General features: G+C 42.7%; 2 protein-coding genes across 2 annotated transcripts in view; both read left to right on the top strand.

Moving 5' to 3' along the window:
• ARL8B (ARF like GTPase 8B) overlaps positions 1-9,942 on the top strand; it is a 55,313-nt gene extending 45,371 nt beyond the window's left edge. The window contains 5 exon segments of the mRNA XM_017870713.1: positions 1,229-1,302; positions 1,720-1,813; positions 3,175-3,242; positions 3,498-3,568; positions 7,672-9,942. Coding sequence (XP_017726202.1) covers positions 1,229-1,302; positions 1,720-1,813; positions 3,175-3,242; positions 3,498-3,568; positions 7,672-7,721 — 357 coding nt within the window. The 3' untranslated portion in view covers positions 7,722-9,942.
• A 6,666-nt stretch (positions 9,943-16,608) lies between these two features.
• Positions 16,609-49,135, top strand: EDEM1 (ER degradation enhancing alpha-mannosidase like protein 1). The gene is made up of 12 exons (XM_017870712.1): positions 16,609-17,361; positions 23,976-24,048; positions 28,492-28,595; positions 30,977-31,148; positions 32,177-32,360; positions 34,268-34,442; positions 36,384-36,504; positions 37,324-37,494; positions 39,331-39,404; positions 40,281-40,377; positions 42,514-42,717; positions 45,017-49,135. The coding sequence occupies exons 1-12, from the start codon at positions 16,853-16,855 to the stop codon at positions 45,104-45,106; spliced, it is 1,974 nt and encodes a 657-aa protein (XP_017726201.1). The 5' UTR covers positions 16,609-16,852; the 3' UTR covers positions 45,107-49,135.
• Positions 49,136-71,601: the final 22,466 nt, after the last annotated feature.

Here is a 71,601-nt window from a genome sequence, read left to right as displayed (position 1 = left end):
TTAGTAGAGACAGGGTTTCGCCATGTCTATTAGGCTCGTCTCAACTCCTAACCTCAAATGGTCTGCCTGCCACAACCTCTCCAAAGTGCTGGGATTACAGTCGTGAGCCACCACACCTGGCCAAGAATAGATTTTTAATTTATTTTGTTTTTCAAAAATAAAATCTATGACCTGAGCCTTAATGTCCATTTTGCCCGGTTATTGTGGTTCACAGAAGCTGTTCACTTTCTCTGTGGCTTATCTAATGAAGTCCAGATTTAGTCATGTGCATGTTTTTTTATGCTTGTTACCAGTTCTGTAGTTAAATTGGAAACCTCTTGAAGATAAATGCCATGATTTGAGACTTTGATGTAGCCCAGTGTCTAGTGTGATGCCCTATGGAGTAGACACAATAATAAAATGATTATGGATGGTGGCTTTCATATGGATAAAATAATTTTTATTTTTTTGAGATAGAGTTTCACTCTTGTTGCCCAGGCTGGAGTGCAATGGTGTGATCTCAGCTCAGTGCAATCTCCACTTCCTGGATTCAAGTGGTTCTCCTGCCTCAGCCCCTGAGTAGCTGGGATTACAAGCACCTGCCACCACACCTGGTTAATTTTTTGTATTTTTAGTAGAGATGAGGTTTTACCATGTTGGCCAGGCTGGTCTCGAATCCTGACCTCAAGTGATCCACCCGCCTCGGCCTCCCAAAGTGCTGGAATTACAGGCGTGAGCCACCATGCCCAACCAAAATAATTTTATACAAGAAAAACACCTATGTGGAAATGTTGGCTACTTATTTACAGGATAATTTTAAAAGGTTAGCCATTAATGTAGAACAAATCAGACAATTAAGCTTTAATAGATTCTGAATTGTTGTTTTCTGTCTTGGCATTCAAATCTGGATGGTGCATGGTCCTGTAACTTTTAAATTGTTATAAAGACATGTTTTCAATAATAGAAGTATATTAGTTAACAGGCAAACTGTTGCACATAAACCAAATCTTTGCTGAAGCAAAATTTTAGATGTATTGTAAATGTATTAAATATGGACTTCAAGTTTAGAAGTGGCCCCAAGAATTCCCATATTAAGAGCTTGTTTGAGGTCAAGTTTTTCAGGAGCACTTTGCCTCTAACATTGTTGAAATAAGTATATCTTCCTGATCTTTCTCATTTTCTGTTACTTCCTCTTTCAATCATTTATTTAAAATATCTTTATTAAGAATTGCCTTGTTTTGGTTTAAAGATCTGGGACATAGGAGGACAACCCCGATTTCGAAGCATGTGGGAGCGGTATTGCAGAGGAGTCAATGCTATTGTGTAAGTGGTTTTGCTTTTTTGTTTGCTTTTAAATCAATTTAGGCATCAAAGAAGAAAGTTTGTTTTAGTATTTCTGGAGGCTCAATTTTTATCTTGAAAATGAAAGTCTTTCTTAGCTAATATCCTAGTGCAAGTCCATTAACATGGGATTTAAAACAATCATAGAATAAGATCTTTATGTTTTTTGTTTATGGAGCTAAGAGCTAAGGGGTATACATGTTTTACTATCATGTATTAGTCTTTAAAACAGTCTAGTTAAAAGTATTAAAGGGTGCTGAGCCTTTCTTTAGGACATAGTTTATTTTGGTTAACAATTTCAATAATGTAAATCTTACGAAAATTAAAAATCAGTAATACCAGTTGTCGTCATCAAGTCATATGGAGAAGGTATGTTGAGATTACTTCATTTTTTTTAAGTTACATGATAGATGCTGCAGATCGTGAAAAGATAGAAGCTTCCCGAAATGAGCTACATAATCTTCTAGATAAACCACAGTTACAAGGAATTCCAGTAAGTATGGAATACTTGTTATTTTACATTGTAATTATATAATGATATTAATTATGGTAATTATACAATGATATTAATTATGTTTGCAATCAGTAACATCTTCTTTTTTAAAATCTGGAAGACTTGTTTACTGTGTATCTGCCATATACTGGGCATTGTGGTAAATATGAATCTCGTAACCAGATATCTACTAAACTACTATGCAGCAGGAGCAGTGCTTAGGCCCAGAGATAGAGTGATGAACAGAAATCAATAGAAATATACTCCTTGCCGTCATGGACCTTATGGTTTAGTGGGAAAGGTAGATACTCTGAAAACACTTGAATAATGTAGCTTTAAGTGCTAGGAAGAAAGGTGCAAGGGGCTATGAGAGTTGTAATTTAGAGGGGAGATTTGATCTAGTTTGAGGGAAGAAGGAGGGATTCACGAGAAAGTAATGCTTGAGCTGAGATCTGAGGGATACATACGAATGTGAGGTATATGACAGTTGGAGGGAAAGAGAGTTCTAGGCAAAGGCCTTTGGGTGGGAGGAAGTGGGAAACTGAGAAGAGGTCAGTCTCTAGAATACATTTAGGAATTTGCATTTGGATTAGGAATGCTCAACCAGTAAGTATATAATGCAAATCCAAAAAAATTTCCAAAATTCAAAACACTTCTGGTCACAGGTATTTTGGATAAGGCATACTAAACCTGTATTAAGAATAGCAGAATGTGGCTGGGCGTGGTGGCTCACGCTTGTAATCCCAGCACTTTGGGAGGCCGAGACGGGCGGATCGTGAGGTCAGGAAATTGAAACCATCCTAGCTAACACGGTGAAACCCCGTCTCTACTACAAAAAATTAGCCAGGCGTGGTGGCAGGCACCTGTATTCTCAGCTACTCAGGAGGCTGAGGCAGGAGAATGACATGAACCCGGGAGGCAGAGCTTGCAGTGAGCGGAGATCATGCCACTGCACTCTGGCTTCGGTGACAGAGCGAGACTCCGTCTCAAAATAATAATAATAATAATAAAAAGAATAGCAGAATGCATAGCATAGACTCAGAATATTTTAAACTCCGTCTCAAAATAATAATAATAATAATAATAATAAAAAGAATAGCAGAATGCATAGCATAGACTCAGAATATTTTAAATAGAAGTTGGCAGCCACATACTGAATTAAGGGCACTTACATTGTAGGAGTTAAGCGAATACCAGTATGAGCAATGAAATGAATGAGATAGGCCACCAGTTACACAAAATGCCTTAATATTGTGGAATGTGTTAACATCTTAATTTTATGTCTTCACATATCAAGATGATAAACTTCTGTGACTTTTTCTTACATAAAATTGTGCTGTTAATATCTTTTCTTTTTAAAGGTGCTAGTGCTTGGAAACAAGAGAGATCTTCCTAATGCCTTGGATGAGAAACAGCTAATTGAAAAAATGTATGTCTTGAATATGCTATTTTAATAATTTGCTTCTAAATTACCCTATTTTGCCCACTTGTTATGTTATTCCTAATGATAATAGCCATTTTTTTTTAGATATATAAACTTAGCCTATCAGAGAAGCGAATCCTAACATTTTAGGATTGCTAAAATGATTTCTTCAGTATAGTAATAAAACTAATGAGTAAAATTGAACAAAGTGATAAGTATGACAGCTGTTCTAAGCACAAACTTATCTTCTTCTTCTCATAGGAATCTGTCTGCTATTCAGGATAGAGAAATTTGCTGCTATTCAATTTCTTGCAAAGAAAAGGATAATATAGGTAAGAAATGACCAGTAATTTTGGAAGAAATGGGTATCATTGGAAGGAATGTCTGTGCTTCTTACAGCTTATTATCTCGCTTTCTCATTAAGTGACTTCCTTTACAGAATACTGCTGCTTTTGCTTGAGAAAAAAGAATAGACATTATACCTTTTGACAACAAATATAGTGAATCTTCACTTTACATTATTGATGGCTTCTTGGAAATTGCTATTTTATCTCTCTCTCTCTCGATCTCTCTCTGTCATATAAATATATATAAAAATATATGTAATATAATATATATTATGTATGTAATCTTNTTTTTTGAGACAGTCTCACTCCTTCACCCAGGCTGGAGTACAGTGGCGCGATCTCGTCTTACTGCAACCTCTGCCTCCTGGGTTAAAGTGATTCTTGTGCCTCAGCCTCCTGAGTAGCTGGGAGTACAGACATGCACCACCACGCCCAGCTAATTTTTGTATTTTCAATAGCGACAGGGTTTCACCATGTTGCCTAGGCTGGTCTTGAACTCCTGACCTCAAATGATCCACCTGCCTCGGCCTCCCAAAGTGTTGGGATTACAGGTGTGAGCCCGGCCTGTATGTTATCAAACTGTTGAACAGCAAAACATTTTTTAAAAAGAGGAAATTGCACTTTTAAGTGAAATGACATACAGCAGGCCCTCATTTCGTTCAGTGTTACAGTGTTAATGAGAAAAAAATAGTTTTGTTATACACCATTTCACTTAAAGTGGCAATTTCCAAGAACCTGTCAGTGATGTTAAGTGAGGACTTAATGTATAACATCCTGAATCTTCTTTGTGCTATTTAAAGAAGAAAATGCAATAAAGTCTTGAGGCTAAGATTATGTGATACCAATTTATTGTATTAATTTTTGCAGAGCTAGTATCTAGCTGTGCTTATAACAAAATGGCATTTATGGAATAAGACTTTACAAAAATCAGTTTACAGGCACTACAACAATTTTTCAGTTATTGAACCAGTATATTACTACAGTATGTTAGCACTCTATTAGAATTATAAGCCCAAAATACCTTTCATTTACTCAGGGGGCCCATATTAATTTCTTAGAACTGCCATAACAAAGTACCACAAACGAGTTGGCTTGGAACAGCAGAAACTTAAGTCATTCAAAATTCTGGAGGCTGGAAGTCCAAAATCAAGTTGTCAGCAGGGTCGTGTTCTCTCTGAAGGCTGTAGAAGATCCCCCCTTGCCTCTCTCTAGCTTGTGGTGGTTGCCAGCAATCCTTGGCATTCCTTCACTTGTAGATGTACCACTCCAACCTCTGCCTCACATTCATGCTTCTCCCCTGTAGTTGTCTCTGTGTCAGTGTATTATCTTTTCCTAAGGACAGAAGTCACTGGATTAGGGCCTACCTTAATTCATTATGACATTATCTTAACTAATAACTTGCAGAGACCCTATTTCCAGTAAAAGTCACATTCCGAGGTTCTGGATGGACATGACTTTTTAGGGGGACACTAAATGTTCTAGCATAGTATCCTTACAGAATAGGTGTGTTTGGCTCAACTTTAGTTTCTTAACTAATTTGGTGTGAGATGATTTGATACGTGAATGTATTGGAATAAAATGTAATAAATAGTACCAGAATAGTATATTTACAAAGTTTATGCTGATATTTTTTCTTTAGCTTTTGTATTCCAGTCTGTCCTTCCCTAACTCACCTTCCACCCCTCCTGCAAACATGGCTTTATTTATTTTTTATTTTTTTTAAGATGTAGTCTTACTCTGTTGCCGTGACTGGAATGCAGTGGCAAGATTTTAGCTGACAGCAACCTCCACTTCCCGGGTTCAAGTGATTCTTGTGCCTCAGCCTCCTGAGTAGCTGGGATTACAGGTGCCCACTACCATGCCTGGCTAATTTTTGTATTTTTAGTAGACACAGGGTTTCACCATGTTGACCAGGCTGGTCTTGAACTCCTGACCTCACGTGATGCACCTGCCTTGGCCTCCCAAAGTGCCTGGATTACAGGCATGAGCCACCATGCCCAGCCACAAACATGCTTTATTCAGCTTAAAGTGTGGATAGTTGTTCTGACTGATTTTGGGCTTCCTTTAAAGACCATTCAGGGTGGTCTCAGCCCTAGTAACAGCTGATATACACAAATTTTCCTTTATAAATGGATAGAATAATTCACTTGCTACATTGGGAGCGTTTATTTGAGAACAGACTTGTCAAGCACTTGTGGTTACTTTTAAGTTTTTTCTCTAAGTGGCGGGGAAAACCCTTTTTAAAATTTAAGATATGCCCCATGAGAGCATTTATTTCTACGTCAGTGGTTCTCAATGGGGAGCTTTTCCCCCAGGATACTTTTGACAATGTCTGGAGACATTTTTGGTTATCATAACTAGGAGGGTGATGCTGGCATCTAGTGGGTGGAGACCAGAGATGTAGGTCCACAGCAAAGAATTATCCAACATAAAATGTCAGTAGTGGCAAGGTTGGGAAATCCTGTCACACTAACCGTAATTTTTAGTCCATTGTGCTGTTTTGTAAATCCATTACTCCCTATATGTTTTCTGTTTTTCCATTGTTACAAACTAGTTGGATACTTTCCTGAAAAAAAAATATATGGGCTCATGTATGGAAGTGCAGTAGAGCTGTGAGGACTTCTTTCGCTATTTGAGGCTGATCTTAGTAGTTTGCTAAATAGCTCAGTAGTAATTTTAGAACTCCTGACTCACTTAAAATGTTATCAAGCCCAAGGAAACTGATCCAGTCTAGTAAGATCCAGTCTAGTAAGATTTGAAATAAGTATTTTATAAATCAGTTCATCTGAGTATCTTATTTCTATTGTCTTTTTCCCTATTCATAAAGATCCATTTGTCTTTAGGATATGAACTTCTATCAGTATCCACAGAGGCTTTGTGTAGTTTTTTAGTGAATTTCTTTTTTTTTTTTTGAGATGGAGTTTCACTCTTATGACCCAGCTGGAGTGCAATGGCGCGATCTTGGCTCACTGCAGCCTCCGCCTCCTGGGTTCAAGTGATTCTCCTGCCTCAGCCTCCCGAGTAGCTGGGACTACAGGCACCCGCCACCATGCTTGGCTAATTTTTGTATTTTTAGTAGAGACGGAGTTTCACCATGTTGGCCAGGCTGGTCTTGAACGGCTGACCTCAGGTGATCTACCCACCTTGGCCTCCCAAAGTGCTAGGATTACAGGCGTGAGCCACCGCGCCCAGCCATGAATTTCTTAAATATTTAGATTTGGTTATTTCACTTCAGATTTACCTTTCTCCCATTCAGTTCAAATGAGTGTGGCTTTGCTCTTATTGTGCATTGTTGTCCCCATTTTAAGGTGCAGAGGTGCTTCTTCAGTAGTTGAGTGAAATCACTGTTTCCACAGTGGTGAACAGGCCACGTTTGTTCATAGCTCAGCCCTGTGTTGTTTCGTTAATGCATATTAGCTGGGAAACTGGTAGTGAATTTACCCTCATCTTTCAGGCTTGGAGAATTGAGTGGTGCTTCTAGTAGACTCTCATGTACCCTTTTGAAGAAGTGAGGACAAGAATTATCCAGCCCCAGATGTTGAAAGGGCATGGTGTGAATCCTGCACTAGCCCTGGCAGTGACAGCCTTCTCTCCCATCCCTCTGCTTTAGTCACGTTCTATCACTCAGAATCCATCCAGAGCTCCACAATGTTTCATGCCTTTTTAAATTCTTTGCCGTTTTTTTTTTTTTTTAACCTGGAATTTTGTGGGGTGGCCCCCAAGCCCCAATAATTACTGCATCTTTTCTGTATCTTATACTTAAAAGCTCCTTGAGGCCAGACAGGGGTTCTTCCTTTTTTTTTTTTTTTTTTCCTTCCTGGCAATTTGCAATCGTATGGGCAACACATGAAAGATGGCACCAACCATTCTATACACAACTTAATTTTTAAATCAGAAAACCCTTCAGTCTCTGGTAATTCCTCATATTCTCTTTAAGTTCAAGTAATGGAGTGTGGGAATACAGATGGCAGAAAAGCAGAAGAGGTCAGGCATAGTATGTGCCTTGAATTAGCAGCATTTTAAATATTGTCATGTTTGATGTTTAGTTTTTTAATTTTAATGTCTTCGCTTTTCCCCTCTATCTTTAGATATCACACTTCAGTGGCTTATTCAGCATTCAAAATCTAGAAGAAGCTGAAGCATCTCCTGAAGTCTTCCAGTCTTTCTTGGCTGTAATCCTAGAATTATTGTCCGTTCCTCTGAAGTAATTCCCAGAATACGGTCCTTCCTAAACCCAAGAAATTGCCTTTTTCAGAGTTTATTTCTCATGTGCACTGCTGAAGATGAATATCCCTAATCCTTCATAAAGAATCAGCTAGAGTTGTCATGATAAAGTCAGCACACAAAAAAGGCTTCTGACACATACCTGTCTTAAACCATGTGTAGAGCTTTTAAAACAAAACAAAACAAAACAAAAAAATCCCCATACACTTTTGACCATCTTAAATCAAGAAAATTACATATTTCCATTGTGGTCTTTCTGGGCCAGATTTTTATATTGGTTTTCAGTAAATGTCTATCTATAATATTTCATTATAGAGTCCAGTAGCTTAGTACTGACACTGACTTGATACAGCATGAAGTTTCTAGTGCCACACACAGTATTTAGAAAACCTTTAAGCGTGAATGACTTACGTGGGATATATATAAACATAATGTTTATTTTATCTCACAAATGCATGTGAAATGTATAATTACATCTTAGGAATCCAAAATGGTCTGCAGAGAGTGAGCGGAGGCACCAGATCAATGTTGTTTCTTTACACTGGTGAGATTCTACATGATGAATATTAAAGATATTCTACTTTCTGAGAACTCTTTATCACCAGATGGCAGTTGGGATATGGGAGGAACTAAAGCATCCTGTTTTGTATCTGTCCAGATCATTATTTCTGTCGCTTGTTTTTTCTTCCCGGTTCAGGATACTTTTTTAAGGGATTGAGAATTGAAGATTTTCCAAAAGCTTTCATGAATTTAGAGCATTCCACCCAATATAATAAAACCTGTTAAGAATGTCAGACTTTGTTCAAACATGTTTGTTCTATCTCCAGTCATTAAATCAGTGCTGCTGCATGACACTCTAACTCCTGACTTTTTATATGCAGTCATAAAGTTGACTTTCAGCACAACAGATACTTATAAACAAATAAAACTTTTATTTTCTCTCTTACTGATGTAAGGTTTGGCACTCTTTTGACTGGTGCCATTAGACATCTTGATTATTGTGACAACTCTAGACCTGCCTGCTCTATCTAATGTAATCATGCTCGGCGTCTGCAGGTTGTTTAATAATCAGTCACACAGAGAACTGAGGAACTGATGCTGTTTGTTTGCTTCTATGATACAGAGATGTCTAAAAACTTCAAATGGACATGTTTTGTAGTTTAGCAACTTCCGTATACATAAAGGGACATATTAATACTGGTTCATTTGTAAATTATTATTCATATAGACCACTGTAGTAGATAAAACTCTATGGTACACCTGCTTATGTGTTGCCTCACACTGTGTGTGATTTTGTTTCTTTTTTTAAGCAGCACTTATGTAGACTGCATTTCCAAATGTGTTGAGCACTCAGAGTGTAGTCAACAGTATGTTCTTTTAATGAATACCAGTTTTAATTTATAGACTGCCATGGCCTTAAATATATTCTGTACAATATACTGCACTGTGTTGCACAGACACTACTTGCTTTTCTCCATTCATATTTTTATGAGTAGAATCTGGGCTTTTAAATTTCTCTTCTTATTCTTTGAAGCATGTTGCATACTTCCCTGGTGGGATGGATGGTTCTGTAAATGAAGGGATATTTAAACTTGCTACTGTTGTTCAACACCATTCATGGTCAGTCTGAACCATTACAAAGAATGTGGCAACTTGCTTGTGCCTAAAAGGAGGAATTGGAACTAGAATGTGTGACTTTGTGGGGACTGCATAGGTTTGTTAATTGACCTATAGCTAAACCTTAATGTGTTTGTGTGTCTAAACATTGCTTTAAGCATTTCAAGACATCCAGACGCTATTACCAACATTTTCCTGTGCATTAACCTCTGCATGTGAAAACTTTTAACAGTTACTCAACTATGTAAATATGTGAATTTTTTTATTTAGGTGGATGCATTTTTTGTCTGTTTACTGCTCTTCTCAGCTTTATTCAATAAACTTGCATTTTAAGGGTTGTGTTGGCAATTTTAACTTAAAATGTGCATCATGATGGAAGGTGCAGACTTTTTTGGAAGGGGATAGAAAGTAAGTTTCCAAGAGGAGGGTCTATAGACCATTTGTCAGAAATCAGCTCAGCCCTCAAAGAATTGGGTCTGTGGGCTAGTTAAAATAGAAATAAACTTTTAAAATATCCACAGAATTGATACTGTGATTTTTTGGGGGCGGGGGAAATGCTACTACTTGTCAGCGGTTACAATACACCAAATTTAGGACTTGTTAAGTGGCAAGCGCTAGTAAAACATTTTATGATCCAGTTTTAAAAAATCAAACCAAGACCCTGCTAAGCAAATGAAATTGCAAGATACGCCTATTTACTGACTTCAGTTCAGAAGGAAAATATTTTGAGTACTAAACATGCTGGTTTTCCCACAAAGGCACATTTTAGCATAAAGCTTTTGCTAATTTGGTATCATCTGCCCATAAAATAAGTCAATACTTATCAAAACTATTGGAGAAATAATTTTGTATATGTTTATTTGTTTAGAAAAGTTCAATTAGCATTTTCTCCATATCCATACTATAATTCTATATAGCCAACCCTTAGTGGCTATTTGGATGTATGATTTAGCATTTCTTTCCCTACCCACGTTTATGTTTTGTTTGTTTTTTTTTAACTAAATTAGTGGAGCCATGTAGTCAAGCATCAAGTTTCACCCACTTCTCACCATTCTCCTACCAAAGGAAGAGTGTGTGAGAATTGGGGATGAGGATGGGGGAACACTGAGGATACATATTTAGCTTAATTCTAAATGTGTGTCTGCTTTAAAAAACTTCTAAACTTCTAAAGTTGGTCTTTGATTCTGTCAAGTAAATTGGGTGTTTGAGGAACTAATTGCTTTATCTAGTCTCTCCACGTAGGATTGAGTTACACTGATATCCTGTTGATTTGGTAATTCCAGCTGTTCCAGGGGTCAGTTGGGTCAGAATTGGAGTGGAAGCTTAAACATAATGTAGCAGGCATTGTGCTGTAACATCCAGTTGGCCAAATGCTTTACTCTAAAAATGTGCCACAGTGGGGAAAGCACAATGTTTGATGTTGAAAATGTTTTCGTTATGTTACAAACTTTTAAGGTTATGCCCTCAACTATGTGCACAGCAGTGAAGAGACTTGAAAAGGAAGACAGTAAAGCCTTACAGACTTCCCTTAAGTTTGCTGCTCTACAAGTATGCAGCCTGCTGCAGGTGTTTCCTGTTGGTTAGTAAATAACCTCCACACATTTGCTGTTTAAAATTCAGCTATTAATAAAAATGTGTACTTTTGTCATTGCTCCTCTTGGGTGTTCTTAGGGAAACCAAAGCAGGTCATTGTCATCAAAAATCTAAGCCACAGCAGTAGTCATTTATTATTCCATTCGATTAACCAGCCTCTTTTCAGTAAGATAATTCTATTTTGAGATCCCAAGACATCTGGCATTTAGGTAATGCAGATTTTCCAATAGGAATCAGGACCGGGGAGGGGGGTGGGTGGATAATTTAGCCTCATTTTACTGGGGCTTACAGTAGGGATGTAGGGAAAGAGTTGTTAGCTTGCGATGCTAATATAGCTTAATTCTATGGAGAGTCCTGGGTTGGCTTGGGAGAATAGGTTCTTGGCCATTAACTAATTGTGTGACTGGTGAGTTGCAGAACTCCCTCGTGGCTCCTTAAGTTTTCCCATTTATAAAATGAAGAGGAGAGGATTTCTAACCATAACTTCTGCCACTGACGGGCTGATTCTAGCAGCCTAGAGATTTGCTTGGTGGCTAAAAAGAGAAGAGATACAAAAACACCCATTTGTCCTAGTGAATATGTTAATATTACATGTTCCTTCAATGGAAGGTAATCAAAAAATACAGAAATATTTACATGTTACAACTTTAAATTTTAGCACAAGAGCTGGAGATTGCAGACATTTTACAGAATGATACAGTAAATTTATTTTGTTTAAAGGAAATTCTGTAAATATATAGCTTATATTTTGAAAGGCATTTACAAATTTTAGAACATTTTCCCCAGACTACAGAAAATATTTGGTATGCATTCTGGAAAAGTATATACTTACTACCAATTTGAGGGTAAGTGGTTTAGAGCTAAGGTCTAACCCTTTGTAACTGCTGTGTTGCTAGGTTCTTTTTTTTTTTTTTTTTTTGAGATGAAGTCTCTCTCTGTCACCCAGGCTGGAGTGCAGTGGCGTAATCTCGGCTTACTGCAACCTCTGCCTCCCAGGTTCGTGCCATTCTCCTGCCTCAGCCTCCTGAGTAGCTGGGACTACAGGCACCTGTCACCACGCCAGGCTAATTTTTTGTATTTTTAGTAGAGACGGGGTTTCACCGTGTTAGCCAGGATGGTCTTGATCTCCTGACCTTGTGATCCGCCCGCCTCAGCCTCCCAGAGTGCTGGGATTACAGGCGTGAGCCACCATGCCCAGCCAGCTAGGTTCTGCTAGAATTTATCTAGCGCTTTGGAGAAACCTGGAATGGTTAGAAAATACTACTCTTCAAAGGAAAGGGGCTGGAGGACCAACAAAACCATTGTGTCCCTTTTTGGACATGGGAAGTAGAACATTAACCACTTGCTAATTACAGCATCTCCCTTAACTAATTCTCATCTACAACTGTGGCCTACCCTCAGTGTTGTACAATGTGTATCACACAATGTGCTATCTTGTTTCTGTGGCTTACGAGAATTCACCATTTCTATCTACTGCTACCTAATACATGAATTAGATAACTCTTCCATTTGTATATTTTATTATGTAAGAAAAATTCAAATTGCTGTTATTTGTCATATTATTAGCTAATTTATGAAAGTGCTAGCCCTCTCATTCAAAGAAGGGTTAAGGATTTATAGAATTCCTACATTCTCTGGAAGCATCAGTAACCTAAAGGCTAGAGCATGGTATGGGCATGTGCATGATGAATATTTTTGATGTATAGTTGATATATTTGTTTCAGTGGTTTGGTATTAGAACTACTAGAAGGGAATCTCAGTATATTTTTTTCTTTTTTGAGATAGTCTTGCTGTGTCATCAGACTGGAGTTCAGTGGCACGATCTCGACTCACTGCAACCTCCGCCTCCTGGGTTCAAGCAATTCTTCTGCCTCAGCCTCCCAAGTAGCTGGGACTACAGGCACGAGCCACCATGCCAAGCTGATTTTTGTATTTTTAGGAGAGATGGGGTTTCACCATGTTGGCCAGGCTGGTCTTGAACTCTGACCTCAAGTGATCCACACGCCTCGGCCTCCCAAAGTGCTGGGATTACAGGTGTGAGCCACCGTGCCCGGTGACTTGTGCTAATGTTAAACAAAAATTATGGGGGGTCATTTTTTGTGGATTGAGTTTCTGCACTAGGTTCTAGCAGACCAAAGTAGTTACATATATTAAATGCCACACAGTTAAATGGAAACTTTACAGAAATCAGTTTTTCCTGAAAACCGAAAATCCCACTCTGTCTGAATCGGAATAATAAGGAAGTCCCTTCTGCTTTAACCCTTAAAAAAAAGTAACCCGATGTTAACCAATAGTTATTTTTCATTGTTTTGTTTCCTTACTCTCACAAAACCCACTATTCTGCTGTTTCTCATTGGGAGCTTTCATTCTATTTTGTAGAATGGAGGCTGGCCCATTCATAAGTTATTAATAAACGCCAGTTAGATCTGTAAGTAAATTTGTTGTAATTTTTTCTGACACTAGGAATTGCCAAATAGCCCTTCACAGGGGAAGTACTCGTTTTGTTTTACCATTCCCTGTCCCCTATGCCTTTTGAAAAGAGATGAAGTCTCACTGTTTACCCAGGTAATTAATTGCATTGGCTGTTTACAGCCATGATCATAGCAAACGCAACTTCAAGCTACTGGCTCAAGGGATCTCCTGCCTCAGCCTCTGGAGTACCCTGTATTTTGTTCACAGAGCATGTTGACAAACTTGGATTTCTGCCCATCAAATAAATTTGAACTGTAATTATACACTTTTTTTTTTTTTTAGGCCATCGGCTTTGCAAAACCCCTGCTTTTGAAATACCTTTTTTTTTTTTTTTTTTTTGAGATGCAGTCTCGCTCTGTTGCCCAGGATGGAGTGCGGTGGCACTATCTGAGCTCACTGCAGCCTCTACCTACCTGGGTTCAAGTGATTCTCGTGCCTCAGCCTCCCGAGTATCTGGGATTACAGGCACCCACCACTACACCTGGCTAATTGTTGTATTTTTAGTAGAGATGGGGTTTCACCATTGTGGCAAGGCTGGTCTCGAACTCCTGATCTTAAGTGATCTGCCTAACTTGGCCTCCCAAAGTTCCGTGATTACAGGCGTGAGCCACCGTGCCCAGCCAGGTGCTAGTTTTAAAAGGTTCAGAGTTGAAAAGTATTAACAATAGGGTTCACTGTATAGCACAGTGTAAGTACTATACACACACACAGACACACACACGATGTAATTCACAACTGTGATAAACATTGTCCTCATCACTCACCCATTTTATGGATGAGGAAACAAGTCCAGAAAAGTAACTTCCCAAGGTCACTCTTAGGGCAGAGCTACGATTTGAACACCTGACTTGTGAATGTGAGTTCTTAGTTGTCATCTCTTTGGCATTCCCCAGAGTAAAGGAAAAATTGCCTCCTTTCTTATCAGTCCCTGATGCTCTTGTGAGATTACTGGAAAACCTGTCACAAATCAAACTGTATCTTAAAGAGTTGATTTTTAAGGTGGAGTTTTATGATTAGGTATGGGTATTGTCCCAGTATCAGTTATATTTACCTTAAGGGGAGTCCTAATCGAAAGGACTAGCACAAAATAACCCATTTCTTTCATTTCAGTTTCATTCCAGAAGGAAACACTTTCTGAACCTGGATCCTAATGCCTAGGCTATGCCTTGCAGGGCGCTAATGTCAAAACTGTTGCCTTTGGATGGATGGCGTGGAAAGAGCTGAGGGACCTGTCTGCTCAAGGGCCAGCTATTTGAAGTGCAAATTGCCCTAAAGTGTAGTAACTCTCTTTCTGCCTAGAGTCCACAGGCTCTGAGAATTGAGCCCCCACCCTGATTTCTTCCGTTATGGCTTGTGGAATAAGCCTTAGAATGTTTTCTATGAAGATTAAATGAGCACACATGTCAAAGTGTTTTGAAAACCATCAGGTATACCATGAAAAGCATCTTTCAGGAGTTGGATGGTTTTCTCTGGTTATTAAAATACTTACAAGAGTTTTTCTCTAACATCAAGACAGGAGCTGTCCTCAATATGGCCTGCAGTTAACCAGATTAAGTTTTAAGTTAAAATTTGCAATAAAGTAGCCCTGGAAGAAAACATATAACATGCAACTGAATATTCACATTCAGTTTGCAAGTTCCGGGAAGGCAGAAGTTCAGGATCAAGGGCTGGAGCTGGGCTGCCAGCACAGTCCCCAGGCATCCTTCACTGAGGGGAAAAATCAGAAGCTATGTAGTCTAAAGATCCTGACTCAAGTTGTCTTCGTAATCTTTTTGCTGCTTGGGCTGCTCTCGATGTCTCAATGTTGGGAAAGAACAAGGCTCAGCCAATAGTAAGGACCTTCCTGTGTGCCAGCTACAATGTGCTGTGATCAAGTGTTTTCTTAGTTCCCCTTACACCTGCTCTGTATTTCAAAAAGTTCTCTACCCTGAAAATGGGATGAGAGTGCCACATGACAACTTATCTTCTTATGCACTCCCTTGGTCGGCCACTCAGCCAATATCTGATTTGGGGGTCTAGTCAGGTCTTGCTTCCCAAGCTTTTCAGAAACCCTGATGAAACAGGTATAGGGTCTAAACTTAGGGAGAGCAAACCTTACAGCCAACTCCAAATGCAGCAAGCAAAATAAATAAAACATCTAAACCGTTGAATCTTTATGTGAAAGCCATAGTCCTTTAGAGCTAACATTTGCAACCTTCTTAATTATAGGAAGTAGATACAGAGGGGTAAAGTGATTTAACTGGGAATCTACCCCACACCTCAAAGGTTAGGTCGTTAATTGCGGGTGCACAGGAGAGATGGTGGGATGGGAGGGACAAGAGAAGACATGTTTAGATATATCTGGTTAATAATTTGGTGGTGGTGGGAGCCTTGATTCCCACCCCCAACCCGCACCCCCCTTTAAAAAAAAAATCCTATTGCCGAGACAAAAGCAATATAACAATTTAGTATTTCCTGAAACTGCCGGTTTCTAAGAACTGCCCGAGAGTACTTACACGCACATTCCCGAGACCACTGGAGTTGTTCGATAGGTCTAGGGAGGGATCTGGGGATATGCGTTTTACAAGCATCATGAGCGATTCTTAAAAATTGGGTGTTTAAATCAAAAGATTTATGATCTTTATGTGGCCTGCAGTTAACTGTTTTGTGCACTCCTTGAGCTAAAAGTATCCCACCCCGTCCATAAACAGACACCTAAGTTATAAAACTTCTGCCCTCGATATGCAAAAATAGTTCCTTTTATACAGAAATGATCCTTTCCTTCTTTTCAGTATGTATCTTTTAACTGTCATCACTCCTAACCTAGACCTAGAGTGGTTTTTTTCCGGTCCCAGCTCTGCCGGACACACGCTCTGCCCAGAGAGAGACCCGATCTAGCCAAGGCCAGGCGGTCTAGGGCCACGTCTGTGTCTAGCGTCCGGCGGGCGCTGCCGTGCCGCTCTCCCATTGGCTGGAAGTTCCCTCGCCTGGGCTGGAGCGGCTCCTGCTCGCCACGCCAGCCCGTCGGGCTACCGACCGCCCAGGGGGGCGGGGCTTGGAGGGACGGGGCGGGCCCTGGGTGAGGGCGGGGCCTCGGGGCGTCGCGGACGTCCGAGCGGCCTACGGTGTGGGAGGGAGTGCTGGGCCGCGCCCCGCGAGGCCGGGCCCTGGCCGGGCCAATCCCGGGCCACCGGGCGGGCGAATGCTGGGCCTGGCCGGCCCGCCCGAGAGCCTGGGGGTTGGGGACAATGGGCTAGTTCCTGGTGCGTCACGGGGGAGTTCCTTAAAGGGGAAGTGAGCCGGGCTACAGGGCAAGTGCGGAGTGCGGTGGTCGGCGGGGAGGACCCCGCGCTTTAAAATAATGCCCGCGGCGCCCGCGCGACCATGCAATGGCGAGCGCTTGTCCTGGGGCTGGTGCTCCTCCGGCTTGGCCTCCATGGAGTATTGTGGCTCGTCTTCGGGCTGGGGCCCAGCATGGGCTTCTACCAGCGCTTTCCGCTCAGCTTCGGCTTCCAGCGTCTGAGGAGCCCCGACGGCCCCGCGTCGCCCGCCTCGGGGCCCGTGGGCCGGCCTGGGGGGCTATCCGGACCGTCGTGGCTGCAGCCGCCAGGGACCGGGGCGACGCAGAGCCCGCGCAAGGTTCCGCGGCGTCCTGAGCCGGGGGTGTGCGGCCCAGCCCACTGGGGCTACGTGCTGGGCGGCCGGGACCGCGGCCCGGACGAGTACGAGAAGCGCTACAGCGGCGCCTTCCCTCCGCAGCTGCGTGCCCAGATGCGCGACCTGGCACGGGGGATGTTCGTCTTTGGCTACGACAACTACATGGCGCACGCCTTCCCTCAGGACGAGCTCAACCCCATCCACTGCCGCGGCCGTGGGCCCGACCGCGGGGACCCGTGAGTAGCCCCCGCCGCCCGGGGCCGGGCGCCCAAGCGCTTCCTTCCGCCCTCCGCTCCGGGGTGCAGCTCTCTGTCCTCCGGGGCCCCTGAGGGCGCCAGGGCCGTTAGGGTCCCGGGCAGCGTCCGTGCGCCGTGACCCGCCTGAGTCCCTGTGAAGACCCCGGAGCTTGAGGGTGCGGGGTGGGCCGGTGGCCTTCCTCTCCTGATTCTCTCACAATTTCCAAACTTCAGAACTGCTGTCCAGCTCAGTGTCTTACACATGAGGAAACTGAGGTCCAGGACCAGAAGGGACAGTGGCAGTGCCAAGGGCTGGCTTGGAGGGCTTTCCACTTCCATCTCGAGCCCCTCCTCCTGATGAACATAAACTCTAGATGAAATCTCCACGCTCCCCGTGTAAACGCAGCTTCAGAACAAGTCTTTACCCCGTACCCCCACCTCCATCAGATTGCCACACCCACGTCCTTTCTGTGTAAAAAGCCAAGAGTTGACTTCTCCAAAGCCGTCCCTTGAGTTTGAGGCAGAACGGGGTTACAGCCTCTCCTTCACAGGGGCTGCTTCTTACGCTGAGGATAGGTGGTGGGGAGGGAAGCTATGTGGCCCACATTTGGGGTCCAGATACTTGAGGTGAAATTTATTGGATGCTGAATTGATTGTCAACGTCATTACCCTGTACGATCTGTCCTATAAATCCCCCCCCCTCTCGTGGCGTGGTTGTCAGGGAAGGTCAGCCAGCCCTCCCTGTCCACCAGCCTTGTTTGCAAAGGCTGAGCTCCAAGGTTCACCGCTGTTGACATCAAAGTCCAAGAGGGCAGTACACCCAGCTAAGGACGTCTTACCTGTAGGGAAGGAATGTGCATTGTCATAGACCCTGTTAGTCCAAATAGGTGACTCCCCTCCCCTGGATGGGAGTGGAGGAGTTGGTTTGCTCAGTGTCTTGGCACCGTCTGGGGCAAGCATTTTTCTTCACTTGGAGGAAAGCAGTGGAGTCCAGTCCTTAGGTTCTGATAAGGAAGCCTATAGACTAAACGGACTTGGGTTTTTAAAGTGATGTGGTTATCTACACATTTATGTTTTAAATTGCAGTTTGAGAGCATGATTTCTACCGAAGCAAGGGGACATCCCAGGCAAAGGACTGAGCCTTTTCATAATTCCAGGGAACTGATGAGTTTTTCTTGCTTAACCGTAGCGTTTATTTGTATAAGTGTATATTCTATCTCAATTTTTTTTTGAGAAAAAATATTAAATTTTGAAAAAAAAGTATTTGGCCTTTCCAGATTTTTTGTTTTTTGAGACAGAGTCTCGCTCTGTCGCCCAGGCAGGAGTGCAGTAGTGTGATCTCCGCTCACTGCAACCTCCGCCTCCCGGGTTAAAGTGATTCTCCTACCTCAGCCTCCCGAGTAGCTGGGACTACAGGCTCGTGCCACCATGCCCAGCTAATTTTTTGTATTTTTAGTAGAGACGGGGTTTCGCCGTATTAGCCAGGATGGTCGCGACCTCCTGACCTCGTGATCCACCCGCCTGGGTCTCCCAAATTGCGGGAATTACAAGCCTGAGCCACCGCGCCCGGCCATGACCTTTCCAGATTTTCAGCAGTGAATGAATTATTTGGCTCACTTAACTAGAGGGGACTTTATACCTATAAATGTATTTTCTTTCTGTCTCAGTTTTTTTTTGGGGGTGGGGAATAAACTTCATTAAATTGTGGTTTTGGTTTTTTTTTGTCAGCCTACATCATGCTTTAATGGTTTTTCTTTTTAAATCAACATCATTACATTTTGAAAAACATCATAACATTCTACCAGTTATTTTAAATTTATCTTTGCCACTAGTTCCTGCGCATATGTCTACCTATGTTTTACATAGGCAATCATAATATGTGTACATATTTTGGATCTTAATTTGTGCTTTTCCACTAGTGCTCTTGGTATTACAAGAAGGGAGAGAGCACTTTCAATAAGTAAGTACCTTTATTCTTGCTCACAGACTGTTTCTCAGATTACCTTTTATCAGGTGGACTCAAGTTGAAAACAGTTTAACGGGGAATTGTGATAACACTTTCATTTGAGAATATGATGGTTTGGAGAGTGAGTTGATGACATTTTAATGTTTTTCTTAATGAACCTTAAGAGTGCTTCTGGAGAACCTTAAGAGTCCCTTCCCAGCAAGGTGAGGTGGTGGTTGATTTAACTTGCTGGTCTTCATGGTATCATGTGTGCCGTTGGCTTTTATTTCAGAATGAAAGGCTGCTGATGAGTGTTTTGGTTTGGTTATGCATTGGTTTGGTTATGTGTAAGTTAAGGTCAGGTTGCTTTGAGACAGATGTGTTATTGGAAAGAGGGTGTTAGAAGTATTGAGGAGGTGGGGATGGCATTAGGGAAGGGCTGTGCCCTGAGCTGGGTAGACCTGTTGGTTGGTAAACCTTTGTTGTCTTTGAGGAGGCCATAGAAACCTTGCGCAGACTCCTCACACTTGCCTTTTACAGAGAATGGAAAAGATAATTTTTTTGTACTCTCTTTCCTTTAACTCCTCTCAGGCTTTGCTATTTTTGTTTTAATATTTTAAAAAATTTTATTTTTAATTTTTTTGGGTACATAGTAGGTGTATATATTTATAGGGTACATGAGAGATTTTGGCACAGGCATGCAATTCGTAATAATCACATCATGGAAAATTGGGTATCCAACCCCTCAAGCATTTTTCCTTTGTGTTAGAAACAATCCAATTATACTCTTTTAGTTATTTTAAAATGTACGATTATTGACTGTAGTCCTCCTGTTATGCTATCGAATACTAGGCCTTGAGGAAAGTTTAGAACCAGAATATTGTCATGCTGGCTTTGAAACAGGAGGGTACTTCACATCCCCAAACTAAATAATCTGTGATAAAAATCTTTCATATTTTTTGTTTGTTTGTTTAATTGACAGGGTCTTGTTCTTTCACCCAAGCTGAAGTGCAGTGGCACAATCATAGCTCACTGCACCCTTGAACTCCTGGGCTCAAGCAGTCCTCCTGCCTCAGCCTCCCGAGTAGCTGGGACTAGAGCTGTGCCCCACCATGCTTGGCTAATTTTTTTAAAAAATTTTTCTGTAGAAATGGGGTCTCACTTTGTTGCCCAGGATGGTCTCGAACCCCTGGCCTCAAGCAGTCTTCCCACCTTGGCCTCCCAAAGTGCTGAGATTATAGGTGTGAGCCACCAAGCCCAGCCAAAAATCTTCCAGATTTAAAAAAAATCAAATGTATTCTAACGATTCATTTAACGAGTGAATTTGCCATTAGAGTATTATGTAAAAAGTACACATAGAAAATATTGGTGCTAAACACTCCTACCTTTTCTCTGTAGTCATGTGTGTTCCAGGCTTTCTTGCCTCAAGTACATGTGACTTGTTCTTGGGGAGGTGTCAGGTAAGGGGTTAACATGAAGTAAATAAAACCTGAACACTCTAAAAAGAGCAAATCTTTCTGTCTACAGAAAGCTATGCAAAGTCAGTTCTTCTTACATCCTCAATTTGTGTTGGAGGATCCAAACTTAAAGTTTCTTTGAGTAAATGTGGACATTATATTTTTGTAATCCTGTGAATGGTGAACTATAGTTCTGGCTTTTGGGCATGTGACCATTCTCAATTTCTTCTCAACTGTATTGCTATTAAAACAACAAAGCAAATCTCAAATTAGGCCAAACAAATATTGGCCCCTCAAATGCTTAGGTACTCCTAGCTCAAGATGGCCTCCTCTGCATTCCTCTTTCTTTGGAAAATCCTGCCCTCTTTCAGAGTCAGGCTCGTCTTGTTTCCGTGACACCGTCTAACTGAAGATGATTCTCCTTTATTTACTCAGTTCTCCTTTTGATTCCTTTCCTTTGAGCTGCGATTCCACATTTTAACCTTGTTTGAGGATTGAGTACTGTTGTGTATTCACCTTCATTTCCCTTTGTCTTGTCTCTCCAGATTATCAATCCCTTGAACGCAGGGACTCTTTCTTATGTTATTTCTGTGCCTACACCACACCAGGTAGATTTCTGAACAGCTGTTACAGGCTGAGTATATGTGGGAATTTTTAAAAACACATATGTTTGATTTTGTTAACATCATCAGAAATTTTAAAAACACATATGTTTGATTTTGCTAACATAATCAGAAATTTTCTGTCAAAGGCCATGGTTTTCTCCATCTTTTCTGTTTTGAGGTGAACTTTAAAAATTTACAATGGGGTGAATGCCATGAACATTTGTACCTGGTGAAGTAAGTGGAGCATTTAGTTGTGCGGTTCAGCCAGCTGGTTACAGGGAAAGGTATTGAGTTCTTGGCTTGATGCACTTAAAGATACCAGCTTAGGTTGGACATTGACAAGAATATCTACAGAGAACAAATCCAGAGTCTTACCTGCATAGTGGGCTGGCATAAATGGAGTCATAATAATTTCAAGCTGTTAGGCTAGGAGAGTTTTATGGTGTTTATTTTTTTTTCTTTCTCCTCATTCCCACTTCCCCCTTATTTTGGCACATTTTGAAAGAGCATGTAGCAATTATTTGGTAAGAAAGAATTAAAAGTGTTCTAATGAATACCCCAGATCTTGGAGAGGATTTGTCTGACTGCTCAGTGGAGAAAAGGAACCCCACAGTTACTGCAAATAATTTTTTTTTTTTTTTTTTACGGTGGCAACTCAATTTTTAGTGACTGGGCATTGTAAAAGAAATATTTTAAAACTGGGTCTATTTTAGTTATAGATTAGAAGGCAAAGCACGATAAACCATGGAAAGGAGTTCAGTGCTCACAGTGAGTACCTTCCTTCCATGGGCCTGTGCAGGTGGAGAGAGTGACACATGCCACAGATCTGGGTGTGACTCAGGAGAGGGGAGTTACGTATGGTTCTCCTGATTACCATCTAGCTTGGATGCTACATGATGAGGGAGTTACTTTCTGATGAGGTGGGCTATTAAAGCCCACTCTGTTTCTAAGCAGCAGAGCAACATAGTGAAATATTTACATGCAGCAGAACATTCTTGAGTTGGCAGAATTGGGCATGAGGATCTCCCTGTCTCCTTTGAGCCCCTCCTGCAACTCTTGCACTTTTTGTATCTTTTTTGGCTGTCACTTGCCCTTGAGAGGCGTATTTGAATCCACAGCTGTCGCTTTGAGGGGACCTTTTGCTGTTGCATAAGTTTATTTCCAGAGAATCAACAAATAGAAGAAACAGGTGCAATTTTCCAGCCAAGCAGTTTTCTGACTTTCCAGCTTGTAGGAAATGAGATAACCCTAGTTCCTAGACTATAACCCCCATATATATCTTGTTTCAAAAAAAAGTATCTAAAATTTTACTATAAATTCTTTGCTTTAGATTAGGTGGCATAACAGCATAAAACAAGGCAACTGGAGGGTTCAAATAAAATCAGACGTTGGAGCTGTTATGCCTCTTTCACATAAGCCCCATTTCCCCGCAGCTGAGGTATAGACCTTTCAGAGAGCACAGCAAGCCATCACAACACAGAGGTGCTGTACACCAGAAGCTTCTCTCACTGGAAAGTGAGATGAGGACCCATTAGGGTGATCCAAGGAGCAGATAAAGTACTCTGGGATATGATGGAAGACTGCAGATATCAATGAATCTTGCTGGAAAGAAAACTGGAGCTTTTTTGCTTTGGTTGCTAATAAAATCTTTAAACGGTTGTCTTATGTCTTCTCTTACTATCATTTTTTCCAAGCTTCTGCACTTAATTCTCTGGGTTTTTGGGAATGGGACAAATAAATAAATGAAGTCCCCAGAATTTCTCAAACTGTCCTTTATTTTACTAGTTCTTCATCCCTATTCTCCCAGATGTGTTAGTTTTTTTGTTGTTGTTGACTTCTTTTTTTAAGTGTTATAAAGAAATACAGCGCCTGAGGAGCTTCACCCTTGTTGTCATCCTGAAGTTGGTTTCTTAAGGTTGTTTCAGAATGGAAAATTGCTGTAGATTATGGGGGTGAGAGCTGTGTGGCAGAAACGTTTCTGTAGCTCCAGTTAAGAAGGGAGAAAGGCCTCAATTCCTGCTTTGGTTCATGTTAAATGATATCTCAGAATTAATGGAAATAATGGAGACCCTTTGGATGAGTTCTTAATGAAGAAATGGTGTAAAGAAGTTAATTTATACCCCCAACCATAGGGCAGATGAGTAATATTGACACTGTCAATGAACGTATTTACTTTGTGTGTAATAGGCTGTGGTGTCGAATTGCTTTATTAAAGTGTTGCAGGTGGGTCGTATAACAAGTGCTCTCCTTTAGTTCCTAATGATTATGAAATCAGAGCTTTTTAAAGTTGGATAGGACCAAAGAGATTGTATATGGTGATAAACCTGAATCTCAGACAGGAGATAACTCACCTCCTGACTTCCCATGAACATTCTTTCCACTCTGGTACAAGTGTGTCTCCGCAGTTCTCTGACTCGATTCTACTTATGAACACTATAGAAAGTGTTGCTTTTGGAGTAGAAAGACCTTTGCCGTATTAATTCACCCGTAATTAGTTCCTGAATAAATAAGAGTCGCTGGCAATTACAGTTCCTGATGGGTGTTTAGTTTTATTGTCTTCTCTTTTGAAATAAAGTCTTTTTGTTTAATTTTAATTTTCTTTTTCAGTTCAAATCTGAACATCAATGATGTACTAGGGAACTACTCATTGACTCTTGTTGATGCATTGGATACACTTGCAGTAAGTGTTCACCTTTTTAAAAAAAGTTAATTAAGATAAGATGTTTTGGAGTCGATTATCCCTAGTTCCCTCCAGCAATGGGAATTCCAGGGAGCCTGATAAGTCAAAATGTATCGTTAGCTTTGATAACTGTTATTTATTTTAATGACCTTAATGGGGAGGGCAAGAAAAGTGTTGAAGGTTAAATGAGGGGAAATGTGATTCCATTAAAAAAAGGAGAAGAAATGTATGATTGATTTTAGGGAACCTATTTTTTTTAAACCAGTTGCTTATTCCCTAAAAGAACCTATAGAGAAGCTCATTAATATTGATAATTGCAGTAGTTGCTATTCCAGGAGTAAAAGAGAGAAGATCTCAGGGTCAGCAGGTACCCTGAAATACCATCTAGCTACTGGCTCCCCCAAGAGCAAGTTGGAATCCTAGTGCCAGTCCTTATGTGGGGCTCCCTAGAAACCCTTCTCTTTTATTTGCTACTTCCTGTTTTGTGGACACCCCATGCCTGAGCTGCCAACGTGGGTGCTGACATTACCTCCTCATCCTGTGGTTTTGCTCATTGACTCTGGAGAACTGGAGACCTTTGAGCAGATATGAAGAAGCACCTTGAAAGTAGTGTGGCACTCGGTGTGTGGTGCCATGTCTGTGTGCTTCATCTGCTTCACCTTTTGCCATTAAAGCAGTTTCCAGGGGACTGTATTCCAGCATAGTGCTGTTTTAAAATCTTCTTAGTAAAGGTGATTTTACAACCTCTTTGCTTTCCTTCATTGTCCAGCAAGTCTTTACCATGAGAAATTTCTTATTGCAGTCTAGCCCATATCTTGTACTTAATAATTTATTCTTGTTTCGTTTAACATTCCATAGAAGAGTTTAAAGCTGTCAGGAGTTAGAATTGGGGCCCAGCACAGTGGCTCATGCCTGTAATCCCAGCACTTAGGGCGGTTGAGGTGGGCGAATCACCTCAGGTCAGGAGTTTGAAACCAGCCTGACCAACATGGTGAAACCCCTTCTCTACTAAAAGTACAAAAATTAGCTGCACATGGTGGCAGGCGCCTGTAATCCCAGCTCTTCAAGAGGCTAAGGCAGGAGAAATGCTTGAACCCAGGAGGCAGAGGTTGCAGTGAGCTGAGATTGTGCCACTGCACTCCAGCCTGGGCAACAGAGTGAGACTGCATCTCTGGAGACACACACACACACGAATTGGGTAATGTGCAAGCCAAGTTTGCATTATGATAATCTAGTATCTTGCTAGTAGTAGACTTACTTACCAGAACTTGGAAAGAGCTTGAGAGATCATTCTACATCCTCATTTTATAATTAAGTAGTAGAAATAGGACTAGGCCCTTGGTCTAATAGGAAATCTGGGGGTACTGATTTAGTATAATTTAAATTGCAGAGCAACTTAGTTTCCCAATATCTCCTTCTGAAGTTATTGCTGCTCTGTTTCAGTCATTTACCATCACTGATCAAAATGTGCCCAGACGAGTATGGTACCAGAGGCTGACTCAGCCTACAAGTGTTACTTAAAGGAAATGTCCTAAGACTCATGAAAGCTTACTCTTTCTCCCTAAGAGCTTTGTCTTCTTCCTTTTTTTTTTTTTTTTTTTTTTTTTTGAGACAGAGTCTTGCTGTGTCGCCAGGCTGGAGTGCCGTGGTGTGATCTTGGCTCACTGCAACCTTCACCTCCTGGGTTCAAGTGATTTGCCTGCCTCAGCCTCCTGAGTTGCTGGCTTTTTTTTCTTTCTTTTTTTTTGCCCCATTTTGTTTTTTTAATCCCCCTACCATGCCTACTATTCTGTTGTTCACCATAGTCTCCCCCACACTTAATGGTGTCTGGTGCATAGTAGCAGTGCAAATGTTTGTTCAAAAAATGAATTCTAACTAATGAAGCATTTCCCAACACAGATTCTAAAGATATTTACTCCCTGAAAGAAGAGTTCTGTTTCCAAATGGACTTGAGAAATTCTGTATATCTGGTCCCACTGTTAGAGAGCCACAGTACCCATCAGCATTTTAAAGACTCTGAGAAGTCCCAAACCCATTTAGCTCCTCTGTCCCATTCAGCCTTTTTCAAACATGAGTGAGTGAGTTCAGAACGTGGTTACTCAGGGTTCTGTAGCTATCTGACCATAATGGTAAACTACAGTAAGTAAGAGTTGTTGACTTCCTTCACCATCCTCACTTGATTTGAGCTCATGTCAGCACCTGCAGCTTCACCAGATATTGTTGCTGGTAAACATCTGTAAGAAAACAGACTCATCTCTGTGGTTTTAATTGTAGAATATCCGGCCTTTAGTGCTTCAGGCCTATTTTTCAGGTGTACTTCTGTTGTGGTTTTCCTTTTCTTTTGCTAACATTTAAACAGGCTTTAACAGATGTGCTAGGGAAACATTGTGAAGATAGCAGTCCCCTGACCATTGGATGCAACTTGCAGCATTATTGCATCATCTTCTAAAAAGAAAGAACCGAAAGCTAGAAATGTCTGTACTTACTCTGTAGGTTATAGCAAAATAACGATGAGGTGGAAAAAATGGAGCAGACCAATTAATATTAGGAAATAATATTTGTTATTATATAATATATAATAATATACAATAATACATACTTGAAGGTAATGTCTGATGAAGAAAGAAGTAGTGTCTCAGTTATTTTAGAAAGTTTATTTTGCCAAGGTTAAGGACACACCCATGACACAGCCTCAGGAGGTCCTGATGACATCACCCACGGTAGCTGAGCACAGCTTGGTTTTATACATTTTAGGGAGACACGAGACATCAATCAATATATGTAAGATATACATTGGTTCAGTCCAGAAAAGTGGGACAACTTGAAGTGCTGGAGGTGGGGTGAGGGGGCACTGCTAAGTCATGGGCAGATAAAAGACAAATGGTTACCTTTTCATAAATTTTTCTTTTTTTTGAGACAGAGGCTTGCTCTGTTGCCTAGGCTGGTGTGCAGTGGTGAGATGTCGGCTCACTGCACCCTCTGCCTTCCCAGGGGTTCAAGCAGTTCTTGTGCCTCAGCCTCCCGAGTAGCTGGGATTACAAGCGTGTGCCAGCACACCTGGCTAATTTTTTGTATTTTTAGTAGAGATGAGGTTTTGCCATGTTGGCCAGGCTGGTTTTGAACTCTTGACCTCAAGTGATCCGCTCACCTTGGCCTCCATAAGTACTGGGTTTACAGACCTGAGCCACCGTGTCCAGCTGGTTGCATTTCTTTTGATTCTCTGATTAGCCTTTCCCTGAATACAGAGTTTACCTGTGACAAAGGTAGAGGAATAATCACTTATGCCTTTGCCTGGCTTAGTGAATCTGCAGTTTTACATAAACAGTAGGGCAGAGGAAGCAATCAGATATGCATTTTTCTCAGGTGAGCAGAGGGAGGACTGAGTTCTGTCCTTTGTTCTTACCTGTGAAGATAAACCGTCAATTTACATTGCCAGGGTAGAATTTAGCAGAATTGTTTTAGAGTGAAGATCTTGAGGCCCACAAGGAATTTCCTTCTAGATAAATTATAAGGGATATATATATATATAGTTTTTTCTTTTTTTTTTTAAGTCTATGTAACTATCTTATTTAGGAATAAAATGGGAGGCAAGTTTGCCTGATGCAGTTCCCAGCGTGACTTTTCCCTTTGGCTTAGTGATTTTGGGGTCCTAGCAATTTATTTTTCTTTCACAGTGTGTCTTTATGATGTCATTATAGTGTTAGGGTTTCATAAAATTTTGAGTGGAATGAAATAATTTTGATTCAGGTTAATCTAGAAAGTTTGATGCCCAACTGTGCTTCATACAGGAGAGAGTAGCTTAGTGTGACATCGTATCTACACACCCAAAATAAGAATCATAATTCTAAATCACTTTTTAAAAGGGCATAGAGCTGAGTATTCATATATTTTGTTTCCTTTAAATTAGTCACTGGTTTTATCCTGTGCTCCAAAAGATATTACCCTGTTTCTCAAAGTGTTTAGACATCTGGATAACAAGTTCGTTCAATTTTCCAGATGTTTTGGTCTCCTGGGAGCCAAGCACCCAAGCCGCTGATTTATTTGAGGAGCAGAGAGAAAGACATATTTTTGTTTCTTCAGTTTTCTGATTTATTTGTATACCTGCCAGAAGTTTTGGAAACCACAGTGCCTGGCATGTTCAATAAGATCATAGTGAAGTTTGCTGGAGAGTGGAGTTGGGAAGATGAGGAGTGCCAATGATTTTACAAGGAATTATTTTCAGTTTTGTCCTTTGGAGATAGGGCTCTTGAGTTGGAGGAAATGGGCCTGCCGTGTGCTGGTAATATATTCTAAGAAATAACTGCTTTTCTATCTCTTGTGTTTCTACTTCTATGGTAGCAAAACCACATACAGACGTTTAGGTGACATGACTAGGCTGCTGTGATGATACAGCCTCAGTTTCATTTTAAGTTGCTGTAATAACCTGTGTTCCTGTTTTTAAAGGTAATGGGAAATTCATCCGAGTTCCAGAAAGCAGTCAAGTTAGTGATCAACACAGTTTCATTTGACAAAGATTCCACCGTCCAAGTCTTTGAGGCCACAATAAGGTAAAATAATGAATATTCATAAAATGAATTGGAGACTTCTTTTTATGTGTTTAAAGATAAAAATACCTGTGAGGCTCTTTTCACCCCAAGATCCAGGCAGGGAGTCCATATGGGCTTTATGGGTGCAGTGTGCATTTTTCATGTTCATATCATATTTGTTAAAACTGGAACAATTATTTCAAAGTAATCACATCCCGGACTGAAGGGAAAGACACATTTATATTTCGTTTTCTTTTTATAGATTAAACTCTTTTTTCTTTTTTTGAAATGGAGTCTGCTGCCTAGGCTGGAGGGCAGTGGTGCAATCTTGGCTCACTGCAATCTCCACCTCCCAGGTTCAAGGTATTCTCATGTCTTAGCTGCCTGAGTAGCTGGGATTACAGGCACACACCACCACACCTAAGTTTTGTATTTTTAGTAGAGACTAGATTTCACCATGTTGAGCAGGCTGGTCTCGAACTCCTGACCTCAAGTGATCTGTCTGCCTTGGCCTCCCAAAGTGCTGGGATAACAGGCGTGAGCCACCATGTCTGGGCACATTTATGTTTTAATGGGGGTGTAAAATAGGTGTCTGTCTAGTACAGAATTTCATGGTTTCCCTTTATAGTCTGATTTCATTTCCTTCTTTCACAGTGTCCTAGGACAACCCCTACATATTTCTGAAGGAAATGAGAGTTTCCCATCTTACCACCCACAGAAAATCACTGCTTAGCATTTTAGTATATTTCCTTGTTAGGTATATTTCTCACTTCTATTTCTCTCTCTCTCTCTCTTTTTCTCTCTCTTTGTTTAATGGATTGGGATCATACTGTATACCTAGTATATTGTATATTGCTTTTTTTGATATATTGTGCTTATTTTCCTGTTTACATTTTTTGAAAATTGTATTAACTGCATAACATTCCAGTTCACAGATATAATACTTATTTAAAATTAAATTTGTGGGCCGGGCGCGGTGGCTCAAGCCTGTAATCCCAGCATTTTGGGAGGCCGAGACGGGCGGATCACGAGGTCAGCAGATCGAGACCATTCTGGCTAACATGGTGAAACCCTGTCTCTACCAAAAAATACAAAAAACTAGCCGGGCAAGGTGGCGGGTGCCTGTAGTCCCAGCTACTCGGGAGGCTGAGGCAGGAGAATGGCGTGAACCCAGGAGGTGGAGCTTGCAGTGAGCTGAGATCCGGCCACTGCACTCCAGCCTGGGTGACAGAGCGAGACTCCGTCTCAAAAAAAAAAAAAAAAAAAAAAAAAAAAAAAAATTAAATTTGTGAAAACCTTTGTTCTGACATACGTCACAGTCTACTTCAGATCTTTAGAATGGGACTTTATGGGTCTACAAGGACTTAGGTGTAAGCTGGTAGTCTGCTGCCTCTTAGTAGGTCATTTTTTCCTCCTCCTCTTCACCTTGCCTCTTTACCAGATGTTAGGGTATTAGGGAAGTTGCTTGGCAGCCAAAACAACAAAAATTACTTAGTATTTGTTGTCTTACCTTTCTGTTTTTGTTTTTTTTTAATTTGAATTAAATTGCCTTTTTTTTTTTCTCTCATTTTAGAGCAGGGTCTTGCTCTGTTGCCCAGGCTGGAGTGCAGTGGTGCTGTCACGGCTCACTGCAGCCTTGAACTCCTAGGCTCAAGTGATCCTCCAACCTCAGCCTCCCAAGTAGCTGGGACTACAGGCAAATGTCACCATGCCCAGCTTCTGTTTTTTATGAGTGTTTTCCCCAAGTAAAATAAATCAAGAGTAATAATACTAATAAGTAATATTTATTCTGAGAATAATTAGTATACTCTTTTTTTTTTTTTTTAAGAGACAGAGTCCTGCTTTGTTACCAGGCTAAAGTGTAGTGGCATGATCATAGCAGCCTTCAACTTCTAGGTTCAAGAGATCATCCTGCCTCAGCCTCCCAAGTAGCTGGGACTACTGGTGTGTGCCACTACACCTGGCTAAGTTTTTTTTTATTTTTAATAGAAACAGGGTCTTGCTTTGTTGCCCAGGCTAGTCTTGAATGCCTGGCCTCAAGAGATGCATCTCCCTTGGCAAAGTGCTGGGACTACAGGCGTGAGCCACCACACCCAGCCAACTCCCTTTTCTTAATGCCCTAAGATTTAGATTACCAAAATTGTTAATATTTTAAATAGTATTGTTTTTGGTAGTCTCGGATAAATGATTCACTTTCTCTCTTTTAGTAATATGGTTAACAAAAATCAATCGTGTATTATTAGAGCTAGAAAGGAATTCAAGAGGCCATTAAGTCAGGTCTCTCTGATGTCAGGCAGTTCTGAGTCTATGTGGATATGAACATACTTCTATCTTTCTGAATTGGATTATGTGCATTTACAAGCAACATGATTGTATTATCTTTTTGTTCTTCCTGTCATTAGGGTCCTGGGAAGCCTCCTTTCTGCTCACAGAATAATAACCGACTCCAAGCAGCCCTTTGGTGACATGACAATTAAGGACTATGATAATGAGTTGTTATATATGGCCCATGACCTGGCGGTGCGGCTCCTCCCTGCTTTTGAAAACACCAAGACAGGGATCCCGTATCCTCGGGTGGGTAGACTGGTTTGACCCTTTGTGTTTGACAATTCACCATCTTCCTGAATTAAAATTCTTTGTTTATTAATTTATTTGGGAGAAGGAATGGGATGGAGGTAGATGAGAAAAGCAGTGTCCTTAGAAGAATTTGGCCTTAAATATGATGTAAATATTTTAAAATTCATTCAGCATTTACTTAGCATCCACTGTATGAAAGGCAAACAGTGATATAGCTGACTTAGTCCTTGCCCTTAAAGAGTTGATGTTCTGTGAAGTTCAGTATTCTTACATGTGTGATTTGTATTCTCTGCTACAAAGCAGTGTCGGGAGTTTGTCTTCATCTCTGATTTGGGTATATTTTCCCAGAGATCTTCACATGGGTATTGTGGGAGCTCAGTGAGTGAGCTTTTCATTGCTTCACATGGATCTGTCAAATAAGGGCTGCACAGACCAGCAAGTTAGCTGCTGATTTAAATGCCAGGATCTGGAATTAGATTATATATTTGTGACATCTGATTTGCTAAGCCCAGAACTCCTCTGGTAATTGAGTCAGCCTTTTAGGTAAATGGCTGAGAACTGCCAGAGGACAGAGCCTTCATGATGAAACTGGCTGTCATATTCTGGTAGTGCCTCCTTTCTCTCCCGGTTTGAGGTTTGTTTAGGTGCTGAGCAGGAGTGAGTTCATAGTGGTTTATTTAAAATTTAGAAGAAACTCTATAGTTTGCCTTTGTTTCAACCCTAAAGCCTGGTGCTTGTGTTACCATGAAGAAAACCTGCTGGAAAGAGAAGGTTTAGTGAAGTGTTATAGCCATTCCCTGAAGACTGGCCCTTATTAATAAAGTAAGGCTCTGCTGTTCTTATTTTCTTGTTTGTGTCTTTTACATTTAATTCCCATATTCACCTCAGATGTATCTTGGAAGGCAGAGGACTGATTCACCGTGGTAAGCTTGCTTTATTAGCTGAGTGTAGTCTCTGAGACCTGGCTTTTCAGCCCTGTGGATTCCTTAAGTTTTGTCACAGTCTTTGTCACTTCCCTTCCCCAGGTGAATCTAAAGACAGGAGTTCCTCCTGACACCAATAATGAGACATGCACAGCGGGAGCCGGTTCCCTCCTGGTGGAATTCGGGATTCTGAGTCGACTGCTGGGGGACTCCACATTTGAGTGGGTAGCCAGGCGAGCAGTGAAAGCCCTTTGGAACCTCCGGAGCAATGATACGGGATTACTAGGTGTGGCACCTTTACCCGCCACTGGGACTGCACACTGATTGGTCCCCTTGCCTTTCATCTTCTCTGGGCTCTGCCCCTTTTTCACTCTTTAACTCAATTGACAACTCAGAAAGAATTGTGTCAGCTGTGTCTAATTTCTTTATGTGACCGTTTGCAGAGAGGCTACATGGTCTGATGGAAAAGAATAAAGTTTTTTGTGTTTGAGGGCTTCCTTCTGATTTGGATCCACTGGCATATTCTACTTGAAAATTATTGTTAATGGAAATGCCATAAAAAGAACTGCCTCTGAGGCAGATTTTATTGCTTCAATACAAGGTTCTAAATATAGGAATTTAGAGTTACTGATGGAGCAGCTTTTTCCTTTTAAAAAATCTGGGCCTGTGGTAGTAGATTGAAACTCCAGATTAAACCTGTATGAGGTGGGTTTTTTTCCCTTAAGAATGTTTGATCAAGATGTTACTTAAAAACTATTATGGAAAATTTCAGAGTATAGTAGAGAGAAACTATGATGAATAATAACCCCTATGTACGCATCATTTATCTTCACTAATTATCAGTATTTTGCTAACTCAAGGTGTTATTTTATTTTGAGATAGGGTCTCACTGTGTCACCCAGGCTGGAGTTCAGTGGTGCGATCTTGGCTCACTGTGGCCTCCACCTGCCGGGCTCAGTGATCCTCCTGCCTCAGCCTCCCAAGTAGCTGAGATGACTGGTATGTGCCACCATGCCCAGCTAATTTTGTTTATTTTATGTAGAGATAGGGTCTCACTATGTTGCCTGAGTAGTCTCAAACTCCTGAGCTCAAGCGATTCTCCCACCTTGGCTTCAGAAAGTACTGGAATTACAGGTGTAAGCCACTGTGCCCGGCCTGGGTGTTATTTTAACTCATGTAACTGTCTTAAGTTCTGAAATTTATGTATACATTTGTTGTATTTAACAACAGCAATAGAAATAAAGAAGTCACTCAGATTGTCAGCTTATCACCAATAGTTGACCAGTGTCACTTCAGATTGTCAACTTTATAGGTTTCCATAGACCCTTTCAGCCTGGCATGTGTAACTTTTACATATTTTTCATTATAATATAAACAAATATTTTGATTCTGCCTGAATATGGCAGATTATTTGTTTCCAAGTTGGTGCCTTGCTTTCATAATTACCACTTTTGTTGTTGTTTTTATTATTAAAAAAAATTTATCCTTTCCCTTTTCTTTTCTTTTTTTTTTTGTCTTTTGAGACAGGGTCTCCCTCTGTCACCCAGGCTGGATGGCAGTGGCACCATCTCTGCTCACTGCAACCTCTGCCTCTCAGGCTCAAGTGATCCATGGGCTCAAGTGAACCCTCCCATCTCAGCCTCCTGAGTAGCTGCCACTACAGGCACCCCACATCGCACCCAGCTAATTTTTTGTATTTTTGGTAGAGACAGGGTTTCACCATGTTGCCCAGGCTGGTCTTGAACTCCTGAACTCAAGCGATCCACCTGCCTCGACCTCCCAAAGTGCTGGGATTATAAGTGTGAGCCATCATGCCTGGCTACTTTTTCTTTTTAAAATCATCTTTTTTTGGATAAATTCCCAGGAATGGCAGTACTGGGTTAAAAGTCTGTGAAAACTCTTGGGTTTTGAAATGTATCGTCAATCTGGAAAAGCAAAATGACAGACCTATTTTTATTTTGCATTAAATGTTTATCCCCATGTTTATGTCAGTAAACGCTATATATTTAGAAAGATGTCTAGGCTAACTTAGTGATAAGACTGACAAAAATGTTAGATCCAAGCAGCCACTCCTCCTGTATGCCAAGGATAAAGGTGCTGAGGAGCAGTGTGGTTGGAGTAGGAGGTGTGTCCCCATCCATGTCCTCTCTGATGAGACAGTTGGGACCTCAAGTGTCTTGTTTATTTTTGCAGGCAATGTTGTGAACATTCAGACTGGCCATTGGGTTGGAAAGCAGAGTGGCCTGGGTGCCGGGCTGGACTCCTTCTATGAATACCTCTTGAAATCTTACATTCTCTTTGGTGAAAAAGAAGACCTAGAAATGTTTAATGCTGCATATCAGAGTATTCAGAACTACTTAAGAAGAGGGTATGTCTCCCTAACATCTCCTCTGTTACCTTGTAAAGCAGATAGAATGCATTCTGAAGTGTTTGTATTTTTTTAACATACAATCACAGGGTCTTTTATCTCTGCCCTCACCTTACCACCTCTCCTAGTTTGTCAGTCATCTGGGGGCAAAGAGCTGTGTTAGCTTTTTGTCGCTGCATAGCATAGTACCCCAGAACCTAGTGGCTTAAAACAACAAGCATCATCTCATGAAGTTTCTTAGGGACACTAATCCAGGAGCAGCTGAGCCAGTCACTCTGGCCCAGGATCTCTCCTGAGGTTGTTGTCAAGCTGGTGGCCAGGGCCACAGCCATGCCAAGACCTGATGGTGCTGGGAGATCCCTTCCAGGCTCACTTTGGTTGCTGGCAGGCTTCAGTTCCTCATTGGCTGTTGGCTGGAGGGCTCAGTTCTTTGCCAAGGGGCCTCTTTGTAGGTAGCTCATGGCCAGTGGCTTCCCCCAGAATGAGTGATTGAGAGAAAAAGAGAGAAAGAAGCCAAAATGGCAGCCACAGTGCTTTCATGACTAATCTGGAAATGATATACCAATACTTCTGCCAGGCCGTTAGTCACCCAGATCAACCCTGATACATACAGTGTGGGAGGGGGCTGTGCAAGGGTGTGACTCACAGGAATAGAGGTTCTCGGGGGCTGTCTTAGAGACTTGTTGCTACTACAGGGGCTGACACATCCCAGTGTTTAGCTGTGGCTTTAATTGCAGATCAATCTGCAATGCAGGACAATTATTTGCAGGACAGTGTTTTGGTTCTGTTACTTTCCAAAGAATTGTTAGGATTGGTCTTTATACTTGGTGATAGAAAGGACAATTACCACATTTTTTTTTTCTCTCTGAGTTTGTTTAAAACAATGTTATTCACTATTTTTTGTTATGCATCCAGGATGACAGGAGAGAGAGAGAGCCATTTGAAGCTACAATGGCTTCTACCTAGTGTCACTCTCTTATCCCAGGTCTTTTCTTTTTTTTTTTTTTTTTGAGTCAGAGTGTTGCTCTGCCACCCAGGCTGGAGCGCAGTGGTACGATCTTGGCTTACTGCAACCTCTGCCTCCTGGGTTCAAGCGATTCTTCTGCCTTAGCCTCCTGGGTAGCTGGGACTATAGGCACATGCCACCATGCCTTACTGATTTTTGTATTTTTAGTAGAGATGGGGTTTCACCATGTTGGTCAGGCTGGTCTCAAACTCCTGACCTCGTGATCTGCCTGCCTCGGCCTCGCAAAGTGCTGGGATTACAGGTGTGAGCCACCACACCTGGCCCCCAGATCTTTCTTTGTATGTATTTCTATGTTGAGTGTCCAGTTTTAGTGCAAGTGATAGCTACTGAGCTTCTAGCTTGGTAGGATTTTCTTGGGTCCATTTCTACATTGCTGTTGTAGGAACCACTTGTATGTGCTGTGTTTAAGTAAGGGGCCTTTTGGGTGGAATTTATTTATTTTTGCTTCTCAAAGCCACAAACTAAATTGAGCAGTAATCCCCAAGGGTCTTGCTCTGATGCATTTCTCTAGGCCCATGCTGTAGGGCATTACTAGAGAAGAGACTCTTTGTACCAAAAGAACCAAGTTTTTCTGCTCAGGTGAAATCCAGCATAGGCCCATGCTATATACTGAATTCTCTTATGTGGCAGGGCTCTTAAATGCAAAGCTCAAAGTGCTTTCTGCAGAATACTGTGAAATCCTGACATATTATAATGGCTGCATTAGGAACTTTGATCCTGTGGTAAATATTATCTTCTGCTAGAGTCTAATGTAGATAGTTAAAGGCAGTCTGTCTCCAAAGGTTTAAGGAATGAGTTAGGAGAAAAAATTAATGTTAATTCCATTTAAATGAAACTACCAGCAGCTGCTGGAGAGGTAGAGATCTGTCAGTGAGCCTTCTTTTCATCAGTGAATGTGCTGCTTGGGTTTGCAGGCGGGAAGCCTGCAATGAAGGAGAAGGAGACCCCCCACTCTATGTCAACGTGAACATGTTCAGTGGGCAGCTGATGAACACCTGGATTGACTCTCTACAGGCCTTTTTCCCTGGACTGCAGGTATTTTGCAATCAGATTTCCTAAGAATAACCATTCACCGGAAAGGGCTTCTCCCTTCCTTTCTTTCTTTTCTAATACCCTGAGCATTCTCTGTCTCCTTTGGATTTGGGAGGTCACTAACACTATACGTCTTCATCTCTCTGTTTGTGAAATTAGTCTCCAGAATATTGAACAGAGCCATTCCACACAATTGCAAAACCATGCTTGAGAAGTGACTGTATGTGATTTTGTTTTGTTAGTTTGTTTTGTTTTGAGATGAAGTCTTGCTCTGTTGCCCAGGCTGGAGTGCAGTGGCACAATCTTGGCTCACTGCAACCTCCGCCTCCCGGGTTCAAGAGATTCTCCTGCCTCAGTCTCCAGAGTAGCTGGGATTACAGGCGCCCACCATCACACCCGACTAGTTTTTGGTACTTTTAGTAGAGATGGGGTTTCACCATGTTGTCCAGGCTGGTCTCGAACTCCAGGCCTTAGGTGATCTGCCCGCCTCAGCCTCCCAAATTGCTGGGATTACTGGCATGAGGCACTGCGCTGGGCTGTGTGTGAGTTTTGGATAATTATCCCTCAGTTGTTTATTCCTTGTTCATTAGTACACGTACTCTGTTTTTCTGTTTGCAGTTCACATCAATTTGGCATTAGTGACCAGATAGGGAGGGCATTTATTTGTCTGGGTTGTCACTTTTGGGTTGGTTTTGTCTTTAACCGTATGTATAGGTCAAGTAAGAACTCGGGGGTAGAGGAGAGCCCAGGCAGGCCCTTTGTGGCATGTCTTGTCACTCTAGGAATGGTATCTCAGCCTGATGACCTGTGTCCTCTCCTTAGGTGCTGATAGGAGATGTGGAAGATGCCATCTGCCTTCATGCCTTCTACTATGCCATATGGAAACGATATGGTGCCCTCCCTGAGAGATATAACTGGCAGCTGCAGGCCCCTGATGTTCTCTTCTACCCACTGAGACCAGAGTTAGTGGAATCCACATATCTCCTCTACCAGGTACTAGAGTTTTGTTTTGTTTTTCTCTCTTTCACTGCCTCCCCTGACCCCAGCAGTTTGTTGTTAATGAACATTTGCTGATTTAGGGTTATGTTGTTTCATAGTGACTCTGATCGAGTTACCCCCTATCTGTAGTCTTGTTAGTGTTCAGTGTTATTCGTGACTTCACAGGACAGAGAAGGCATTTGCAGTGAAATATGTTTTTAACCTCATATTCTACAAAGCTGAATCATGTTTTTACTGTAGGACTTATATCTCACATCCTTAAATATTCATGAGGAAGATTTTTGTACTAAGGTGTTTTCCAAATGTATTTGACCAGAAGACCCGTTTTTAGGATGCAATTCTGCACCAGTGTACTGTGGAGCCCCGGTCTGTGTAACAACTATTCAGATAAAAAGAAAATTCATTTTCTTGGTTGTAAAGGAAATCATCTGGGATTCATCTGGATGCCTGTTTTTGTTTATATATGTATATAAACTAGTGTTCATCCTTTGTGAAATTACTTCAGTGGCAGAGGGAATGTGACTTTAACTGTGAAATGTCTTCTTCCTGACAGTTGAAGCCAGATATTTATACTTCTGTGCATGCCATACATATGTACACGCAGAGAGTCCTCCATTCACATGCACAGCAGCACGAGTGGTTAACTCACCAAGAAACTGACCTTGGTGAAATTCAGTAGGCCTGTAACAGATGTCCACTGTGGACCAGCCCTAGCAAGCAGAGCCTGAGTTTCAGAAACTCTGGTAATGGGGCTAGCACTAAGGTTTGAATTTATTTATTCAACAATTTTTTTTATACCGAATCCTTGCCATTTGCTTCAGATGAAAAAAGGGGAAAGAAATCCTAGGAAACTGGTAGTAGTCCTCATGCCTAAAAAGGGACCTCCTGAGTTTTAGATAACCTCTCAAAAAAGGAAAAAGATGATAGACACCTGTTTGGCCTTTCTGAGCCCAGTAGAGCAAGGCTCTACACGGAGGATGGTGTGCCGATTACTGGCTGATTTCTCCTCTTAAGCTTAGTCCTGTAGTCTGTGAGCTTACTCCTCTTTTTTTCTTTCACTGCTTCTTTCGTGTTTTCAGCTTCTCCTTCACGTTGACAGAGATGTCTTGCACTCTACAGCTTTACCCTCTGAAGCCACACCCTGTGCACTTTTAATCTGGAGACTGCTAACCTTGTTGTTTTCTTTGTTGCTGCAATCTGGTGCTAGGCATGAATTAAAGATCCCCAACTTTTAAACTGTTTGTTGGATAAAGGCTTATCTTCCCAGAGAAGTGTTTTTCTCTAGTAAAACCATCTAAGAGCATGTGTGAGAAGAGTAGGCAACTGAGGACTGATTTCTCAGGGTGACTAGAGAGGAAAGGGTGGCGGCTTCCTTTTACACTTTGGAAAGTCTTGTTCCCATCAGCCTTTCCTCATGGTGCCATAACTGGAATGGTGGCAAGGTCCTGTTTCCTGTGCCAGTGTCTTAAGTTTCTGGAGAGTTCCAAGGCAAGATAGAAATTGGATTTGTTCTCAGATATGGTGCTGTCTGGGTGGGCATTGTTTTATTTCTAATCATGATGGGAACCAAAGTAGAGTATTGTTCTACCCTGGAACAGATGGTCTTACCCCTGGCTAAAGTTAAACAAGTCACAGGTACGCTTTGATGTGAACTGACAGAATACCTTAGTCCTCTAACCGTTGTGACCCTGCAAGGTAAAGGACCTGGGCCCTGTTTCTTCCTTTGGCTGGCGACTCATCTCCATGGGGAAACCCCGCAGTCACCATGATATTGTCGATGGCATGTCTTCCAAGCCCATGCTGGATCACATTCTCTCGTGTTCTCTCTAGGCAACCAAGAATCCCTTCTACCTCCATGTAGGAATGGATATTCTGCAGAGTCTGGAAAAGTACACAAAAGTCAAGTCAGTTTTCTAAGTTCCTTCCTTTTTCTGTCAGCCACTTTTATTTCAAATTGTTTTGGGGAAATATCCTAGTTTGCATTTTAATTTATAGAACCCGGTCATTAATGTTACATTTACAGGGAAATTGCTTACCTTTTGGTGTAGTAGAACCTTTCCATTGTAGTGAGACCTGCCCTTTTTTTTCTGTGAGGTTCTAGCAGATTATGGGTGTTCATTCTAACTTCTTTCCTCTAGTTATACAATAACACATACACTAAAATGTTTAGGGAGTACAGAAATATAAAGCAGTAGAATATTATCACTGTAATCTCCACATACAGAGAAAACTGTAGTCAGTATTGAAATGTATATACTTATAATCTTTTAAATATATTTTTATATATGATGTGTGTGTATATGTATATATAAGAAACATACTCTGTGTTTGAATTTTGTGACATGCTTTTTTTTTTAACCCGCTATATCATGTTTTTCTTTTTAAAAAGTACTATCTTAAATAATAAGTCAATACTCAAATAATAAGTCAATTCTCAATAATAAGTCAATTCTACAAGTATTAGGACTAGACATTTAAATTAGTCCTTTTAAATTTGTTGCCAATCATTTTCTTGGTGCCATGTTATGCTTCTGGTCAGCCCCCTGCCACCACCCCCACACCCTGTAACTCACCTGATAATTTAGCAGCCAAAAGCACTTGCTAAGTAAATTTGCAAACAATCCAGGCTATAAAAAAGGAGAGCCCTACAGTGTAAACATAGTTTCATATGGTGCTGGATGACTGGTTGATTATTCTGATAAGAGAATGTTTCTGCTTCTTAAGTGAATCAGCAGGTGGGAAGGAAGAGAGGCAGGACTGACCTGACGATTGTTTTGTAGGTGTGGGTACGCCACGCTGCATCATGTCATTGACAAGTCCACAGAAGACCGGATGGAGAGCTTCTTTCTCAGTGAGACCTGTAAATACTTGTATCTGGTATGTGTGTTGCAAGATGAACCCAGAAATACTTAGTATTGCTTAGAGCGAGCATTCGCATAGTCTTCTATCTGACAGATGCTTACTGGGCACAGCTACATGCTGGACATTGTGCATTCCCAGGATGCAAATGCTGTCAGAACCAAAGGATATTGCTATCTTCTTTCATGGTTTCCAACCTTGTTGAAAAGTCATTTGTCAAGTAAACCAATAATTGAACTTATGATTACAAACTTATGACGTTAACAGGGCGAGTTTTAGAGTAAAGGAAGGTGACCCTGTAGGGTGTGCTAGGTGGGAAATGCTGGTAATGATTGATACAGAACCAGCATTAGTGTGGTGGTAGGGGGAAGACGCCTCTGAGGAAGAGAGCTGTGTTCATAATGGCTTCTCACTTTTCTTGATGTGTGTGATCTTGGCCAAGACCTGCAGCTCAGCCTTGTCTCTGTCCATATACACATCCTCAGGCACGTGATTGTGTGTGTGTGTGTGTGTGTGTGTGTGTGTAGAGAGAGAGAGAGAATTTCTGGACCTGGATGAAACCTTTGGTATTACCTAATGTTCGTATGTTCATTATTTCCCTCACAAGAACTACAGCCTACACAGAGGTCAGGCGACTTGTCCGTAGTATGGGGGTGGCTGTGGCAGAGCTGAAATGTGAACTGTGGTCCTGACTCCCTGTCTGGTGATCTTTCCACCTCACCGCTCTTCCTCCTGCATACAGTTGCTCTCGTGCCCTCCTGCCACTTTCCTCAGTATGGCCACATAGAAACAGAGGACAGGATTTCCAGGTTAGAAGATAGCATGGCAACTGAGAACTTGGGCAGAGGGTCAGAGATAGAAGCAGCTGTGATAAATTGCATTTATCTAGTTCCATGGTTCCTAGGCCTGGGGCTAGCTGGGTCCAAATCACCCTGGGGCCCTTGCTAAGATTACAGCCATATTGAGTCAGAATCTTTAGAACAAGCGTTCTCAGAAATCTGTCATTTTGACAAGTGCCTCCAGTGGTTTCACGTGAGCCAGGTTTTGGAGCTGCCGGTCTAATCCATTAAGATGATACTCTTCTGTGTCTAGTGTCTTTTCACAGACGACTGCAGAGGTATGTCCACCAGCAGCCAATGTGGTCTGTCCAGTGGGAAGACAGCTGTCCTGCTGTTGATTCCTGTGTGTGCAGTGGTTCTTGCTGTCCATGCAGGTGGCTCAGGTCTGCTAAATCAGGCTGGTCAGAGCCTAGCTGCGTATTTCCATCCAGCAGCCAGTGGTGTCAGAAGGACGTTAACAGGGCGAGTTTTAGAGTAAAAGGAAGGTGACCCTGTAGGGTGTGCTAGGTGAAAGAACCTAGAGTCTAGGGAGAGGAAAACCTGTGGTCTGCCCTGTTCTTCTCTTGTTACTGTGTAAACATTGACAAGCTGCACTGAATCTCATTTTTCCTCATCTTGAAATAGTTTAGGTGACCAATACCGTTTCAAAGAATTTCTAGGTATTCATTCAACATTCACAGAACGCTTGCCTTCTCCTGCACTGTTGCATCCCATGTTGGGTTAGATGTTCTTTCTAGATGCTCTTTTGTTCCATGTCACATGCACCATTGAGGGAAGGACTGTGCCTTGTGGCCATTGCGTCTTCAGAGCCCAACCCTTGTTGTGCAAGAAATGAACTGAATGTTGGCAGATGTGTTGGGCTCTGTGCTAGGCCCAGGGGATATGGTGATGGATAAAACTTGGTTCCTCCCTGCCAGCATTTACAGTTCAGGGACTAGGTGTCTGTGAGGTTGGGTGTAGTTCTAGAATTCCAGCAGGAGAACTCTTAGGTAGCACATGGGAATCATCCAGCAAACTTTTATAGACTACCTGTGCTTGGGCCTTAGCCTTGGAATTTCTGAGTCTCTGCGTCTGTGCGGGATATGTGTAGGGAAGAGGCAGGTCTAGGTATCTGAGTTTAGATGAAGCAGGTAATTCTGCCTTGCAGCCTGGGTTGGGCACCACAGTTGTCAGTCAATTCCTTTTCACCCAGTTGTCACTGAGAAGCATGAGGTCCAAGCAAATTCTCCTCCCTGAGTAGCTGGGACACTCCCCCATGATTCAGTTCCAAGTGTGCTACAATTATTGGTTGTATCTTTTTTTCCCTTCCCTCTAGCTGTTTGATGAAGACAATCCAGTACACAAGTCTGGAACCAGATACATGTTCACAACAGAGGGACACATTGTATCTGTGGATGAGCATCTTCGGGAATTGCCATGGAAGGAATTCTTCTCTGAAGAGGGAGGGCAGGACCGAGGGGGAAAGTCTGTGCACAGGCCGAAACCTCACGAGTTAAAAGTCATCAACTCCAGCTCCAATGTGAGTTGCTTTCTCCAGGGGTGATTTGCATATATAGGAAGAGAAAATACTATGAATTCCTTAGTTGTTCAGACTTCCTGATGGAAAATTGATGGTGTATGCAGATTGGGAGATTTGAAAACACCTCCTAAAGACACCATTTGTATAGATGTTGTCAGGGTGTAGGGAAACCACAGGAGCAGCGGTGGCATCATCACTGCTGGCTGCAGGTGCCAGTGGAGCAAGTGGCTACAGGTTCCTGGAAGAGGGGAGTCTTGTGGGAGGAGCAGCCACTCAGCAGGAGCCACCGCTCAGATCTGACTTCTGTGGCCTTGCCTGGAGGGAGCAAGCAGAGTCAACATGTGACCCCTCCCTGCTCCCCCAGTTGCCTGCTGGAGCATCTTCTTGGCTGCCTGGGGCAGAAGCTGGAGGCCGAGGGAGCCTGTTGATATGATCCATCAGTGGACCTGGAGGGGCAAATGGAAGACATTCAGCAAAATCATCTACTAGCAGCAGAAGAGAAAAAAGCGGTGATAGTCACGATGGTCCTAATGAAGATGCTCTTCGAAGTGCAGCAAACACCCACATTCATTTGAAGTAGGGCTTTATTCCACATGCCTAGATTGTCCTGAGAAGCAGCAGGAAAAATTTGGAAATGGAAGTCCTTGCATCCCTAGTGAAAGTATCAGGTAGTTGTGTTGATTTGAATCAAATAGGATGGTTTGGAAGTGAGGATAGGGAAATGTAGATCAGTCGAAATTTCAAATCTCGTTATCCCCCAGGGCCTCGGTGGTCAGGAGTTCGGCAGCCTCCCCACAGATGGGTTGCCTTGGCATTGGGGCGCCCTCTCATCGCAGATTGTGCTTCAGTGCTTTTCCATTAATGCCCCAGTAAAGGTCTTTGCCATCAGTCTGTGAAGTAAATCGATAGGCCAGAGTGTAGATAACCACCTCCGCCCCCGTTTCCATCGGTCGTGGAGCGCTGATTGAGTGGACAAAGCATAATCGGGAGGAAAGGGAAGGAGAGTGAGGGGGAAAAGTTAATAACAGCCAGCACTTGCAAATACATACCAGGGTTAACCTTTGCACCACTCTAAACGCTGACGTATGTTAACCTGTTTACTTCTCCAACAGCCCTGTGAGGGGTGGGTACTTTTAACGTCTCCATTTTACAGATGAAGAAAGGGAGGCACAGAGAGGTTCAGCTCCCACAGTGGAGCCAGGATTTGGACACAGGCAGTGTCTTCTCTTTTAGGAAGGAGACATCTCTGACCTGCCACACTCGCTAATAGATCTGATCCCATGATTCCAGGCACCAGGGATTCAGGCCCTCAGAAGGGCTCCCAGTTCTGGATGGAGCATGGCCTAGTGGGGAATCCAGTTCCATCCTAGGCGTTTGTCCGTAGTGCCGTTGAAACACAGAGGGCAGGGACTAATCTCCAGAGAAAATCAAGGCGGGATTCCCTGAGGAGGTCACTTGCTGGAGATCCTTGAAGGATGAGAAGGGGTATCCCAGAAAGGATATTCAGGCAGAAGCAGTAGCACCTGCAAAAGCACAGAGATGTGGGCTTGGGGGGCAGTCGGGACCAATGGAAGGACCTGCCAGTCTTAATCTTGCCGGGGATGAGGAGCAGGGTGTAGTTAGTTCAACTACAGGGCATGGGGAAAATGTTTCTTTGGAGATGAAGTGGATAATGGATGTATTTAGACAACTGCTTCCAGGGATATCACAGTTGGTTAGTTCTCAAGATGTGCCTCTCCTTTGAGGAAAAAAAGTGGTGCGGGGGTCTTTAATTAAAAAAAAAAATGGTAGTCTTAAGCATTTAGAGTTTAGTTGTGAATGAGAAAACATAGCTCAGAAAACACATTGTTTTCAAATAGCAGAAATGTTTTCTGAAATTCTGGGTGTACTAAGGACCCCAGGGATGTGGCTTTCAGTCCTGGCCACTAAGTAGTTGCTGTGATGCCTTTTAGCCTCCCTGGATCTGCCATTTCTTTATCTATAAAGTGAGTGAGGATATTAAATTATGTCAGTGGTCTTCACCTGAGGGTGATTTTGCTGCTCAAGGGACATTGGAACAGTGTCTGGAGATGTTTTTGATTTTCACAACTGAGGCATAGGAGTTGCCACTGGCACCTAGTGGGAGAGGCAAGGGGTGCTGCTGACCGTCCTACAGTGTACAGGCAGCTTCCACAACAGTTACCCACTTCCAAACGTCAGTAGTTCCCAGACTGAGAAACCCTGGATTAAGTCATTCAGTCACATTTTCTGAGAGATCAACATATGAGTTTTTAATTTTCCCTCGTTTTTGTCTTTCTAGTGCAATCGTGTACCTGATGAGAGGAGGTACTCCCTGCCCTTAAAGAGCATCTACATGCGACAGATTGACCAGATGGTTGGCTTGATTTGATCTGCTCTCTGTGAGGCCTCATCTTGAACCAGACCTTAACAACCTAACCCAGACCATGCCAAAGTCCAGTCTGAAATGGAAAGGACAGAAGTCTCGCTGTCCATGATGGTGTAGGAATTTCTGTGCAGCACCTCACCACATCTGGTTAATCCTTGCACACTTCAGTGTTTCTCTCCTGTTCAATGAATTGCCCTATTAAGGATATAATTTGAAGTGAGAAGGTACATGGAAATTGGCCTCTTATGACATGTTGATGTTATGAGCACAATAGATTGGGCATTCTTTGGATTGATCTTCATAGCTTTATACTTTATAACCTAAGTCTCTTTGCTGGCACCTGCTATACTGGAGTATTGCTATATCTTAAAAAAAATTTTTTTTATTATTTTTATTTTTTTGAGACAGGGTCTTGATATTTTTTTGAGACAGGGTTACCTGGGCTCAAGTGATCCTTCTGCCTCAACCTCCCGAGTAGCTGGGATTACAGATGAGCACCAGTGTACCTGGCTAGCTACTTCTTTATTAGAAGATTGAGAATGAAATTTCTGCAAAAGGGTCTGTGGTTCATTTGGTATCCCTACTTAATTGCATTGAAAATGTCATCCTTTCTGTTATTAGATAATTGGGCTCTTCCCTTGATATCCAACCATGATTTTGGATCACATGGGAGAAAAAATCATCCAGTTTTTCATGTATGCCTCAAGTAATCTTTACAGTGTTACAAATTATTTGCTTAAGAATAATGGTCTTAACCAGAATTCTTAACAGTCTCTTAAGTTATTATGTTATGGTCTAAGAGGTTAACTGACAGATCTTTTGGATGGTATTTTGCATTTTGAATATGAACTTACCTGAGGAAATCCCATAGTTCCAGAATCAGGTGCTTTTTAGGAAGAGAACAATACCTAAGGTTGTCTGAGCTTCCATCTTTCTCATATTTCCTAAGCAAGGATTCTCAGTTCTGACCATATTTGGGTTAAAGTTCTGTTTTGTTTTTGTTTCCTATGTCTAGTGCCAATTAGCTAAATCAGGGAGAAAGAAATGATCACATGACTTTCTAGCATCCTTGAGCCATTTCTCTGTGTAATACAGGCTTTAGATTAGTGCCTTATATTGGTTTTGGTTTGGGCCACTGGATGTCACAGCTACTGCTACGGTTTCAGGAGGCCTGTTTAGCCACATAGTGAGACCATGGTGAAAGGGGGATGGAAATTGCTTGGTCAGTCTTTGCCTTTCAACCTGTAGAAGTAAGCATGTAGACAGAGGAAGCTGTGCTAAAATGCCTTCTTTCTTTTTTTGTTTTATTTTCTTAGCCAGAACCTCTCTCTTTGATCCCACACTGATACACACCTGCTACTCTTACACAGTGCAGCAGGGTTGACTCTTACTCTGGCTTCCATGAAGCGTCATGGGTGGAAACACATTCTAGTAAAAAGGGTAGGAAATCTCTAAAACTTCCAGCCTCACATACCACGGTTCTCACCTGTCACTGTTTGCCCACCTCTAAGGATTTCATGTGCAGCTTTTCAAAGCTAGAAATAAACACTGTCTATGTTGCATTTTTAGTCAAAAGGGAGAAACCTTATTCCTTCTTAAAAATTTTAAGTGTTATGGTTTTAAAATATGTAGTTCAGTTCTTTGAGATTTTTGAAAAGAGGATTTTCAGTAATAAACGTGCCATCTCTATCTTTTAAACATTTGTTACATCGTTTTAAAATAGAAAAAATAAAATGCTTCTATTTTACCTTTTTTCATTTCAGAAGCATTATTCTGTTTATTAACAATGTCCCATCTACTGAATGGAAAACTTTGAGAATAGTATATATATTTTAAATGTTTTCACTGACTGATTAAAAATGTTAAATAAACACACACGCACGCATGCATGCACACACACGAGCATACTTGTACCTTTGTCTCTGGGCAAACAGAGGTAGGACTATTAGTGACCCATTTGGGAATATAGAGCATCTCAGAGAAGGAGGTGAGTTCTTCGTGCCTGTGATTTCTCTTGGCGCTCCCCTCCTCTCCCGCTCTGGCTTCTGTGGTGGCAGTGGTGGGTAAGCACTCCAGTGTTCTCTTAATGAGGCATTTTGCCTGTCACTCGAGCAAGCCCGGTTGTTCCTTCCTCCTCATGCTCCTGGAATAGGGAATAGGGATCTCATGCTTGCAGAGTACAGAGTGCTGCAGGTGCTTCTCAGGGACCACAGGCTGTCAGGAAACGTGTTTTATGTTAAGTCCCAAACTCTCTTGACTTCTGGGTACTGGAATTAATACCAGTAGGTGAGACTGAGGGTGAGTGAGTTAGTACATATTAATCCTGGTTGTTGAGCTTCCAGACTACCCCGTCCGAAGTTTGATGCTATGTAGTCAGTGGTTTGTGTGGCTGGATGCCAGAAGGTTCTTTGAGCCAGTTGCAAAGGTTACTTGTTTTCTTTTTGAAAGTCAGAATGTTAACAACTGTGATATATCCTGCAGGGCTTTTGCAGTTTCTTCTGTTCTATGTTCTGAAATACTGGGTAGAGAATGGATGAGGAGATTACCAGAGAAGTTGCTTTGCTCAGTGCTTTGCCCCAGGAATGCCTCAAATCTGAGTGGACTTCATCCTTTGTGGCAGCTCTGAGCCTGGCCCATCTTCCTATTCCCACGTGTAGCTAGTGTCTAGTGTCAGCTTTGCTCAGTGTGGTGGAAGCATTTTGCAGAACTGTTTTAGAAAGCTACCTTATAGTTGGCTTGATGAAGCGAAATTCTCTCACAACAAACTTTCAAATCATTACAGGGGAGGCTTAGCTACTTTAGTTGATGTGACTGAGGAATCCCTTCTGGAAAAATAAGTGGCAAGGAAGGGTTTGCTAGCTCTCCATTTGCACTGGCCATGGTGAAAAACCAGCTTCTGCATTCAAATCTTCCGTTCATTTAAAAATTTTTTTTTTCTGCAGCGCTTGTGCCAGAACTTACTCATTGTAACTGAATCCTCAGGGCTTTTCTTGTTTTAGATCATGGACTGTGCACGTGACACTTAAATAATTTTCTATGTATTTAAAGAAAAATGCACCAGGATGATGTCTGTGCACATGACTATTAGAGGAGCGTCTGTAGGAAGTATCTGGTTTGGTCAGCGCAGTTGTGCAATCTGAGGGCCTTGTTTCCTCCTCCCCTTCCCCCTTCTCCCCACCAAAGGAAAATATCCCTCTTAATGATTTCTTAGTTCAGTTTACTGAATGATTGCCACCTGTAATTCCTCTTTGGATTGTGTAGACTCAACATGAGACATTCCTTTCTGCTTTTGGAGGGCACCAGAGGCCTTTCTCTTTGATAAATTTTTTTTTGTCTGTTGACAAAAACAAAAATCTTTTTTCAAATTTAGTGCTGGTGAAAAGGTAGGGCTGAGTGATTACCTTAGCCACAGGGTGGCTGAGCAGGAACTTTAGAAGAAACTTCTGAGCTTTCCTGTCCATTCCCAGCATCCAGCTCCTATTCTAGTGCCTCTTCCCTGCAGGGCAGGGACACCTTGGGAAAGCGAGGAGGTGGGGTGGGTTGGGCTGAGTGTCCCAGGTTTCGCAGGGCTCGGGGTTATGCTCCCGCTTGAATCCAGACGTGAATCTGGTAAAAATGCCAAGTACCTGTGGAAATCCCTGATTCTATACCCTCTTCCTTTCTTCAAGGCAGAGGAATAGTATTTTTAAAGGTTATTTTGTTTTAATTTTAAATAGCAGAACAGAAGCTGCATTTTTATTTATTTTGCATAAGAAAGGTAAATCTTTTTACAAAAAAAGTATAGAGTTGGAAACTCTGGGAAAACTTACTGAAATACACAGATGCTTCTCTCTGTAATGTGCAATATGCTTGGCAACTTAGATGATCTTTTATGTTTAATCTGTAAATAAGAAATGTATTTAAATTAAAAGGGATCTTTTTGTAAAAGGACCAAATGTTCTTTTATAAATGTAATAAGGAATATCTTGCTCTTTAAAATTTATTAGGATTTTATGAGTAATTTTATTAAAAGATTTCTTTTTTTGAGCTGTCGTCTTGTTTCTCTTTTACATTCTCATGTAGACACATTACATGCAAGACAAACGGGGAGAAAAATCTCTAACGGAACTGCCCATCTAGATGAATAAAACCTTGCTTTTATAGCTAAGCCCTAAGTAATACCTCCCCCGATGGAATTCCACTACATTTTTGTATGTCACACTCTTCCATTAAATGCCCTTCCCGTGCGGGTCACAACTGCTGTTCATCACCTTTGTCCCAGCCCTGGCCTTCCCCTCTGCATTAGCTTCCTTTCTCTTGGCCACTGAGTCATTGTCTTTTCTTATTGCCAATTAGCTGAGTATATCTGGGATCTAAAACCAGTTCTCTGTGTTGTCGTAAGCAAGATGCTTCATTTCTCCTCACCTCTGAGAGCAGTGGCACTTCATGGCCTGTGTGGGTACAGTGGCACTTCACGGCCTATGTAGGAAGCGTGTGGGTGGAGGGTTCTGGAGGTCTGGCCTCCCTCCCTGTGTTACCACCGGAGACTATGGTGGGATCTTGAGGAAGAGACCTGCTCCTGCTCTGTGACGCCTGTGTCCCAGCTTTGGTCACAGTCAATTCTGATGGGCTTTCTTTTTTTTTTCTTTTTTTTGAGATGGAGCCTCACTCTGTCACCCAGGCTGGAATGCAGTGGCACAATGTTGGCTCACTGCAACCTCTGCCTCCTGGGGTTCAACTGATTCTCCTGCCTCAGCCTCCCTGAGTAGCTGGGACTACAGGCACATGTCATGACGCCAGGCTTATTTTTGTATTTTTAGTAGAGACGGGGTTTCACCATGTTGGCCAGGCTGGTCTCAAACTCCTCACCTCAGGTGATCCTCCTGTCTTGGCCTCCCAAAGTGCTGGGGTTATAGGCATGAGCCACCAGGCCTGATGGGCCTTTTTAAAGGCCAGGAAGCATGACAGGGCGAAGGAGAGACTCTCAAGGCTGGAAGCACCTTGCTCATATTGAGCTCTAGTATTGTGAGGGGTGGTGGGGTTGTGTTTGTGAAGTCTCGTGGGTTTGTGATCTTGACAAGACCAAGCAAGCCCAGTGGGCCAAGGGACCAGATCAAGAGCCACAGGGCTCTTGCCTTCCTGCCTTCCCGCTCCAGGCTGCCTCAGTAGTGCGAGCACCAGGCCCTTACCATCTGTGGAGCAAGTGGAGCCCAGAAGTCCTGTGTGAATGGTGCAGTCAGTGTCAGGTGGAGTATGGGGACTCTGGGCCACACCGTGCTGGGTACAATCCCACCTCTACCCCTAACTTAGTTGTGTGCCTTGGGCAAATTACAGACTTGCTGGCCTCAGTTTTCCTATCTAGTAAATGGTTTGATAATAATAGCCCATACTCATAGAATAGTTGTGAGGACTGGGTGGATTAATATGTGTAAGGCATTTAACGTGTTTCCTATAATTATGGTCCAGTTGGATTTGACATCCAGGATCAGACCTAGGACTTAAACAGGAATGCTGGAAGAAGACTAAGAACATGGACTGGCTATGGGGAGGCTGGGCTGGTCTGGCTTTGTCCTGGATGTGTGGCTTGGGTCAAGGCACTCACCTTCACACAGTTTCCTCGCTTTTAAAATCAGAGATGATAGCACATAAACTCCTAGGGTTCCTGTGATGGCAAAGGGAATTGCAAGCTACATTTGTCAGCGTGTGAGGTGGCAGCTGCTAAAATGTTTACAGGTTATATCTCTTTGTCCCTTAAAGTTTTTTTTTTCCTTCTTAAAGTTTAATCAAGGAAGTATGCTAATGTCTCCCTAACTCAGAAACCCAGACCAGGAGGTGCAGAGTGGTTGGGTGTGGTGGTACCTGTGCCCCAGTACACCCGGTCTTTGTGCTTAAGTATCTGTCACAGTCTGCTAGTCACTGGCCTATAGAATGAATAGTCCCTCCCCACTCTGGCTGTGTGTGTGTGTGTGTGTGTGTGTGTGTGTGTGTGTTTATGTGCTTGTGTGCACTCATGTGCATGTGTGTGTGGTTTAAAAGCCTGTTACATTCAAACCTCACCCAAGTCCTGAGCAGTAAATTCTATGATTCCATTTCTCCAGCTGAGGACACTGGAAAGTAAACAATCTTGCTTCCCGTCACAGCTGAACCAACTGGAAGCAACACCCTCAGGCTCTCTTTTAGGTGCTGTCAACCTTAAATAACGAAATTCAGAAAATATGATTAAGTATATTAGATATATGATTAAGAGTTTATTAGAGCCCAAAGCTGGGAATAACCATCCAGGGAACACAGACTCTAGAAAAATGGGGTCAGTGCTCCCAAGTTAGAAGTTAAAGTCTTGCTTACATAGGTAGAAGACAAAGTTATCTAGTAGGATTCAAACACATTCCACACAAGGGTGGTTTACCAGTTACAACAGTTTAATTTGTTACAGTTTGGTTTCTTTTCTGTACGGCTTGTTTTCATTTCCTTTCCAATTTAAGAGTCCATTTAACATTCCTTCCATTTCTAACATTAAGGCAGTGTGATAGTCATGAAGGCTTTGTTTGAGAACGGTAAGAGGGAAGTTAATCTATAGTGAAGATCAACAGTGAAGAGGGAAGGGGTCTTTCCTGGTGCCCTTTAGTCACTTTTCACAAAACAATGGAGGTAAGGAAGAAGGCTAATCTATAGTCAGAAAAATAAAGGTTACGGCTGCCTGAACTCGGGTCCCATAATCACATTTTCTTAAGGCTCGAAATATTTAAAAGTTCCAACAGCTTGAATTTTGAATTACTGATTTTCATGGTGCCATTGTGAATGGTTTGGTTCTAGCCTCCATATGAAGAGAAGGGATGTCGCTGTCTGTCCCCAGAGGGAGTAGCTCAACCTTTGGTCGGAGACCCAAGTAGCCCCTCCCCAGGGCTGGAGGGAAGAGTCTGGGACTGGGCTGCCCACCTGCTTCTGGCTTCCCAGGAGCCCAGCACCGGGCTCTCCGCAGCTGCAAGCAATGAAGACCCCAGAAGGCACACTGTGAATGCCCTTTCTCCACAATTCAGGATATTCTCTCTGCCTGTGTCGGGGAGTGGGAAGAAGGCTACTTTTGGGGACCTACACTGCCCCATACCACAGAGAGCTCCTCTTTAAAGAGCTTGGTTCTCAAACATCCACCTTTCCAAGGTAGAGTCTCTCATCGTGGGGTGCTTTGAAGAAGCTCTGCTCCACGGCTGGGTGCCCTCCAGTGATGGGCTGGTCAAATTCTCGAAGAAAATGACCTGATCTTTTGAAAAGCTTAACGCCTGCTTAATAAGGCACCAGAAAGGAACGAGAGCCAGTTGCCATTCTTAGAAAATCTATCCGGACCACCCTAAACTGATTTTGGGGGGTTAATACTGACATTTTAAAATAAAACTTTAACCCTTTTAAATATTTCCATTGAAATCTATAAACCATTGTAATTTGTTACCCACCATCATCTATTAAAGAATATATTCCAATTTATTTATTGGGAATTTTAGATTGTTTCTTTTCTGCTTGAATTAGTATTTACATTTCTGTCTCCCCACAGAATTTTATACTGATTTAATATACTTCAATTCTATAAAATCCTTAACAATTTTCTGTGTTAAGTTTCTAAGTATTAAAAAAGTCTTTAGAATTGAGCTAACATTACAATTAGTTATATAAACAACACATATATTTTGACAGTTATTAACAAAATGAAAATTTATTAGAAAGGTTTCCTTTTGTTAAATGACAGTTTTTTTTTTTTTTTTTTCACCTCTTCAATTGAATTGTATGGCTGTGATGAATACTGCTTAGTGTCGGAATGAGATGGGTTTCAGCATGAATCTTTTTTTTTTTTTTTGAGACAGGGTCTTCCTTTGTTGCCCAGGCTAGAGTGCAGTGGAGCAATCATAGCTCACTGCAGCCTTGAACTCCTGGGCTCAAGCAATCCTTCTGCCTCAGCCTCCCAAGTAGCTGGGACTACAGGTGCACACCACCATGACCGGCTAATTTTTGTATTTTTTTGTAGGGATAGGGGCTTGCCATGTTGCCCAGGCTGGTCTCAAACTCTATGGATATCTATCTATAGACATAAATATCTTAATTGTATGTCTGAATAATGTCAAAATTTACATAATACTTTATCATAAGAACTTATTTTTAAGAATTATTTGCTGATAAATTAGGCTGTCTTTCGATTTTGTTGTAAGCAGACTTGGAAAACACTGACTTGCAAAAAGGTAGTTATTCAGCTATTAGAGTCATTCATTTTTGCAGTTTCTGGAACATACTCCAGAAAGGCCCTCCAAAACATATCAAATGATTATTCATTATACCTATTGTTTTATTTAGAGGGACTCATGTAACCTGAAACACTCAGAAAGTGCTGGGAAGTTTAAAAATACAGTTGACCCTTGAGCAACAGTTAGGGATGCCAACCCCTGCTCAGTGGAAAATTCGTGTTAACTTTTGACTCAACTTAATCACTAATAGCCTACTGTTGACCAGAAGCCTTACCGATAATAAAACAGTCAGCTAGTACATATTTTATATGTCATATATATTATATATTGTATTTATATGATAAAGTAAGCTAGAGAAAAGAAAGTGTTACTTTAAAAATCATAAGGAAGAGAAAGAATATGTACTATTCATAAGTAGAAATGGATCATCATAAAGGTCTTCATCCTCATCTTCACGTGGAGGATGGGGAGGAAGAGGGAGGAAGAGGAGGGGTTGGTCTTGCTGTCTCAGAGGTGGCAGAGGTGGAAGGGATCACACAGTGTGTGTGTGTGTGTGTGTGTGTGTGCATGTGTGTGTTTATCCAGGGTCTCCCACTGTCCCCAAGGCTGGAGTACGGTGGTGCCATCTTGGTTCGTGGTAACCTCTGCCTCCTGGGCTTAAGTGATCCTCCTGCCTTGGCTTCCAAAATTGCTGGAATTACAGGTATGAGCCACCACGCCTGGCCTACCAGTATTTTAAGCAGATATATGCAACACTTGAACTCACCATATTAGCAACAGGAGGTGGCTATAAAATTATTACAGTAGTTCAGCGTGTACTACAGTTAATTTATGCAGTTATGGTTTAATACTGTATCTTTACATTTAATAACATATAGCATGTTCATGTAAGTTTTAATACATTATAACTTTTTATAATAAATTCGCATGTGTTTTATGGTAGTAAATGATAAAATAGACTAGTAGCTACATGTATTTTCTGCATTTATGACATATCTTCTTCTTAAATGTTTTCAATATTTCTAGCCTAAGTGATTTGTCTTTTCAAATTATCAAAATCTCTGCCAAATTTTCCAATGTAGTTATTGAAAAAATCTGTGTATTAAATGGGCCCACACAGTTGAAACCCATGCCGTACTACTGTAGTATTAACTTCAGCACATCTCTGAGAATACAGTTTTTTGTGCCTTTATCTTGTCACTCCTTTAACTATATTGGCATCAAAACCTTAGAGCTGTAGCTCTAGCTCATTCAATTTAGAGAATGTATCCATCGTACAACTTACTTGGCTAAGCCCTAGTCCTTGTTTTCCAATCAACCCTATCAGCATTATTTGTTGAAGAGAAAAGTCTGGCTTCATTTCTCACTCTTAATACATGTGTTGTAACTATGTGTCCTGTGCTAGCCATCTCATTTCTGAACTCCAAGATGGGGAGAAGCAGCAGGAAGCTTTCATAGTCTGCCATCTGAATGGGACGAGGTACCACAGCCTTGGTCTCCTGTGTCCCTGTGGGAACTCACCCTTCAGAGCCATGCCCTGTTTGCCAAAGATGGAGAAGGGAAGAGGAAAGATTGTCACATGGAAAATATTTCATGTCAACCCTTTGGTGCCCCAGAGATTTTTACACACTAGGGGTGTGCGCCCAGAGTGGTGAGGTCCTGGGTTTGTGAGAGGGATGCCCTCTTTGTTAAAGTGGAAGAGGGGATTGGGAATGAGAATTGACGGGGCGGTTTGGTCCCAGGTCAGGACTCAAGCCAGTCGATTTTAGGGGAAAGTACTTATGGATATCGAGGATCTAGAGATTGGTTCCCTTAAATCCTGTGGTTCCCTGACTTTAGAGTGCCTCAGTTCACTTGGAATGTTTGTAAAAGCACAGATTGCTGGGCTCCAGCCCAGAGTTTTTGACTTGGGAGCTCTGAGTTCCTGGGGTAGGGCCTGAGAATCTGCATTTCTAACAAGTTCCCAGGTGGGACTGATGCTGCTGATCTGGGGACCACCCTCTGCGACTCTGCTTAAACCTTTCCCTGCTGATGGATCCCTGGGCAAGTTTTGGAGTACTAAGGCCACCATCCTCACTTTTCCATCTCTTGCAGGGGTAGACCCAAGAGGGGCCTCTTTAAGAAAAATAATATGGGCTGGGCACAGTGACTCACACTTGTAATCCCAGCACTTTGCAAGGCTGAGGCAGGTGGATTGCCTGAGCTCATGAGTTTGAGACCAGCCTGGGCAACATGGTGAAACCCTATCTCTACTAAAATACAAAAAATTAGCCAGGCGTGGTGGTGCACACCTGTAATCCCAACTACTCGGGAGGCTGAGGCAGGAGAATTGCTTGAACCCAGGAGGCGGGGGTTGCAGTGAGCCGAGATGGTGCCATTGCACTGTAGCCTGGGTGATAGGGTGAGATTCTGTCTCAAAAAAATGAAAAGGAAAAATAATATGGAATTATGGGTGCAAAACTAGAAATGCAAAAGTGAACACATATTTGGAATGAGAAAGAAACCACAACAAACACAAATATTAAAAAGCTGATAAATACCACAATAACACAAAATCGATAAAAATAACAATGTCCTTATTAAAATTACTTGATGCACCTCTTCTGTTCCTATAGTTTTTGGCTACATCTGTTTTGATGATTGTATGTAATATGTGCATATTTTCTGGCTTGCATTTGTATTCCCCTTCCCTGATATGCACCCTCAACCCTCTGGCTACAGAACTCCAGCTTCCTGACAGCTAGAGCAAAGAGAGAAAGTTCTTGGCTGAGCCAAGTCTACCACTTTAAGTATTTCTGAGCCGAAAGAGTTTATTATAGATTTTTATAAGAGACACTCCACTTTATCCCTCATTGCATTTTTTAAAAGCTGCTAAGATAGCAATAGCCAGCATTTATTGGCTACTTATATGCCTGAAATGTAGCAAGCTTTTTCCATGCTTTATCTCAGTTAACATTTAGACTAAGCTAGTGAAGGAGATTCAATCATTACTCCCATTTTACACACAAGGTAGCTGAGGGTCAAAGTTCAGCATTAGCTCAAGTTCCGCCAGCTAGCAGATGATAGAGCCAGGATTCGAACCAAGGCTGTCTGACTCCGGCTCCCAGCTCTTACCCACTAGCTGTACTTGCATATCCTCCATGGAGGACAGTTTGTTTTCTTTCTTTCTTCCTTTTTTCTTTTTTTTTGTTAAGGACACATGGTCTCACTCTGTCACCCAGGCTGGCATGCAGTGGCACCGTCATAGCTTGCTGCAGCCTCAACCCCTGGGCTCAAGCAATCCTCTCCAGCTTCCAGAGTGGCTGGAATTGCAGGCATGAGTCACCACGCCCAGCCAGTTTCTTTTCTTGTATTGGCCCTCAGTAAATGGATTAATATTAAACAGTGCAGTTTAGAATTTAGAAGAGTTTGTAAAGGTCTTCAAATAAAATATGAAGTAGTGGCCACATTTATAAACATATTGCCCCCTCCACACACACACCAGTAGCTGTGGTTGAAGCAGGAGTGGAAACCAGGATTCCTCTGTACTTGGCACATCCTGCCCCTAACTTCCTGCCTCCTCATCACCAGGTGTGTTTTACAGAGACCCCGGGATTCCCTAGAAACCAGTGAGATAACCACTCACTTTGCTTTCATCACTACTAGGGTGACTTTCATTTTTTTCAGAATTTTTATATGGTCAGTGGTCTCTATTTAACAAAAAAATGGCCTCAGCCTTAACCACCAGTCTTGGTTACCCATCTTTCATTCATTGAAAACTTAAGGCATGGTTTGACTTACCAAAATAACGGCCTCAGTGATGTTTAGCACGATTTTTGGGAAAAGGGGTAAGAGGGGATACAGAAACATGTGGTTCTGTCACTACTTAAGTTCCCGAAGGGAAATGACTCATCTTCAATTTACAGAGCAGTAGTACAGCTGTCAAAAACATAGGAACTCCAGACAACTACGAGTACAAAGCAAAACTTTTGCACATCTTTGTGTTTGGCAAAAATGCATGACACTAAGTACTGCTAAGGATGTGAGTGATGGGGACACATCTACACTGCTGGTGGGAATGCACTTTTGAAACCATTCCAGGGAAGAGCTTGGCATTGCCCAGCGAAGTTGAACGTTCACGTGCACGACCCCACTTGGGGCTGCCATGGGCTTGTGCAGTGGGGTGGCCCTGGAAGTTCCACTCCTAAGCAAGTTATCTGGAGCAGGAGTTGGCACACTATGGACTGCAGCCCAAATGTAGCCTACCACTTGTTTTTGTTTTGTTTTGTTAAGTAAAGTTTCAGCGAAACGTAGTCCTGCTCATTTGTTTACTATAGTCTATGGTTGCTTCTGGGCTCCAATGGTAGAGTTGAACAGTTGGGAGAATGACTGGTGCATAGATCTCAAAATAGTTACTATCTGGCTCCTTATAGAAAAAATTTGCTTACCTTTGGTCTAGAGGATCCCTTGCATGTGGCAACCAGGTGACACATTTAAGGGTGCTCATTGCAGCATTTTTTCTGAAAGAAAAAAATGTTGGAAAACTAAAACTACCATAATGTTTATCAAAAGCCATTAATTCATGACAGAATATTTTAGAGCAGAGAAATGAGTCACAATAAGTCCATTTATATACAAATTAAAAGTGACCCAAATTAAATTTATTGCTTAGGGGTATAAACATGGGTGGGAATCTATAAAGAAAAAACAAGGAGATGATGATCATAAAAGTTGGCGTAGGGGTTATCCCTGGGGCAGATGTGATTGTGGAGAGTCACACAGGGGTCTTTTAAGGAAGGCACTGACAGTGTTTTCTCTTAGCCTGCGTGGTAGTTGCATGGATACTTACTATTTATTTATTTATTTTTGAAATAGCATTTCACTCTGTTGCCCAGACTGGAGTGCAGTGATACGATTATGGCTCACTGCAGCCTCGGCCTCCTGAGCAGAAGTGATCCTCCTGCCTCAGCCTCCCAAGTAGCTGGGATGACAGGTGTGCGTCACCACGTCCAGCTAATTTTGTATTTTTATTTTCTGTGGAGACAGGGTCTGGCCATGTTACCCAGGCTGGTCTTGAATTCCTAGGCTCAAGTGATGTATCTACCCTGGCCTTCCAAAGTGTTGCGATTACAGGTGTGAGCCACTGCACTTGGCCTATTTTTATTCTTTACATGGTGCACGTGTTTTAGATGCTCGTCAGTATGTGTTGCAGACCAAATGTTTCCCCAAAATCCAGATGTTAAAATGTAACCCCCAGTATGATGGCCATAGGAGGTGGGGCCTTTGGGGGGTGATGAGATCATGACAGTGGAGCCCTCCTGAAAGGGATTAGTGCCCTTCTAAGAAGAGGCCAGAGGAGAGCTAGCTCACTGTGTTTCTGCCTATCCTTGATGATAAAGGGAAAGTTATCAGTCTGAAATCCACAAGAGGGCCCTCACCAGAACCCAGCCATTCTGGCACCTTGATCCCAAACTTCCAGCCTCCAGAACCATGAGAAAGAAATTACTGTTGTTTAAACTACTCAGTCTATGGTAATTTGTGGTAGCTGACCAAACTAAGTGTGTATGTTGAATTTTATAATAAATGAATTTTAACATTGCATGTGACATTAACTTCCCAAATTATGAAATAGAGGTCAGAGTGCAGTTTGTTTTGGTTCACTGTAAAAAAAATGGCAAAATATCCATCAAAACAGGGAAAAATACAACAATGGGTATCATCCAGTGGAAGAGTCCACCAAGTATCTTGGGCCCCTCCAAGCCATTTAGTCCTGTTAGACCTAGGCTGGCCTTATTCTTTCTTTGCCTTACAGGGATGCAAACTTAGATGAGGGGTTGCCAATGGGTTAGCAGTCTATTTTTGCATGGGAGTTCAAATGCAAAGTCTTTAAATATCATGGCCCTATTTTGAAAGTAGTGTGGGAAGTGGCTAACCCTGTAATCCCAGAGTTTTGGGAGGACAACATGGGAGGATTGCTTGAGGCCAGGAGTTTGAGATTAGTCTGGATAACATAGTGAGACCCTGTCTCTACAAAAATAATAATGATAAATATGTTTTTAAAAATTACCTGACCTACATTCTTTGACTGTAGGTCCTAAGACCCCCCATTCCAGAGAGGGTCCTGTCCCATACACAGAAGGAAAGCAATGATGCATGGAGAAGCCAAGAAGAATCTAGACAGACAGGCCTTGCTGGGCTCCTCCACTCAGTCTTTTAGCATTAGATCAGACCTTTTTCGCCCAATCATATTTCTGCATGGCTGTCCATGCCTTGTAGAACCTACTCATAAAAATGGACAATTTTCTCTGTATCTTTGGGTCTCCCTTCTGAAGGTTCTGGTGTATACACATTAAATAAATCTGTGTGTGGCTGGGTGCAGTGACTCACACCTGTAATCCCAGCACTTTGGGAGGCCAAGGTGGGTGGACCACTTGAGGTCAGGACATTCGAGACCTTCCTAGCCAACATGATGGAACCCTGTCTCTACTAAAATTACAAAAATTAGCTGGGTGTGGTGGACCACACCTGTAATCCTAGCTACTTGGGAGGCTGAGGCAGGAGAATCGCTTGAACCCGGGAGGCAGAGACTGCAGTGAGTCGAGATTGTACTACTACACTCCAACCTGGGTGATAGATTGAGACTGTGTCTCAAAAAAATAAAATAAATCTGTGTGCCTTTTCTCCAATTAATCTGCCTTTTGTGAGTTTATTTTTCAGTGAACCTTCAGAGGACCCAATCCTCCTGCCTCAGCCTCCCAAAGTGCTGGGATTACAGGCATGAGCCACCGTGCCTGGCCCAGATAATTTCTTTATGGCCAGTTTTTACACAGAAAGGTGGAGGGAAAGATAGAGTAATATTTTTAAGTTTTATGGTTGGCTTTGGGGAAAGGGGTTCTGGTTTCTATGGCCTGCCTTGGAGAAGAGGGGTTCTGGTTTCTATGGCTAGTCTTGGCAAGGGCAGTGGAACTGAGAGAAGGGAGGGCAAGAGAAGGTCAGAGAAAAACTTTTGCTTCTGAGACCTTCATTTTTGGGGTATTGTTTTTGGAGCCCCAACAGTAGTGTTTAATGAAAACACGATCATGTGCACCACACAATGCCAGTGAGACTTGCTGGACCCCTGAATCTCAAAGACTATGTCCTGAACACCTGCTCAGGCTCACCTGGGTGGCTTGGAGAGCACAGTCGGCCAACAGGAAAAATAAAACTTTTCCTGCTCCCAAGGAAAGGCTCCTAAATATAGGCTAAGATTTTATGCATGCATTTTCATAAGCCATCCACTCTGAAAATGGGCCATTTTCCACCAGTGGGCATCAAAAATATCCCATGGGATGACTGCAGTCAACAATAATACATAGCATCACATAGCTGGATGGAAGCTATTGAGCTTTCCCAACACTAAGCAATGGTAAATCTTTGAGAAGATGGATACGCCGATTACCCTGATCTGATTACTATACATTATATGCATCAAAATATACCCCATGAATATGTACAATTATTGTCAATTTTAAAAGTCCTATGCCATTTAGCTTACAAAAACTGGTTGCAAATACTGTTCACTTCCACAAGAGACCACTATTGCTTCACTATTTCCAAAGGTGCCTTTAAAAAAAAAACAGTTTGAAAAACCCAGTGGTACAGAAAAAGAAAATAGTGTTGTATGTTTTGTTTGGTTTTGAGATAGAGTTTCACTCTTGTCGCCCAGGCTGGAGTGCAATGAGGAGCTCGGCTCACTTGCAACTTCCGCCTCCTGGGTTCAAGTGATTCTCCTGCCTCAGCTCCCCGAGTAGCTGGGATAACAGGCGCCCACCACCACGCCCAGCTAATTTTTGTATTTTTAGTAGAGATGAGGTTTCACCATGTTGGCCAGGATGGTCTCGAACTCCTGACTTCAGGCAGTCCGCCTACCTCGACTTCCCAAAATGCTGGGATTACAGGCGTGAGCCACTGTGCCCGGCCGTGTTGTATGTTTTAGAGACAGTGTGCACAAACATAATTTCGTGGTTCTCAGGATCTTGTTTCTAAATCTTGGCTTCTGCTGCTAATTGAAACATGAGTAATAGTGATGATCACAATGATGACATTGTGTATCTCTAAAGGGTCTTAGTCCCAAGATCATAGCTCTTTCATATGTATTACACAGTTAACACAATTGGCCAGGCATGGTGGCTCACATCTGTAATCCCAACATTTTGGGAGGCTGAGGCAGGAGGATTGTTTGAGCCCAGGAGTTTGAGGCTGCAGTGAGCTGTGATCATGCCACTGCACTCCAGCCTGGGAGACAGAGTGAGCTCCTGTCTCTAAAACAAAACAAAACAAAACAAGCAAACAAAAAAGACTCACAATACTGTGATGTCTCAGTGTTCTCATTTTCTAGAGAATAAAACTGAGCTTCAGGGAAATGCCACAAATTGCATAGTTGGGTGGTGATATTTCAGCACCAAGGATAAGTAAGAAGAGGAAGAAATGGAGACCTATTATTTGGGAAGAGCACCTTCTTCAGCGTTGAGTGGTTTCATTTTCATCCCATGAAGTTGCTTTCAGCTTGATATGAAATCAGGTTGAAGATAAAGCTTGGGAAGATGCCCAGCGTCTCTCAGCACTCACGGAATGTTGCACAGTTGGGAGTTCCCCGAGACGAAAGCTCCTGCAGCCTCTCCTCCCTGCAGCCTCTCATCACTGGCTTCTACTCTGGATGTTGGCAGCTTCCGGTCCCATGGAGCCTCATCTCCTAGAGCCTCCTACTAGTTCCTGCCCTTCCTACAGTTTCTATTAACCCATTTGGCAGACAGAAGGCAGGATTTGGAGTCAATGTTTTAGATTTGAATCTGAACTGTGCTCATTAGCTGGGCGAATTAGTAAACCTCTCTGAGTCTTCAGTTTTCTCATCTGTAAATGGGGCTAATTCTAGCTGTTTCACAGGGTTTTGTGGGAGATTCAAGCAACTATGTATATCAAGGGCCTGGCGTGTGGTGGACAGATCTGCTGAGCAAATTCTTTTTCCCGTTCCTCCTCCTTCGCCGTCTGATCAGCTGCCTCTGTGGTCATTGTTCCTGGTTCTGACAGCACTTCACAGAATACTTGTTTCTGACCTATAGGGTTCTGGCACAACCCTATGGTCCTTGGGGGCAGTGGTTGGCATGATTGCTAAACAGTTGGTGGATGGCTTGGACAGAATCTACATTGAACTCTCTCCTGGGGGTGAGGGGTGGAGGTTCTGAAGCGAGTGGTCAAAGGATCACAGTTTGAGAACCACAGCCTTGGGAGTTTGCTGGGGAAACTGCACTGAAGGCTTACCTTCAGGGACAGATTTAATCACAATTTAATTTAATTTGCAAATCTGGCTCCTCTGCTGCACCTTCCTAAGGACTCTCTGCCATTCAGTAGCTGCTGTATCACCTTGGGAATAACTACCAGGAAATGCTGTCTTTAACAGCAGGAAGGCTTATTTCTCAAACTATGGTTCCTGGAGCTACAGCAGCAGTGCTGGCAACCCCTGGGCCCCACCCAACACTGAATGGGAAACTCCAAGATGGGACCCACCAACCTGTGCTGTAAGAAGCACTCCAGGTGACTCCGCAGGCCAGTGGCAGATGCCCTCCTAACCCTGACAGACCTGGGAATCTAGTCTCTTCCAACCTTAGGCTGGTAGGGGTAAGGGTGGTAGGGGGGTTGTGCTCCACTCTTCTGAGTATGCAGGTGGTGAACATTTATTAAGCACCTACTAGATGTGCTGACTGCTGATCACTCATTTTCCCCTCTATCTTGCCCTGTCAACTAAACCATATATTTATAGTTGAGAGGTAGACTGGTATTTGATATGGTTTGGATCTGTGTTCCCGCCCACATTTCATGTAGAATTGTAATCCCTCGTGTTGGAGGAAGGGCCTGGTAGGAGGTGAAAGGATAATGGGTGGTTTCTCATGGTTTAACACCATCCTTGTTGGTGCTGTCATTGTGATAATGAGTGAGTTCTAGTGGGATCTGGTTGTTTAAAAGTGTGTGGCACCTACCCCCTCTCTCCCTTCTTCCTGCTCAGGTCATGTGAAGTGCTGGCTTCCCCTTCGCCTTCCGCCATGATTGTAAGTTTCCTGAGGCCTCCCCAGAAGCTGAGCGGAGGCCACCATGCTTCCTGTACAGCCTGTGGGACCGTGAGCCAATTCATTTATTTACAAATGACTCAGCCTCAGGTATTTATGTATAGCAGTCCCAGAATGACCTAATTCAGGGTTTCTGATTCATTCATTCTTTTATTCAACTAATATTAAACAGTATTATGTGCCAGGTATTCTGGGTACTGGGGATATAGTGATGAGATTATGTCTTCACAGAAATAAATAAATACATGCAGAAATAAATAAATGAATACCTGCAGAAATGAATGAATAAATACACGAAGAAATGAATGAAAAAATAAATACCTGCTATAATGCCAGAGTGGCAATAGCTTTGAGGGCAAAGCAGAATCAGAGGATAGAATGTTGAGTGTGGGAGAGGGGAATGTGGAAAGAGAAGAGGGGCCACTTGCTTTATCTTGGATGATATAAAGGAGAATCTCTATTTGCCCTTTAATCCTTGCTCTGAGAAAAGCACCTTGATTTTCTTCCCACCCCATCAATTCAAAAGTTTCCACCCCCCTTACCCCTACAGTTTTAGGGATAGGCACATGGCCCATTTCTGGCCAATCAAAGCATTCATCTCTCTGCCTCTAGCAGTGAATGCTTCTGCATTGGGCACAAGTTGCCTAAAGGAGATTCAGTCCTGGGGCTTTTCCTAGACCCTACTGGAAAGAGAGAAATGAAAAACCTCTCTTAACAACTGCAGATGTCACTGGGCTGCGAGGCTTGGGGCTTGGGGTTTCTGGGGCCTACTGAGAGGGAAGAGGCTTCCCGTGAAACAAAGCCTACCTAGAGAAAGTGAGGCTGAGAGGAAGAGAGAGTCCTCATTACAGACCCCACGAGATCAGGGGTCCCCAACTTCTGGGCCACAGACTGGTAAGTCATGGTCCCTGGCCTGTTAGGAACTGGACTGCACAGCAGGAGATGAGCAGCAGGTGAGCAAGTGAAACTTCGTCTGTATTTACAGCCACTCCCCTTTGCTCACATTACCACCTGAGCTCCGCCTCCTGTCAGAACAGTGGTGGCATTAGATTCTCATAGGAGCACGAACCCTATTGTGAACTGTGCACGTGAGGGATCTACATTGTGTGCTCCTTATGAGAATCTAATGACTGATGATCTGTCACTGTCTCCCATCACCCCTAGACGGGACTGTCTAGTTGCAGGAAAACAAGCTCCGGGCTCCCACTGATTCTACATTATAGCAAGTTGTATAGTTATTTCATTATATATTACAATGTAATAATAATAGAAATAAAGTGCACATAGATATAATGTGCTCGAATCATCTCAAAACCACACCCACCTGCCCCCAACCCCTGTGTCTGTGGAAAAATTGTCTTCCACGGAACTGGCCCTGGTGCCAAAAAGGCTGGGGACTGCTGCACTAGATCTAGGCATGCCTGAAGCACTTACTCCTAGGCTTTATAGTTTCGTGAGCCCATACATTGCATTTTCAGCAGAACATGTTTCAGTCTTTTGAAACTCAAAGAATCATAATACTAAACCCAGGGAACTTGCATTCAACACCTGTGTCTGCTACTTTCAGGGAGTCACTTGCCTCCTCTTGCAAGAAGGGCTGATTGAGAGGATGCAGGAAAACGAGAGAACCTGTGAGGCTCTCAGCCCACCGCCAGCAGTGGGTGTTCAGTAACCAGTGGCTGGATTCCAGAAAATAATAAGCTGCCAAGCTGATTTCTGTTACCTTAGCCTCATGGTGTTCATGTTTTGTGTTTAGGAAACATGTGACTGAGTTCCCAATGACAGAATGAGTGGCTGGTCTATTTTTTCTGTCTATTCTGATACTCCAGATGGTACAGTGCACAAGTGTGCCAAGACATTTTTCTTTTTCTCAATGAAATACAATTACATCGAATTCACAGCATTGATGATATTCATTGTCTCAAATCACTGTGTTTTCTGCGGCTGGCTTGAGAGATGTATAATAAGGTACTGATAAGGATTTTCTCTTTCTAACCTAAATTGTATGCAGATAGATGACACCTTCTTAGGGCAGCACTTTCTTTCGTCTCAGAATTATAGCAAAGTCAGTCATTCTGGGGCCAATTTACATTGCTTGTTTTTTTTTTTTTTTTTTTTTTTTTTTTTTCACATCCATCAATTTCAGAACAGATTTATCTGATGACAGAAGTAAAATTCTCTCAGTGCAGACATCCAAATGATTTGCTTTTAATAATATGCCAAACAGGGGTGGAGATGAGGGAGCAGAGCTGCCAGGCTTGGCTGTGCATAAATGAGCTTCAGATGGAGGAGGAAAGTAGGCAGCATTTCCTCCAGCTGAGAACAGCCCAACCAGATTGCAACCTCAGCAGCCTGGGATGGGGGTGCCACGGGGTGAGGGCTCTGGAGAAGCAATCGGGACTGACCAGTCCTCAGACTGGGAATCTGCCCAAGTAACAGAAATAGCCCATTTCTGCATTTTAGCCACTTGGAGCAGTTGCTCTCTATCTGTCTCACCACCATCTTTACTGTTAACATCCATCTTGCACCATGCTTTTTAATCTTTTATTTTTAATTATTGACCACCCTCTGGGAGCCTTTTTTATAGTTTTTTTCCCTAATCCCTTCTGATCTCTCACCAAATTAAAAAATAATTTTCTTAGAGACTGAGTCTCACTATACTGCTAAGGTTGGCCTTGGACTCCCAGGCTCAAGTGATCCTCTTGTATCAGCCTCTCAAGTAGCTGGGACTACTCGTGTGCACCACTGCACCTGGCAAATGTTAATGTAACAGATATACTGTATACTTGTTTATGTACTGTATGTATATCTGTGTTTAATACAGAAAAATAATCATTTCTTTTTTGTTTGTCTCCAAGAACCATTTTTGTCCCTTTGGTGATATCACCCCATTAAGGATACATAATTTACTGATTACTCCACATGCAACAGGCAGTCCTCTGAGTCCTTACTTATAACAACTCATTTAATACTCACCATGACCCCATCAGGTTTGCCCATTTCAAAGTTGGGGCATTGACACACAGAGAAATGACTTGTCCAAAGTCACAGACAGAACTAGTAAGTAGTTGCCTGGAGTTAACCAAAATGCAAAGATAGAGGGAACAGTTTCTACACGAGACCTCCCTCACTTCTCACACAAAATACAAGGAATTTCAGCCAACTACAAAGTTAAAGGGAGAAATCCTCTCCTTAAATCACTCTCAGGTTTGATAACTTGCTAGAGGGACTCATGGAACTCATTGAAAGCTAGTGTGCTCATGATTACAGCTTATACCCAGAAACAGATAAAAATTAATTAGGCAAAGGAAGAGAAGCATGGAACAGAGTCTGGAAGAGTTGAAAATGCAAAAGTCATATTTTCTTCTATTTTGCCTTCCTGCCACTGATGTGTGATTGCCAACCAAGGAATCCTCACCTAAGCTTTGATGTCTAGAGTTTTTATCAGGGCATGATTATGTAAGCATAATTGATTGATTGATTGATTGCCTACATTAACAGTGTCCAACCTTTCTGGCACCAGGAATCAGTTTCATGGAAGACAATTTTTTCACAGACAGGGTTGGGGGGATGGCTTCAGGATGAAACTGTTTGACCTCAGATCATCAGGCATTAGGTTTTCATACGGAGCACGCAACCTAGATCCCTCACATGCAGTTCACCATGGGGTTTGCTGTCCTGTGAGAATCGAATGCCACTGCTGATCTGACAGCAGGTGGAGCTCAGGTGGTAATGCTTGCTCACCCAAGGCTCACCTCCTGCTGTGCGGCCCAGCTCTCACAGGCCACAAACTGGTACTGGTCTGTGGTCCGGGGTTGGGGACTCCTGGTCTACGTGACTGAACTCAGACTTCACGTCAACTGATACAGCTTGGCCAAAGGCCCCACCCTGATCACAGGGTTGGTCATTTCTGGTGTGGCCAGTCCCCACTCCATGAATATCAGGTATAGCCACCCCCACCCTAAGATCTGGTGTGGCTGCACCTCACCTGAAACAAATAATTCTTCACTCCAAGTCTTCAGAAGGAGCACCAAGTCTTCCTGCTGACACTTTGATTTTAACCTGATCTACCTGTTTCTGGACTTCTGGCCTTCAGAACTGTAAGAGAATACATGTGTGTTGTTTTAAGCTACCAAATTTATGGTAATTTGTTACAGTACTTTGGGAGGCTGAGGCAGGTGGATTGCTTGAGTCCAGGAATTCGAGAACAGCCTGGACAACGTGGCAAGACACTGTCTCTATAAAACATACAAAAATTAGTTCGGTGCGGTGATGCACACCTATAGTCCCAGCTACTCGAGAGGCTGAGGTGGGAGGATCACTTGAGCCCAGGAAGTGGAGGTTGCAGTGAGCCAAGATTGTGCCATTGCACTCCAGCCTGGGCAACAGAGCAAGACCCTGTCTCAAAAATGAAATTCTAGTAATTTATTACAGCTGCTGTATGAAATGAATACAGGAGACACAGAGAAGTTGAATATTTGCCCGCATCCCTAGGGCTAGGGAGTAGTTGTTCTAGAATTTTAACATAGACCTCCCAGACTGCAAAGGCTAGTTCTCCCATCTACAGTCCAGAGATGGCTTGTTCAAAGCCTGCAAGCTTGCCACTTCACTCCTGCATTGAGGTTAACTATTGCTAATTGATCCTGCCTTTTTTTTTTTTTTTTTTTTTTTTTGAGACGGAATTTCACTTTGTTGCCCAGTCTGGAGTGCAATGGTACAATCTTGGCTCACCGCAACCTCTGCCTCCCAGGTTCAAGCGATTCTCCTGCCTCAGCCTCCCGAGTAGCAGAGATTACAGGTGCCCACCACCATGCCTGGCTAATTTTTGTATTTTTAGTAGAGATGGAGTTTCACCATATTGGCCAGTCTGGTCTTAAACTCCTGACCTCAGGTGATCCACCCGCCTCAGCCTCCCAAAGTGCTGGGATTACAGGCGTGAGCCACCGTGCCTGGCCTGATCCTGCTTTTTCTTTTTCTTTTTTAACTGATCTGAAGATGAGGGTCAGAATCCTTGTTGATACGATCCTCTTGGCAGCCACTAGCTGTAACCATTCAGGGATGGCCTGGGATCGATCAGTCTACCACCTTGAGACTCATAAGAAGAATAGCAGCACCATTCTTGAGCAGCTCTTCCATTGTTTCTCTCCCTGAATTTGTAATGCCAGTTCACTTAACAATAACAAATACTTCTTACAGAACCGCTCTTTGCACTTCCTGACACTGACCTCTGTTACAGTTGGCCTTTAGCAGCTATGACTAATCAAATATTCTAGCTCTTGGCATACGTCCTGGAGGACCAGCTCTTTCAATACTGCCTGGCATCTTCTATCTTTTATCACTACCTTAGTTCAGTTTCCTAGAAACAGAGCTGGAGACAGGGACTTGGATGTATGTGATTTCTGGAGCAGAAAAAAACCTGTGAAAGAGTGAGGGAGCAGGATAGTTAAGGGCAAGGAGCCATGCAATGATGGTGATGTGGGTGATCTCACCTTGAACTGCATATAGCACCATCCCCTTGCCAGGCAGGGTGTCACCCCAGGTGGGGGTGTGCATGCAACTTTCTGGGAGAGTGGGCTCCTGACATTTGAGGACAAGGGGCCACTGTACACCATTAGTGGCCAGCACTCCTGGTGGGCAGTGTGGGGTTGGGCAAGCGTGGGTGCCCTCCCAGGAAAGGAGATCTGGGTGGGGCTCAGAACCTCCCAGCATCACCTTTCTGAGTATCTGTTTTGTTTCTTTTTGGCGATCTGTGAAAAAGTCACTTTCGGTCCCGGCTGAGCCCCTGGTTCTGGGGATGTTTAATCTCAAGTTAGGGACCAGAATTTCCTCTGGCTGCTTAACCTGTGCTTCTCTAATATTGGTGCGCTTCAGCCTGTGTTTACATGAGGCAAGCTTTCTAAATGTTTAATTCTTTTCTCACTGTTTGCATCTGCTGCTTCCATGTGCTCAGGCCTCTGGCTCGGTGAAGACCATCAGGTGCTTAAAACCTGCTTTGTTCTCTAAGCATTACTGAAGGTCATGGGAAAGACCAGGAGAGCTTCCTCCTGGTGGTGGCCTCTGGCTGATGGTTGAAGGTGAAGCAGGCTGTTTTTGCAATGGCTCCAGTGATTCCTTTTACTAGTAGTCACGGCCTTGTAGAATCCCCTCTTCTTGTGTGTGGGTTGGATCTCAGAGGGGCTTTCTGTAAGCTCATGTGGACCCTAAGTATAAAACTGATAGCTTGACTCCTGAGGTCAGTGGGCTAACCCAGAAACACAGGAACGGACCACGACGTTGCCTGCAAGGACTTTCACAGGGTGAACCCTTATGAGCAGGTGCTTCTAATGAACAGAATTTGGCAGGAGTGATGGCATGTCCCTTCCAAGTTTAGGATCCAAGACTGTGACTTCTGTCTTGCTGACACTCTTTCTTGCCCTCTTGCTTGCTTGCTTGCTGTGATGATGCAAGCTGTCATGGTGTGAACAGGAATGGAAGGAGGCCTCTGGTGAGTAGTTGCATCCTGCCAATAACCACCAGCGTGAGCCTGGAAGCTGATCCTGCCATAGTTGATTCTTTTTATTTTTTATTTTTTTGAGAAGGAGCTGGGGTGCAGTGGTGTGATCTTGGCTCACTGCAACCTCTGCCTTCTGGGCTCGAGTGATTCTCCTGCCTCAGCCTCCTGAATAGCTGGGACTATAGGCGCACATCACTATGCCTGCCTAAGTTTTGTATTTTTAGTAAAGATGGGATTTCACCAGGTTGGCCAGGCTGTTCTCAAACTCCTGACCTGAAATAATCCACCCACCTCAGCCTAGTTGATTCTTAAGATGATTGCAACCTTGTCAGAGAACTGCAGCCAGGGGATCCAAACAAGTTGCTCCTGAATTCCTAACACACAGCAACTGTGACATAATCAGTGGTGCTGTTCTAAGCTACGAAGTTCGTGGGAAATTTGCTGCACTGCAGTGGATAACTAGCACAAAGAGTTTTGGGAGGTGGAAACAGATAAACCCTGTATTGTGCTTCCGTAAAACTTACTATTATATGGAAATCATTTTCCCAGGCCATTAAAAACTAGTCATAAATATGATTTTTCGTGAATGAATCATTTATTTAGCCATTCTCCTATGATTGGCTATCCTGATTGCCATCATTATTTTCTGTGATGAATAATGCTACCAAGATTTGTATATAAACTGATCCAGGCCGGGCGCGGTGGCTCACACCTATAATCCTAGCACTTTGAGAGACTGAGGTGGGCGGATCCCGATGTCAGGAGATTGAGACCATCCTGGCTAACATGGTGAAATCCCTCCTTACTAAAAATATGAAAAATCAGCCAGGCGGGGTGGCGAGCACCTGTAGTCCCAGCTACTCAGGAAGCTGAGGCAGGAGAATGGCGTGAACCCGGGAGGCGGAGCCTGCAGTGAGCAGTGATCATACCACTGCACTCCAGCCTGGGTGACAGAGGGAGACTCTGTCTCAAAAAACAAACAAACAAACAAAAAATTAATTGGCCAGGCGCGGTGGCTCACGCCTGTAATCCCAGCACTTTGGGAGGCCGAGGCTGGCGGATCATGAGGTCAGGAGATCGAAACCATCCTGGCTAACACAGTGAAACCGCATCTCTACTAAAAATACAAAAAAAATTAGCGTGGTGGCAGGTGCCTGTAGTCCCAGCTACTTGGGAGGCTGAAGCAGGAGAATGGCATGAACCCGGGAGGTGGAGCTTGCAGTGAGCCGAGATCGTGCCACTGCACATCAGCCTGGGTGACACAGTGAGACTCTGTCTCAAAAAAAAAAAAATTAATTAATTAATAAAGGAAGTTCATTCTAGGTCAGGCACGGTGGCTCATGCCTGTAATCCCAGCACTTTGGGTGACTGAAGCAGGTGAATCACTTGAGGTCAGGCGTTTGAGATCAGCCTGGCCAATATGGTGAAACCGTGTCTGTACTAAAAATACAAAAATTAGCCAGGCATGGTGGCACATGCCTGTAATCCCAGCTACTCAAGAGGCTGAGGCAGGAGACTCACTTGAGCCTAGGAGGCAGATGTTGCAGTGAGTGAGATTGCACCACTGCACTGCAGTCCGGGTGACAGAAGGAGACTCCATCTCACAAAAAAGCTCATTCTAGACTGAAAACCTTTGGTTCTAGATCACTAAGATGGGTTCATATCTGTCTCTGGATCTGCAGACTCTAGCTCAGGGCCTGACACGTAGTAGGGCCCATT

This window comes from Rhinopithecus bieti, unplaced genomic scaffold, assembly GCF_001698545.2.
Source record: "Rhinopithecus bieti isolate Rb0 unplaced genomic scaffold, ASM169854v2 scaffold_5101, whole genome shotgun sequence".
Lineage (NCBI taxonomy): Eukaryota > Metazoa > Chordata > Mammalia > Primates > Cercopithecidae > Rhinopithecus > Rhinopithecus bieti.
The sequence above is the reverse complement of the archived record's forward strand: the minus strand, read 5'-3'. Positions and strand labels throughout refer to the sequence as shown.

Excerpts from the sequence above, each read along its gene's own strand:
- EDEM1 (XM_017870712.1), top strand. The coding sequence starts at position 16,853 with ATGCAATGGCGAGCGCTTGTCCTGGGGCTGGTGCTCCTCCGGCTTGGC. Across the intron at positions 34,443-36,383 it reads CAGAACTACTTAAGAAGAGG|GCGGGAAGCCTGCAATGAAG; the intron begins GTATGTCTCCCT and ends TTGGGTTTGCAG. Across the intron at positions 39,405-40,280 it reads GAAAAGTACACAAAAGTCAA|GTGTGGGTACGCCACGCTGC; the intron begins GTCAGTTTTCTA and ends ATTGTTTTGTAG.